Here is a 71,826-nt window from a genome sequence, read left to right on the forward strand (position 1 = left end):
TGGCTTGCAAGCCTCCCCCTTTTTCCTCCAAACATAACAATGATCATTATGGCCAAACAGTTCTATTTTTGTTTCATCAGACCAGAGGACATTCTCCAAAAAGTACGATCTTTGTCCCCATATGCAGTTGCAAACCGTAGTCTGACTTTTTATGGCGGTTTTGGAGCAGTGGCTTCTTCCTTGCTGAGCGGCCTTTCAGGTTATGTCGATATAGGACTCCTTTTACTGTGGATATAGATACTTTTGTACCCGTTTCCTTCAGCATCTTCACAAGGTCCTTTGCTGTTGTTCTGGGATTGATTTGCAGTTTCGCACCAAAGTACGTTCATCTTTAGGGAGACAGAACACCTTCCTGAGTGGTATGACGGCTGCGTGGTCCCATGGTGTTTATACTTGCGTACTATTGTTTGTACAGATGAACGTGGTACCTTCAGGCATTTGGAAATTGCTCCCAAGGATGAACCAGACTTGTGGAGGTCTACAATATTTTTTCTGAGGTCTTGGCTGATTTCTTTTGATTTTCCCATGATGTCAAGCAAAGAGGCACTGAGTTTGAAGGTAGGCCTTGAAATACATCCACAGGTATATCTCCAATTGACTCAAATGATGTCAATTAGCCTATCAGAAGCTTCTCAAGCCATGACATCATTTTCTGGAATCTTCCAAGCTGTTTAAAGGCACAGTCAACTTAGTGTATGTAAACTTCTGACCCACTGGAACTGTGATACAGTGAATTATAAGTGAAATAATCTGTCTGCAAACAATTGTTGGAAAAATTACTTGTGTCATGCACAAAGTAGATGTCCTTACCGACTTGCCAAAACCAGTTTGTTAACGAGAAATTTGTGAAGTGGTTGAAAAACTAGTTTTAATGACTCCAACCTAAGTGTATGTAAACTTCCAAATTAAATTGTATATAATATTCAATAATTATAGTACCTAACATCCAATTCGGACCAAATGTTTTGCTAACAATGAGTAAGACATGAGGAGTGCAAAGAAGTGGTCAAAAGCCATACACCCCTACACCAATCCGACCCCAACAATGAGTATATAGTATCATTACTCTATCTTTGACAAGTGGTATGGAGCTGCGGTTTGGAGTATTGTTTCTTCATCCTTATGTAATGTATTCTCAGCAACAACAAAAAAATATGTTTTATTCATGTTTAGAGAAATGAGTCATTGAAGTTGTTGGGTTTATGTCCCAAATTACATATTGGTTTTCTTACAGGGTAAGTCTTTGAACCAGGTATGACAGCAACCCATTCTTTGGTTTTGTTTACCTGGCCACTGCTTCAAATGCTAACTTTATATAATTTGTGGCACAAATCCAATGCAAGTTAATGGTACCTATGTTAGCATTTTTGTGCTTTATATCCAAATCATCTATAAGTTACACAATACATTTTTAGATACTTTAGGAAGATTTGGACATGAAGCATGAACAACAGAAATTATTTCAGAAGAATCTGAGATGGTGGGTGTCAAAATCATTTTTTTCGTGCCTTTTGAGGTTGAACAACATCCTTGCAAAAAGCAAGATACAAAAGCAATATAGGCAGTTTGGCACAAATGAATGCCCTCAGCTATCACCCATGAATGCCCTCAGCTATCACCCATGAATGCTCTTAGTTATGACATAAAAGAGACAAAACAAGCAGTAGAACTGCATTCAAGGGTTCCTTGATTTTTTTTAATCTGTTGCATATGCAGCAATGTTTCCATCCAAGGACCTTCCTCCTCAGGCTGCATAAGCATACATAAGTATTTGCTGCACCTGCGATAACACCTGCAAAATTGTGTACACGACCAATAAACTTTGACTTGATTTGCATGTAAACTTACTATGACCACAAATATCTACACAGCCGTGCAACACAAGGCAATAGCCAGGTTCAGCGTATACAGTAGTGGCCAAAAAGTTTTGAGAATGACAAATATTAATTTCCAAAATTTGCTGCTTCAGTGTGTTTAGATATTTTTGTCAGATGTTACTATGGAATACTGAAGTATAATTACAAGCATTTCATAAGTGTCAAAGGCTTTTATTGACAATTACATGAAGTTGATGCAAAGAGTCAATATTTACAGTGTTGACCCTTCTTTTTCAAGACCTCTGCAATCTGCCCTGGCATGCTGTCAATTAACTTCTGGTCCACATCCTGACTGATGGCAGCCCATTCTTACATAATCAATGCTTGGAGTTTGTCAGAATTTGTGGGTTTTTGTTTGTCCACCCACCTCTTGAGGATTGACCACAAGTTCTCAATGGGATTATGGTCTGGGGAGTTTCCTGGCCATTGACCCAAAATATCGATGTTTTGTTCCCCGAGCCACTTAGTTATCACTTTTGCCTTATGGCAAGGTGCTCCATCATGCTGGAAAAGGCATTGTTCCGTCACCAAACTGTTCCTGGATGGTTGGGAGAAGTTGCTCTCGTAGGATGTGTTGGTACCATTCTTTATTCATGGCTGTGTTCTTAGGCAAAATTGCGAGTGAGCCCACTCCCTTGGCTGAGAAGCAACCTCACACATGAATGGTCTCAGGATGCTTTACTGTTGGCATGACACAGGACTGATGGTAGCGCTCACCTTGTTTTCTCCGGACAAGCTTTTTTCCAGATGACCCAAACAATCGGAAAGGGGATTCATCAGAGAAAATGACTTTACCCCAGTCCTCAGCATTCCAATCCCTGTACATTTTGCAGAATATCAGTCTGTCCCTGATGTTTTTCCTGGAGAGAAGTGGCTTCTTTGCTGCCCTTCTTGACACCAGGCCATCCTCCAAAAGTCTTCACCTCATTGTGCATGCAGATGCACTCACATCTGCCAGCTGCCATTCCTGAGCAAGCTCTGTACTGGTGGTGCCCCGATCCTGCAGCTGAATCAACTTTAGGAGACGGTCCTGGCACTTGGACTTTTTTGGGCATCCTGAAGCCTTCTTCACAACAATTGAACCACTCTCCTAGAAGTTCTTGATGAGCCGATAAATGGTTATTTAGGTGCAATCTTACTGGGAGCAATATCCTTGCCTGTGAAGCCCTTTTTGTGCAAAGCAATGATGATGGCACGTGTTTCCTTGCAGGTAACCATGGACGACAGAGGAAGAACAATGATTCCAAGCACCACCCTCCTTTTGAAGCTTCCAGTCTGTTATTCAAACTCAATCAGCATGACAGATTGACCTCCAGCCTTGTCCTCGTCAACACTCACACCTGTGTTAACGAGAGAATCACTGACATGATGTCAGCTGGTCCTTTTGTGGCAGGGCTGAAATGCAGTGGAAAAGTTTTTGTGTGGATTCAGTTCATTTGCATGGCAAAGAGGGATTTTGCAATTAATTGCAATTCATCTGATCACTCTTCATAACATTCTGGAGTATATGCAAATTGCCATCATACAAACTGAGGCACCAGACTTTGAAAATTAATATTTGTGTCATTCTTGTGTCCCACCCACCCACCACCCGCCAACCCCTCTTTTACGCTACTGCTACTCTGTTCATCATATATGCATAGTCACTTTAACCATATCTACATGTACAAACTACCTCAATCAGCCTGACTAACCGGTGTCTGTATGTAGCCTCGCTACTTTTATATCCTCGCTACTGTATATAGCCTGTCTTTTTACTGTTGTTTTATTTCTTTACCTACCTATTGTTCACCTAATACCTTTTTTGCACTATTGGTTAGAGCCTGTAAGTAAGCATTTCACTGTAAGGTCTACATCTGTTGTATTCGGCGCACGTGACAAATAAACTTTGATTTGATTCTCAAAACTTTTGGCCACAACTGTACTCTGAGAAAGGGATAGAACAGCCAAACAGTATCTGTGTTGGCACCAAGTGTTCTACAAAATTCAAACAAATTCTTTCCTAGATTGGAACTTTTAAAATGTTTTGTGTCTGAAACCAAGTTTGCCAGATTCTGTAACTTTAGTGTTACGGCACACTCCACTCAGCCCCCATTCCTGTGAGAGGAAAGCCTGCCTATCTTCCATTCATAAGCCATGTTAACCAAGCTCTGCTGGACTGAGGGGGGGATTCAGTAGGATCATGGGGTCAGAAATTATCAGAGAAAAAGGACCATGACATGCATCTAATTAACTCTATACACCCTGGAACCTTCAGCCAGAGCATGTGTCCTTGATTAGAACAGACACACCGCTCGCTCGCGCGCGCACACACACACACACACACACACACACACACACACACACACACTGAAGTAAAGGCTCAAAGGGCAAATTGATAGTAGTAGTTCAACAGATGGAGACAGTTCCATAGTCAAAGTGAGTAGGATTTCGCTCTACACTTCGAGGTTACTACAGTTTAAAGACAACCCAGGCTTAGACATGGTAGACTCTTGTTTTAGGTTTAATTTCCAAACTATTTAATACTGTCTTGTATTCCTTAAGTCTCATATGCGTTCAATAATACTCATATTGCAGCACCCTGTCAAGAACAGCACATGATATGGGTTGCTATATTGTAATCAAAGTCCGACTCTCGAAGATACCTTCATGAATTGACGCTAAAGGTGGTTAGCGTCTATGAATTGGCTTCTTACTCCCTAGCAACTGATTGACATGTAGTTCATGACTAAATGAATAAGAAATGTCTGAATGGATTAGTAGACTCTCAAATAACTCACTACACTAACAAAACTCACCTCACCACTCCCATAGCAAGCACTATAGGCAGGCAATCGTGTTTAAATATATTGCTACAATATAACAGACTGCCACACGACACAAGTAAAAACAAACCCATGTAGAATACCCTGCATTGTCACAGTGACTTGCTGTGTTAGAATGTAGCAAGGCGCTGGAATGAACACTGTATGAAAATGTGATACAAAGTATCAGCAGCTTACACAAGGAAAGATGAATGACTTCATCCTTACCTGCTAGAATGGCTTTGCCCGGGTGGGTGAGTTTGGCTTTCCCTGCTGGCGCGGCTGCGGCCAAACAGCGGGGTCTGTGGAAGGGACTCACAAATGTGGGATTCCCGGACATATTGGCAACAATCGCCCCCCAAAAAACAACCTAGAACTTGTTCTATTCTACGACGACACTCGTTCTCTCTCGCGATCGTCAGCCTCCGTGCACTCTACTGCTCTGTGCACGAATTGCTGTGCGATCACTTACAAAGGCGGTGTTGATCATTGGACTTGGCACAGTACAAAAGCTAATGTTGAATCTGCACTTTTGACAGGCGAAGTTTCCTCACTCCTCCATTGCCAGCAGGCTAGTGTATCTGCCCATCGTGGTCAGTGTTTTTAGGGCGGGGCGCGGGGTTTTCACCCTCATAAAAGCGCCATATTTTTCACAAACGCAAATCCGATTTAAGGTGGAACGGGACTTGGTTTTATATTCACACATTCAACAGACATTCAACAGACATTCGCCGAAAGCAATTTAAAAATGTATACATTTATAACTAATTCACCGTTTGTCACAGAATCGTCAAACTAGATGTGATTTATTCTATAAATGTCTAGCATACTTTTACAACCTTTGTTTTGAGTAGAAATTCCAGTTTTTACTTGATAGAAATACATACAATCTATAAAATGGCATTTAAAGCAGTATAAATCAATAATTAATTCACCGTTTGTCACAGAATCGTCAAACTATGTATGATGTATTCTATAAATGTCTAGTATACTTTTACATCTTTGTTTTGACAAAAAAATCCCGTTTTGATTTGATAGAGGGCATGTAGTCCATCTAGAGGGCGTGTGGTCAAAGTTCTAACCAGTCTGTTATACCCTATTAGAAGGGGCCTCTGCATCTTCAGTCATATTAAAATAGATAACTGGAATAAACTACGGGATGAAGGGGTCAGGCCTGACTAACAAAGACAGGTGGATGGACCAAGAGGATCAACATGGACATTCCACAGTGGAGATAAGGAAAACTAAGATTGAACCATAACATACACTACCATTCAAAAGTTTGGGGCCAATTAGAAGTGTCTTTGTTTTTGAAAGAAAATACAAGTTTTTGTCCATTAAAATAACATTAAATTGATCCGAAATACATTGTAGACATTGTTAATATTGTAAATGACTATTGTAACTTGAAACGGCAGATGTATACAACATAGGCGTACAGAGGCCCATTATCAGCAACCATCACTCCTGTGTTCTAATGGCACGTTGTGTTAGCTAATCCAAGTTTATCATTTTAAAAGTCCAATTGATCATTAGAAAAATCATTTTCTTAAGAACTAGATGACATGAGTACTGTAGTCAACGAGTAATGTTTTGTTTTGTGCGGATGAAGGGATGAATTAGGTTAGCACAGCTGAAAATTGTTGTCAGTCTATTCTTGTTCTGAGGAATGAAGGCTATTCCATGTGTGAAATTGCCAAGAAACTGAAGATATAGTACAACACTGTGTACTATTGCCTTCACAGAACAGCGCAAACTGGCTCTAACCAGAATACAAAGAGGAGTGGGAGGCCCCGGTGCACAACTGAGCAAGAGAACAAGTACATTAGAGTGTCTAGTTTGAGAAACAGACACCTCACAAGTTCTCCCAACCAGACTGTAAAAATAGCTCCCAATGCTACCTCTCCAAACATCCTACTGTAAACTTTCTTAGGGTTGCCACTGGCCTAAAGTGCAGGTGTAAATGACAACAGCAATTGTGTTTTTCACCACTGTGGCCCTGACACAAATAATACTTTTGACCCTAACAATTGGGCCCGATGTAAGCATTACATTCCCCAGTGAGCACAATACTATTTTCAACGTTTTTTCAACAGAAAATACGTATTTTCGACGTTTTTTGCTCATAGGGGGGCTACAGTGATGATGACTTATCGTTCTCATCTTATTATTTGGCACAAAAAAATTCAATTTTCGTCCGAATATAATGATGTTACAAACTGTAGGCAGTATAAAGGCTGTAAATTGCTGACATTTGAGATGCACTTCGACTAATATAAATACATTCATTGAATCTACTACTGTATTAGAAAATGCTGGAATTAATTGAACAAATGTGTATTATGTACCGGTAGGTAAATTGCATATTTCTGCAGTCATTCATACAGTCGCCCCTGTGAATTGCGCATGCTCCCTGTGTCTCCTTCACTGTGCCCTATCTTTGCCAGGCCGGCAGATGCTAGTTTTGACAGGTTGAAAAAGGAACAGTGTTCAGACGCTTTGCAGATATCCATCGCTCCTTGCTTCACAACATAAAATCGGTAGCTATGAACATTCAACTGTTGATGTAGCTAATATAAAACATTAATGTTTTTTTTTTTTTAATGCCATTCATCGTATGGATGATTAATTGACAGTAAATGTCACTACACTAGTTATCGCGGTTGTCCAAGGTTAGCCACTGCACCAACTGGGCAACTAGCTAATGTTAGGTAGCTCGCTACAAGGGCCTATTCCAATGTCCATCTGTTTCAGCTAATGTGGTTAACATGCTAACTTGTTAGCTAGCAAATATTACATAATGTTGTTTGGCAAAGTGCTGTATAATCCCAGGTGGAGTTTTGTTGCAATTAACGATATTAAACTATTTATTTAGCGTTATTTTAACGTTTTAAAGGATTTTTTTTTTTTAAGATATAGGGGGCGTATACCATGTTTTTTCCACTATTAGCTACTGTTAGCTAACGAGGCTAACTAGCTGCAATATTTATCTAATTAAGTAATTAACTTTAATAGATGATACATTGTCGTTGTTGGCATATTTACTCTTACTGATTCCAGTCATCCCCAATGCATCTTGCAGATGTAACGTTATCTACGCTAGCCAACATTTCAGATGGCTAACGTTAGCCAGTTTGACTAGCCTGGCTAACCACCACAACTGACTCTTAAACGGTCCCATCTGCAGTCCTTTGTCAGAAATAGACCGTGTACAAAACATGTTCGTCCGCCACTCGTCTTGCTAACAATAGAACAATGAAAATGTAGCTGTGGAAATGTATAAACTAGCTAGCCATCTAGGTACTTTCATTTGTGCTGGTGGCGTTAACTTACAGTTAGGACCCTCACCTTGGCAACTGATAGTTATGACCCTCACCTTCAAGATGAACACACCTTTTTCTGGTTGAGTCTATCTAGCTAAACTAAGTTGCGTAGTTAACGTTAGCTGTCATTGCGTGCTGAAATTAGAAGATAATCAGCCAAGTGAATTAACCAGTGCCTTACTGTTAGCTGGTTGGAAGGATGACATAACATTACACGTTTTTAAATGTATTCATTATTAGATGCATCTAGCTAGCTATCTACAATTGGCTCATTCATCCCCCCCTCCTCTACCCTGTGTGTTCTGTCAACTTACCTGGTAAAATAAGGGTTAAATAAAAAACAATTATTACTAACCTGACATATTTGGGCTTTGTGACAGATCAAGGTAACTCAAAATCCACCTGAAAATAAAATTCAATGTAAAAATCAACTAGCTATTTGTTTTCTTAGTTTGGTATTGTGTTAACTGCAAATATTGTTACAATATGTGCCTGTGCCCATGTAACAGTTTAACTTCCGTCCCTCTCCTCGCCCCTACCTGGGCTCGAACCAGGGACCCTCTGCACACATCGACAACTGACACCCACGAAGCATCGTTACCCATCGCTCCACAAAAGCCGCGGCCCTTGCAGAGCAAGGGGAACAACTACTTCAAGGTCTCAGAGCGAGTGACTTCACCGATTGAAATGCTATTAGCGCGCACCACCGCTAACTAGCTAGCCATTTCACATCAGTTACACCCAGTCCTGTCAACCCACAAGGGCCTAGATTTGTAAATACTGCAGCCTGTTCTGCAAGCTCCTGTTGTCCCCAGTCAAGACAATATATGCCACCTCTGACTTCAGTTTATCCTTGAGATGATAGGTTTGGAAACTTGCCTAGAATGCCATGTAAAGCATCCCCTTACGGTTATGTAGGTCAATCAAAGCTATAGGCTAATCCAGTGCTGTGTGTGATGCTGGTATCGGCCTAGCTAGCTTCCTGCCAAGAAGAAACAATCTGTTCTCCAGTTGAGCTCACTCACTGGGAAACCAGTCACATGACCTAGGTACCCAGCCTCCCAGCACTCTGGTTGCCAAGGATATGTGACAGGGCGTCTATTCTACACTGATGATTCACTAGGAAAATAATGTCTGCTGCAGGAAAGTCATGCTGCAGAATAGTCACTGGCACACTTGCAGTCCTTCTGGTCCTGAGATTTCTAGTGACAACTTCCAAATCAGTCCTGAGGGAATCATGTCAGCTGTATGCAACGTTCTAGAACATCACACACTGAGTCAAGTATTGCAGTGGGACATAGTTACGGCCAAATATATTGGCAGCCTTGCACTTTTCTTAAATCATTTCCTATTTCTTCTAAAACAAGTTGTAATTTAAAAAGAAACTTTGGTCACCACACAATGTTATTGGATTTTCAACATTGCAGAACCTATTTTTGCAAATATAAGTTTACGATTTAAATGTTGAAAATGAAGACATGGCATGGGCAAAATTATTGCCACTCCAGAGCTAGTACTTGGTTGCACGGTCTTTGGCCAATAACTGCGGACAAACGCTTCTTGTAGCCGTAAATGAGCTTGCTGCACCTTTCTACTGGTAATTTGGACCACTTCTCAGCTACAAACTGCTCTAATTCTTTTCACCATAGGTTTTTGGATGTGATTCAGATCTTGACTCTTCCCTGGCCACTCCAGAGCATTCCAACATCTCTTCTTGAACCATTCCAGGGTGCTTTTTGATTTGTGTTTGGGGTTGCTGTCCAGCAGGAAGAAGACCAAGACTACAACATACAATGGAGACCCAGTTTTTGGACACTGGGTCCAACATTGGACTACAAAACACCTAATAATCTGCTGATTTCATGATGCCTTGTGCACGTTCAAGGCCCCCCGTACCAGAGGCAGCAAGGAAACCCCACAGCATTATCAAACCGCCCCGTCTTTGATTGTAGGAGGGTGTTCTTTTCATTGACTGCTTAATTTGGTTGTCAATAAACACAGTGCTGATCTGTATTGCCAAAGAGCTCTGATTTTGTTTCATTGGTCCACAGAACATTTCCCCAGGATTTAGGCTTGTTTAGGTTTTTGAGAAGTTCAATTAGGCTTTCTTGTGTCTCCTTCAGCAGGGGGGTCTCATGTTTACCAACAACCAAATGAAGCATTCAAAGAAAAGAACCCCCTCCCTAAAATCAAACGTGGGGAGTTTTGGTAATGCTGTTGGGTTGCTTTGCTGCCTCTGATACTGGGGCCATTGAATGTGTGCAAGACATAAAATCAGCCGATTATCATTGTGTTTTGGAGTGTGATGTTCAACCCAGTGTCCAAAATGGTGTCTCTGTTGATGGTTGTGGGTCTTCCAGCAAGTCAACAACCCCAAAAATACAGCAAAAGCACCCTGAAATGGTTCAAGAAGTATCACTGGACTGTTTTGGAGTGGCCAGCGACGATCCAGATCTGAATCATATCCATAACCTATGACGAGAGCTGAAAACAGCACTTGGTGGAGGGCTCCCCTCAAACATAGAAGAATTAGAGCAGTTTGCTGCTAAAAAGTGGGCCAAATTGCCAGTGAAAAGTGCAGCAAGCTCATTGATGGCTACAAGAAACATTTGTTGGCAGTTCTCTTGGCCAATGGCTGTGCAACCAAGTAAAAGCTATGGGTTGCCAATAAGGAGGCCATTTTGTCCATGCCATTTGTCTTTATTTTCAAAAATTGAATTGTTAACTTAAGTTTACAAAAATAAAAATGGTCCTGCAATGTTAAATCTAATAGCAAGGTCAGGAGGCCATTTTTAAAAATGTATTTCAACTTATTTTAGAAGAAATGGGGAATTATTTTTTTTAAAGTGCAAGGGAGCCAATATATTTGGCCACAACTGTATATGGCTTGCATGTGTTGCCTTTCCTGACTTGTCTCCTCCTCTCCAGGTGCAATGGCTGTTCCTCCTTCATACTCAGACCTGGGCAAGGCTGCCAAGGACATCTTCAGCAAGGGCTATGGTGAGTTACTAACTAAAATATCTTCAGCAAGGGCTATGATAGGTTACTAAATAGTAAAACCATTTGCACACCTGAACAGTTAGCTTACCTAGGAGAAGCCAAAATTCCACACATGACAGTCAGAGGAGTTAGCTAAAGCATGAAATAACAGATGAAGTTACTGGTCGTGCTAGAATTTGAAACCCCAAAGTCACCTGGGAATCAGCCAATGTGAAAATGTTAAGTTGCACTTGGCTGGCGAGGTTATGGACTGTTGGAAAGCAAAGCAAATAGGGATGTAAGGATTCAGCAATATGCCTTGGTCCCTTTTTTAAAATGTTTAAGATGCAACTGCATTGGTCCGTGGACCCCAAACTGATCAAAATGTAGTAGAGGTCGACCGATTTATGATTTTTCAATGCCAATACCGATTATTGGAGGACCAAAAAAAGCCGATCCTGATTTAATAGGCCGGTTAAAAAAATAACGTTTTTCTTTTATACACTGCTCAAAAAAGTAAAGGGAACACTTAAACAACACAATGTAACTCCAAGTCAATCACACTTCTGTGAAATCAAACTGTCCACTTAGGAAGCAACACTGATTGACAATAAATGTCACATGCTGTTGTGCAAATGGAATAGACAACAGGTGACCACTTCTCAGTTCCTATGCTTCCTGGCTGATGTTTTGGTCACTTTTGAATGCTGGCGGTGCTTTCACTCTAGTGGTAGCATGAGACGGAGTCTATAACCCACACAAGTGGCTCAGGTAGTGCAGCTCATCCAGGATGGCACATCAATGCGAGCTGTGGCAAGAAGGTTTGCTGTGTCTGTCAGCATAGTGTCCAGAGCATGGAGGCGCTACCAGGAGACAGGCCAGTACATCGGGAGACGTGGAGGAGGCCGTAGGAGGGCAACAACCCTGCAGCAGGACCGCTACCTCCCCCTTTGTGCAAGGAGGAGCAGGAGGAGCACTGCCAGAGCCCTGCAAAATGACCTCCAGCAGGCCACCAATGTGCATGTGTCTGCTCAAACGGTCAGAAACAGAATTCGCCACTGGCGCCCTGTGCTCTTCACAGATGAAAGCAGGTTCACACTGAGCACGTGATAGACGTGACAGAGTCTGGAGACGCCGTGGAGAACGTTCTGCTGCCTGCAACATCCTCCAGCATGACCGGTTTGGCGGTGGGTCAGTCATGGTGTGGGGTGGCATTTCTTTGGGGGGCCGCACAGCCCTCCATGTGCTCGCCAGAGGTAGCCTGACTGCCATTAGGTACCGAGATGAGATCCTCAGACCCCTTGTGAGACCATATGCTGGTGCGGTTGGCCCTGGGTTCCTCCTAATGCAAGACAATGCTAGACCTCATGTGGCTGGAGTGTGTCAGCAGTTCCTGCAAGAGGAAGGCATTGATGCTATGGACTGGCCCGCCCGTTCCCCAGACCTGAATCCAATTGAGCACATCTGGGACATCATGTCTCCCTCCATCCACCAACGCCACGTTGCACCACACTGTCGAGGAGTTGGCGGATGCTTTAGTCCAGGTCTGGGAGGAGATCCCTCAGGAGACCATCCGCCACCTCATCAGGAGCATGCCCAGGTGTTCGTAGGGAGGCCACACACACTACTGAGCCTCATTTTGACTTGTTTTAAGGACATTACATCAAAGTTGGATCAGCCTGTAGTGTGGTTTTCCACTTTAATTTTGAGTGTGACTCCAAATCCAGACCTCCATGGGTTGATAAATTGGATTTCCATTGATTATTTTTGTGTGATTTTGTCAGCACATTCAACTATGTAAAGAAAAAAGTATTTAATAAGATTATTTATTTCATTCAGATCTAGGATGTTATTTTAGTGTTCCCTTTATTTTTTTGAGCAGTATATTATTATAAATCAATATTTTTAAAAAAATGGAAAAAATAAAAAAAATATTATATATATTATATTTTTTTATTTTTTTATATTTTTTTATTTGTACTAATGACAATTACAACAATACTGAATGAACACTTATTTTAACTTAATATAATACATCAATCAAATCAATTTAGCCTCAAATAAATAAGAAAACATGTTCAATTTGGTTTAAATAATGCTAAAACAAAGTGTTGAAGAAAGTAAAAATGCAATATGTGCCATGTAAAAAAAGCTAACGTTTAAGTTCCTTGCTCAGAACATATGAAAGCTGGTGGTTCCATTTTAACATGAATCTTCAGTATTCCCAGGTCAGAAGTTTTAGGTTGAGGGAATTATAGGACTATTTCTCTCTATGCCATTTGTATTTCATATACCTTTGACTATTGGATGTTCTTATAGGCACTTTAGTATTGCCAGTGTAACAGTATAGCTTCCGTCCCTCTCCTCGCCCCTACCTGGGCTCGAACCAGGAACACATCGAAAACAGCCACCCTCAAAGCATCGTTACCCATCGCTCCACAAAAGCCGCGGCCCTTGCAGAGCAAGGGAAACAACTACTCCAAGTCTCAGAGCAAGTGACGTTTGAAACGCTATTAGCGCGCACCCCGCTAACTAGCTAGTCATTTCACATCGGTTACACCAGCCTAATCTTGGGAGTTGATAGGCTTGAAGTCATAAACAGCGCAATGCTTGAAGCATTGCGAAGAGCTGCTTGCAAATGCACGAAAGTGCTGTTTGAATGAACGCTTACGAGCCTGCTGCTGCCTTCCACTGCGCAGTCAGACTGCTCTGTCAAATATCAAATCATAGACTTAATTATAATAAACTGTTGCATATACCCTGACTCTGTGTGCAATGAACGCAAGAGAAGTGACACAATTTCCCTAGTTTAATATTGCCTGCTAACATGAATTTCTTTTAACTAAATATGCAGGTTTAAAAAAAATATACTGCTGTGTATTGATTTTAAGAAAGGCATTGATGTTCATGGTTAGGTACATTCGTGCAACGATTGTGCTTTTTTCGCAAATGCGCTTTTGTTAAATCATCCCCCGTTTGGCGAAGTAGGCTGTCTTTGTTAGGAAGAAATAGTCTTCACAGTTCGCAACAAGTCAGGCGGCCCAAACTGCTGCATATACCCTGACTCTATTGCACAGAACGCAAAAGAAGTGGCACAATTTCCCTAGTTAAAATAAATTCATGTTAGCAGGCAATATTAACTAAATATGCAGGTTTAAAAATATATACTTGTGTATTGATTTTAAGAAGGGGGCTTTTTTCGCGAATGCGCTTGTTAAATCACCCGTTTGTTGAAGTAGGCTATGATTCAATGATAAATTAACAGGCACTGCATCGATTATATGCAACGCAGGACAAGCTAGATAAAATAGTAATATCATCAACCATGTATAGTTAACTAGTGATTATGTTAAGATTGATTGTTTTTTTTATAAGAAAAGTTTAATGCTAGCTAGCACCTTACCTTGGCTCCTTGCTGCACTCGCATAACAGGTAGTCAGCCTGCCACGCAGTCTCCTCGTGGAGTGCAATGTAATCGGCCATGATCGGTGTCCAAAAGTGCCGATCCCCGATTGTTATGAGAACTTGAAATCGGCCCTAAATAATCGGCCATTCTGATTAATCGGTCGACCTCTAAAATGTAGCATGCATCGGTCAGAAAATATATTAAAACGTTATGAATCGCTAATTCACTCTTTTTTGCTTACTTTCTACCTTCTGAAAATACCACATTTTTTGTGACACCTGATGCGTCTTCTCCTTCAGTGTCGAACAAAGCATGTAACTGCGTTGACAGTCTTTGCTCTACAAGTCCTTTTACCTGCTGAACAATCCCAGGGACTATCAGTAGCCTAGTCAAACTACATATGGTGCCCAGCACCTTCAGCAATAAAATCCAAAAATGACTAGCGCAATATAAGGTTTTATTAGTTAACTGACAACCTATGTAATTTTCTAGGTTATTATTATCTATGCGCTGTTGAAAACTGTATTTTACCAGACTAAAAGTAAGCTGCCGGAGACAACTCATCTGGCTATAGGCTACCTGCTGAACGGGGCCTACAATAGATCTTATTTTGATTTCTCAGGTTCACCAACAGCAATAATTTTGGTAGTTTTGCAATTAGTGTAATAGTGTAATATGTTTTTTTTATATATATATATATATACAGAGCAGTGTCGATTTTAGCATGTAAATCTTGGTGGGGCAAACTCAAAACATTTTAGATGCATGCCAGCAAAGCCACAACACTAAACAATACATTAATTGCACTACAACAGTGACAAACGGTGGCCATAAACTGTTAGGTACTACAGTACATAAAACCGTGCCAACAGCAGAGCTTTCCTTTCAGCACCATGGAGTGAATCCTTAACACCGCTACACCTAGCTATCAGCAGAGCCTTGTCTGGCAGCGCAACAGTTCATCAAGCCTTATTTACTGCCTTTCTAAAATCTATATCTGATATGGCTGACTTGCTTAAACAAATGTGGTTACTACTGACTCCTTGTGGATATGTAAGTCTGTAAGAACCACATTCTCCTTCAATAATAACTAACGCCAAAATTAATTTTGACTTTTGAACCATACACAAACATTATTACATTTATGTTCAGTAAATTCACAATGCTTATTCTTATATCATTAACACTTAGCTCTAAGTATAAGCAAGTGCAAGCAAACGAGGGCCTATTCATTCAGCACTTTCAAAATGGACACCCACAGAAATTCAGATATTAGTTCAGATAAATTCAGCAAGATGTTGAGGCCTTAACTTTACTCTCACACAGAGAGGGAGAGCGAGAGAGACTCGGTTAGCCTACCATTTGAAGTATTTTATTAGGCCTATGTGGTCTAAAAAGGGAGGAAAATACAATCACGAGGATCCACTTTTATATACAATATACCGACGCACAGTCAAGCTTAGTGCGCAAACAAAACAACCCTTGCAATATCAACTGGAATTACATGGGTCAATTACTGAACTTTTTGTTGAAAACAAATATTTGAATGGTAGATTGTCAATGGCAAATATGGTTAGACCCAACAACATAGTATCTGCTCCTCGTCAAGAAAAGCACACGAGCTAATTATAATACACAAAGTAAGCGAAACAATTAAATCATTCCAACATTGACTAACATTTGAATAAGATGAAGATGGACCTACTTTCAGACCCCTTAACTTTTTCCACATTTTGTTACGTTACAGCCTTGTACTAAAATTGATTGATGAAGTAAATAACTAATTTAATGTACACACAATACTGTTCCTAGGCTGTCATTGTAAATAAGAATTTGTTCTTAACTGACTTGCCTAGTTAAATAAAGGTTAAATAAAAAAAACGTAATACCCCATAATGACAAAACAAAAACTGTTTTTTAGAAATGTTTGCAAGTTTATAATAAATAAAAACAGAGACCTTATTTAAATAAGTATTCAGACAGTTTGCTATGAGACTCGAAATTGAGCTCAGGTGCATCCTGTTTCCATTGATTATCCTTGATGTTTCTACAACTTGATTGGAGTCCACTTGTGGTAAATTCAATTGATTGGGCATGATTTGGAAAGGCACACACCTGTCTATATAAGGTCCCACAGTTGACAGTGCATGTCAGAGCAAAAACCAAGCAATGAGGTCGAAGGAATTGTCCGTAGCGCACCAAGACAGGATTGTGTCTCGGCACAGATCTGGGGAAGGGTACCAAAACATTTTTGCAATATTTAAGGTCCCCAAGAACACAGTGGCCTCCATCATTCTTAAATGGAAGAAGTTTGGAACCACCAAGACTTCCTAGAGCTGGCAGCCCAGCCAAACTGAGCAATCAGGGGAGAAGGGCCTTGATCAATAAGGTGACCAAGAACCCGATGGTCACTCTGACAGCTCTAGAGTTCCTTTGTGGAGATGGGAGAACCTTCCAGAAGGACTACCGTCTCTGCAGCACTCCACCAATCAGGCCTTTATGGTAGTGGCCAGATGGAAGCCACTCCTCAGTAAAAGGCACATGACGGTCCGCTTGGAGTTTGCCAAAAGGCACCTAAAGGACTCGTGAGAAACAAGATTCTCTTGTCTGATGAAACCAATATTGAACTATTTGGCCTGAAAGCCAAGCATCACATCTGGAGGAAACCTGGCACTATCCCTACAGTGAAGCATGGTGGTGGCAGCATCATGCTGTGGGGATGTCTTTCAGCGACATGGACTGGGAGACGAGTCAGGATCGAGGGAAAGCTGAATTGAGCAAAGAACAGAGAGATCCTTGATGAAAACCTGCTCCGGAGCACCTCAGACTGGAGCAAAGGTTTACCTTCCAACAGGACAAAGACCCTAAGCACACAGCCAAGACAACGCAGGAATGGCTTCGGGACAAGTCTCTGAATGTCATTGAGTGGCCCAGCCAGAGCCCAGACTTGAACCCGATCAAACATCTCTGGAGAGACCTGAAAATAGCTGTGCAGCGACGCTCCCCTTCCAACCTGACAGAGCTTGAGAGGATCTGCAGAGAAGAATGGGAGAAACTCCTCAAATACAGGTGTGCCAAGCGTGTAGCGTCATACCCAAGAAGACTCGAGGCTGTAATCACTGCCAGAGGTGCTTCAGAAAAGTGAAGGGTCTGAATACTTATGTAAATGTAATATTTCCGGGTTTAAAAGTAAATAAATGAGCAAAAATGTCTAAAAGGCACTGTACTTCATAGACCGACTTCATAGACCGACTTCATAGACATACCTTCATAGACAAGCAACATTTCCACACACCCACAGAAGTCAGCTCAGACAGATCGCGCTCAGGGGTCTGGGGTCCATCAGCAGCAGATTCTAATTTAGAATGGGTTTACACTTTATTTGACGGGTCCATAATGTACCATTTATAATGCATTTACAATCCGGTTGCTCTCAATTTATTTATCATTACTCACACATTTGTCAATGTTAGTAAGCTAGTTATTTACACGTGTGTGTGTGTGGTATGTGTATGTGTATATATATACATATATATACACACACACTTGAAGTTTACATACGCCTTAGCCAAATGCATTTAAACTTCAGTTTTTTATATTTATATATATAAAATAGCAAGAAAAGAAACGTCCTCTCACTGTCAACTGTGTTTATTTTCAGCAAACTTAACATGTGTCAATATTTGTATGAACATAAGATTCAACAACGGAGACAAAAACTGAACAAGTTTGTGCTTCTAGACCTGCATTGCTTGCTGTTTGGGGTTTTAGGCTGGGTTTCTGTACAGCACTTTGAGATATCAGCTGATGTAAGAAGGGCTATATAAATACATTTGATTTGATTCCACAGACAACAGAAATTGAATAATGTGTCCCTGAACAACGGGGGGGGGGGGGTCAAAATCAAAAGTAACTGTCAGTATCTGACGTGGCCACCAGCTTCATTAAGTACTGCAGTGCATCTCCTCCTCATGGACTGCACCAGATTTTCCAGTTCTTGCTGTGAGATATTACCCCACTCTTCCACCAAGGCACCTGCAAGTTCCTGGACATTTCTGGGGGGAATGGCCCTAGCCCTCACCCTCCAATCCAACAGGTCCCAGACGTACTCAATGGGATTGAGATCCGGGCTCTTCGCTGGCCATGGCAGAACACTGACATTCCTGTCTTGCAGGAAATCACGCACAGAACGAGCAGTATGGCTGGTGGCATTGTTATGCTGGAGGGTCATAAGGAAGGGTACCACATGAGGGAGGAGGATGTCTTCCCTGTAACGCACAGCGTTAAGATTGCCTGCAATAACAAGCTCAGTCCGATGATGCTGTGACACACTGCCCCAGAACATGACGGACCCTCCACCTCCAAATCAATCCCGCTCCAGAGTACAGGCCTCGGTGTAACACTCATTCCTTCGACGATAAACGCGAATCCAACCATCACTCCTGGTGAGACAAAACCGTGACTCGTCAGTGAAGAGCACTTTTTGCCAGTCCTGTCTGATTCAGTGACGGTGGGTTTGTGCCCATAGGCGATGTTGTTGCCGGTGATGGCTGGTGATGACCTGCCTTACAACAGGCCTACAAGCCCTCAGTACAGCCTCTCTCAGCCTATTGCAGACAGTCTGAGCACTGATGGAGGGATTGTGCGTTCCTGGTGTAACTCGGGCAGTTGTTGTTGCCATCCTGTATCTGTCCCGCAGGTGTGATGTTCGGATGTACCGATCCCGTGCAAGTGTTGTTACACGTGGTCTGCCACTGCGAGGACGATCAGCTGTCCGTCCTGTCTCCCTGTAGCGCTGTCTTAGGCATCTCATAGTACGGACATAGCAATTTATTGCCCTGGCCACATCTGCAGTCCTCATGCCTCCTTGCAGCATGCCTAAGGCACGTTCACGCAGATGAGCAGGGACCCTGGGCATCTTTCTTTTGGTGTTTTTCAGAGTCAGTAGAAAGGCCTCTTTAGTGTCCTAAGTTTTCATAACTGTGACCTTAATTGCCTACCGTCTGTACGCTGTTAGTGTCTTAGCGACCATTCCACAGGTACATGTTCATTAATTGTTTATGGTTCATTGAACAAGCATGGGAAACAGTGTTTAAACCCTTTACAATGAAGATCTTTGAAGTTATTTGGATTTTTACGAATTATCTTTGAAAGACAGGGTCCTGAAAAAGGGACGTTTCTTTTTTTGATGAGTTTACTTAAACATCCTGTGTTGTATGATTGTTATTTTACCAGGTACAGCAAGAATGTCTACCATTGGCATGCCCATCTTTTTGTGAGAAGTTCTACTGGTCACTCAACTTTCTAAAGTATAAATAGCACTCACTCTAGATTAGGGACTGCAAAAATGCTTTACTAATGATTAGTAAATGGTTTATTATTGTGTGAGTAGCGATTTAATACATGGGGAATACCCAATTTATAAATGCCTTATATAATTGGTTAATTATGGACCCTTAAAGTAGTGTTACCAATGTGGGTTTATTCCACAAATGTTAGTGCGTCGAAGAGCATGCAACTGAAATCGCACCGAATCGATTCAAACTAAAGCGTATCGTTCCTGTATGGTGTTGGAGCCCATGTATCTGGATACGTATGGAAACGTCTTGAAAGGGAAAGATGCACATCATAAATGCAAACCATGATGTAACTCAACGCATCATAAACAAATTGTCATTGTTCTACGAGTCTCCTCAAATGTACACTTAGCTTGTCAACCTCTTGTTTAACCCTCAAGGCTTCGGCATCGTGAAGCTGGACTTGAAGACCAAGTCTCAGAGCGGAGTGGTGAGTCTTCTGTTTCTGTCCTCCCCTTTTCTACTTCCCTCTCTCTCCCCACTCCACTGTACCACCTGCGCTGCCTCGGTTGCTCTTTCTCTCTCTGTTAATGTTAATCAATCATTAACATTCCTTCTTGCTTCGTAGAACATCTTAGTAGAACATATTTTTCTTTCTATGAGGAAAAAGTAGATTGTGATTCTGACTAATTTTATAAATAACCCTTCTCTCTCTCTATGGTACTGTTATAACGACCCTTCTAACTGTCTGTAATTCTGAGCTCTAAGGTTCACAGGTTGCTAGGTGACGTTGCTGGCTCTGCTTGGCTTTATGCTTCAGGATAAAGAGATATGACAGGCTGTGTGTGTGTGAGAGAGAGTCAGCTTGTGTTTAAGACTGTGTGGGGCCTGTTTGTCTCCATATCTGCTTATCCTAACCCCTGCTCTGTCCCCCTGCCTCCCCGCTGCCTCCTGGACTGCGCTCTATTGTAGATGGTAAGACTCTCTCCCACAGTGTGCTGATGTCTCTATGTATGTACAACATGATACGTGCTGGAAGATGCATCGACAGACTGTCTGAATTCACTGTTAAGTCTTGTTTTTGCATCCTTGTGTCCAGCAGATGGTACTGTTAGTCTGTTTGCATCTACATCACTGTCCAGTGAATATTATAATTATTTAACATTTTTGTCTCTGTCCAACTCATTTACATGTATTTCACATCCATTTCTTTGTCCATCTGGATTGACTGGTGTCAGTGATAAAGTTTTCAACAATGTTGCTCTCCAAAAAATGTTTTAATTCTTGTCTCAACTAATTTCATTTTGTCATCTATTTCTTTGTCCAGCTTCAACCACTCACTGCTTTGCTGCACCTACACTACATGAACAAAATTATGTGGACACCTGCTCGTCGAACATCTCATTCCAAAATCATGGGCATTAATATGGAGTTGGTCCCCCTTTGCTGCCTCCACTCTTCTGGGAAGGCTTTCCACTAGATGTTGGAACATTGCTGCGGGGACTTGCTTCCATTCAGCCACGAGCATTAGTGAGGTCGGGCACTGATGTTGAGTGATTAGGCCTGGCTCGCAGTCGGTGTTCCAATTCATCCCAAAGGTGTTCGATGGGGTTGAGGTCAGGGCTCTGCAGGCCAGTCAAGTTGTTTTTTTACACTGATCTCAAATGATTTCTTTATGGACCTCGCTTTGTGCACGGGGGCATTGTCATGCTGAAACAGGAAAGGGCCTTCCACAAACTGTTGTAAGCACAGAATCTTCTAGAATGTCATTGTATGCTGTAGCGTTAAGGTTTCCCTTCACTGGAACTAAGGGGCCTCGCCCGAACCATGAAAAAACAGCCCCAGACGATTATTTTAATTTTAATTTTATTTTAACTTTATTAAACTAGGCAAGTCAGTTAAGAACAAATTCTTATTTTCAATGACGGCCTAGGAACAGTGGGTTAACTGCCTTGTTCAGGGGCAGAACGACAGATTGTACCTTGTCAGCTCGGGGATTCGATCTTGCAACCTTTCGGTTACTAGTCCAATGCTCTAACCACTAGGCTACGCTGCCGCCCCCATGCTGCATTCCTCCTCCACCAAACTTTACAGTTGGGACTATGCATTGGGGCATTTAGCGTTCTCCTGGCATCCGCCAAACACAGATTCGTCCGTCGGACTGCCAGATGGTGAAGTGTGAGTCATCACTCCAGAGAATGCGTTTCCACTGTTCCAGAGTCCAATGGTGGCGAGCTTTTGGTTCACTCCAGACCTGACTGCCCTTGACCAGCACAAAAACATCCTGTGGCGGACTGCAATAGCATCGAACTGTCCCCGCGATATGCAACTGTTCAGGGAAGTCAGGAACCAATACACACAGTCAGTCAGGAAAGCAAAGGCTAGCTTTTTCAAACAGAAATTTGCATCCTGTAGCTCTAACTCCAAAATGTTTTGCGACACTGTAAAGTCCATGAACAAGAGCACCTCTTCCCAGCTGCCCACTGCACTTAGGCTAGGCAACACTGTCACCACCGATAAATCCATGATAAGCATTTCTCTACGGCTGGCCATGCTTTCCTCCTGACTTCCCCAGCCAACAGCTCCGCACCCCCCGCAGATACTTGCCCGAGCCTCTCCAGCTTCTCCTTCACCCAAATCCAGATCGTAGATGTTCTGAAAGAGCTGGACCTGTACAAATCAGCTGGGCTAGACAATCTGGACCCTCTCTTTCTAAAATTATCTGCCGTCATTGTTACAACCCCTATTACCAGTCTGTTCAACCTCTTTTTCGTATCGTCCGAGATCCCTAAAGATTGGAAAGCTGCCGCGGTCATCCCCCTCTTCAAAGGGGGTGACACTCTAGATCCAAACTGTTATAGACCTATATCCATCCGGCCCGCCTTTCTAAAGTATTTGAAAGCCAAGTTAATGAACAGATCACTGACCATTTCGAATCCCACCGTACCTTCTCCGCTGTGCAATCCGGTTTCCGAGCTGGTCATGGGTGCACCTCAGCCACGCTCAAGGTACTAAACGGTATCATAACCGCCATCGATGAAAGACAGTACTGTGCAGCCGTCTTCATCGACCTGGCCAAGGCTTTCGACTCTGTCAATCACCATATTCTTATCGGCAGACTCAATAGCCTTGGTTTCTCAAATGACTGCCTCGCCTGGTTCACCAACTACTTCGCAGACAGAGTTCAGTGTGTCAAATCGGAGGGCCTGTTGTCCGGACCTCTGGCAGTCTCTATGGGGGTACCACAGGGTTCAATTCTCGGGCCGACTCTTTTCTCTGTATATATCAACGATGTCGTTCTTGCTGCGGGTGATTCCCTGATCCACCTCTACGCAGACGACACCATTCTGTATACATCTGGCCCTTATTTGGACTGTGTTAACTAACCTCCAGACAAGCTTCAATGCCATACAACTCTCTTTCCGTGGCCTCCAACTGCTCTTAAACGCTAGCAAAACTGAATGCATGCTTTTTAACCGTTCGCTGCCCGCACCCGCCCGCCCGACTAGCATCACTACTCTGGACAGTTCTGACCTAGAATACGTGGACAACTACAAATACCTAGGTGTCTGGTTAGACTGTAAACTCTCCTTCCAGACTCACATTAAGCATCTCCATTCCAAAATCAAATCTAGAATCGGCTTTCTATTTCACAACAAAGCCTCCTTCACTCACGCCGCCAAACTTACCCTCGTAAAACTGACCATCCTACCAATCCTCGACTTCGGCGATGTCATCTACAAAATAGCTTCCAATACTCTACTCAGCAAATTGGATGTAGCCTATCACAGTGCCATCCGTTTTGTTACCAAAGCGCCTTATACCACCCACCACTGCGACCTATATGCTCTAGTTGGCTGGCCCTTGCTACATATTTGTCGCCAGACCCACTGGCTCCAGGTTATCTATAAGTCTGTGCTAGGTAAAGCTCCACCTTATCTCAGCTCACTGGTCACGATAACAACACCCACCTGTAGCACATGCTCCAGCAGGTATATCTCACTGGTCATCCCCAAAGCCAACACCTCATTTGGCCGCCTTTCCTTCCAGTTCTCTGCTGCCAGTGACTGGAACGAATTGCAAACATTTCTGAAGCTGGAGACTTATATTTCCCTCACTAAACGTTAAACATCAGCTACCTGAGCAGCTAACCGATCGCTGCAGCTGTACATAGTCCATCTGTAAATAGTCCATCTGTAAATAGCCCACCCAATCTACCTACCTCATCCCCATATTGTTTTTATTTACTTTGCTGCTCTTTTGAACACCAGTATCACTACCTACACACCATCATCTGCTCATCTATCACTCCAGTGTTAATCTGCTAAATTGTAATTACTTTGTTACTATGGCCTATTTATTGCCTTACCACCTCATGCCATTTGCACACACTGTATATAGACTTTCTTTTTTTTTCTATTGTGTTATTGACTGTACGCTTGTTTATTCCATATGTAACTCTGTGTTGTTGTTTGTGTCGTACTGCTTTGCTTTATCTTGGCCAGGTCGCAGTTGTAAATGAGAACTTGTTCTCAACTAGCATACCTGGTTAAATAAAGGTAAAATGTATATATATATATTTTTTTAACTCCGGCCGACGCTTGGCGTTGGGCATGGTGATCTTAGGCTTGTGTGCGGCTGCTCGGCCATGGAAACCCATTTCATGAGGCTCTCGACGAACAGTTCTTGTGCTGACGTTGCTTCCAGAGGCAGTTTGGAACTCGGTAGTGAGTGTTGCAACCGAGGACACGCTATTTTTGCGTTCTACGCTCTTCAGCACTCTGCGGTCCTGTTCTGTGAGCTTGTGTGGCCTACCACTTCGCGGCTAAGCTGTTGTTGCTCATAGATGTTTCCACTTCACAATAACAGCACTTATTTGACCGGGGCAGCTCTAATAGGGCAGTAATCTGACAAACTGACTTGTTGGAAAGGTGGCCTCCTATGATGATGCCATGTTGAAAGTAACTGGGCTCTTCAGTAAGGCCATTCTATTGCCAATTTTTATCTATGGAGATTGCATGTCTGTGTGCTCGATGTGGGGGATGCAACTGGTGTGTCTGAAATAGCCAAATCCACTCATTTGAAAGGGTATCCACATACTTATGTATATATAGTGTTACTGTCTATACATCCTCCCACCCACCTATCCACCCTCCTTACCTTGCATCCCTCACTTTCTTGACCTTTCTTTTCCTGGTGAACCTTTTCATGCTCTATTACTTGTAATCTGTTTTCTGTGTTTCTCCTCACATAGTTCATTAACCATACAGGGTGTCCTCTTCTGCTGTCAGCAAAAAACTTCCCTTTTCAAAAACCTGCTTTTCTAGATCTCACTCACTTCAAACTATTTGACCACAACTCTCTCTCCACCATCTCTTGCCTCATACATTTTCCCACTCTCTTTTTCTCTCTCCCTCTTTTTCTCACTCTCTCCCACCCTCTCTTCTCTCCCCTCAGGAGTTCAACACATCAGGTTCCAGTAACACAGACACAGGGAAGGCAGCTGGTAACCTGGAGACAAAGTACAAGATGAAGGAGCTGGGCCTGAGCTTCAACCAGAAGTGGAACACCGACAACACTCTGGCTACAGAGGTCACTGTGGAGGACCAGCTGGCTCAGGGACTCAAGCTGGCTCTGGACACATCCTTCGTACCAAACACTGGGTGAGAGAGGGACATCAAACTGTTAACGACATACCACGTTATTCCTTTTGACCAAAAAATATGAAATGATTTAGCATTTATTCTTGAATTATGTTATCACCTTTCTTTTTTTGTAGTGTGAAGGATCAGATATGAAAGGTTATTTGTTGGATGTCTAATTTTCCTGTCTCCTCTCCATCTGTCCTCAGCAAGAAGAGTGGCAAGCTGAAGACTGGCTACAAGCGTGACTTCCTTAATGTGGGCTGTGACGTCGACTTCGAGGGTCCCATCATCCACGCAGCCGCAGTGGTGGGCTATGAGGGCTGGCTGGCCGGGTACCAGATGGCCTTTGACACGGCCAAGTCCAAACTGGCCCAGAACAACTTTGCCCTGGGATACAAGGCTGGAGACTTCCAGCTCCACACCAATGTGTGAGTATCTCAGTGCAGTGGATCTTGCCTAGAAACACTGTTTTTGTTTTTGAGTGAGTCATCAGAAATGTGGAATGTGTTAGATGGTAAAGTTTGGGACCCGTGGCTGCAGTTGCCCCGTGTCTCTCAGTAGTAATGGTATGGAGGTTAGAGTAGGAAGGAGTTTCTGTGTTACCCCCCCTCATTAATGACAGAACAGAATTAAGAGGGTTCCACCCACCAGAAGGTGTCTAGGAGTATGAACTAGGGGTTGATTTGGGCATGTCTAACTGTTAACTGCTCTCTCTCCTCTCTCTCCTCTCTCTCTCCTCTCTCAGGAACGATGGGACAGAATTTGGGGGTTCTATCTACCAGAAGGTGGATGACCAGTTGGAGACGGCGGTCACTCTGGCCTGGACGGCCGGCAGCAACAACACACGCTTCGGCATCGCAGCCAAATACGCTCTGGACAAAGATGCTTCCCTGTCTGTGAGTAACACACACTTACGTTTACACACACGTTCCATTTACACGCTTTACCCTGGCGGGACTTCAGCCAGCTTTACACACTAACACACGTTCTCTGGCTGTCTCTAACTGTGTGTCCCCCTGCAGGCCAAAGTGAATAACGCCAGCCTGATTGGAGTCGGTTACACCCAGAGCCTCAGGCCAGGTGAGTAACAATCACAACAGACAAGGTTATGATCTAACCACAACCGTTATGTTAGGTGTAGCTGTGGTGTTTAACTCCTCCAGTAATATTATTCTCCTCTGTGCGTGTAGGTGTGAAGGTGACTCTGTCAGCCCTGATCGATGGGAAGAACTTCAACACCGGCGGTCACAAGGTTGGCCTGGGCTTTGAGCTGGAGGCATAAAGCAGGAGCAAGACCCACCAACCAAGAGAAGAGCTCAGAACCAATCACACCTCCATTCCCAACCACATGCAAACCCTACCACAGCCCTTATCCAAAACCATCGTCATGTAGCCTCCATTCCTGCACCTCTGTCTCACACACACACAGAAACACACACATTAAGTGTTTAGGCAGGAATAGTCAAACCCGTGGCAGCCATGTCCGTCATGACTGAAGTAGCTAAATAACCTGAATGAATACTGAGAGGAGCGAGAGAGACATTCTGTAATGTCATGGCCATTATATATTCTAGTCCTTTGGTTTAGATAGTTAGCTACCACTACCTTTCATCTTGTTTTAAGAAAGTGTTTCAGTCTTACAGGGGAAAGGCAGGCACATAACATGGATACCTCCCCTTTAACTGACGTACAGAAAGGCAGTGGCTAAGTTTTGTCATCTAACTGGTAACTGAAAAGACACTGTGTTATATCTCAGTAGGAGTTTGGGGGAGTAGTCCTTGGGAAACTTGTAGCTCATGTATGCTTATGTACGTATATATATTCCCCTTCGTCTTTCATCGTAAACATGTCTGAATGAATATCTGGAGTAGAACAGAAGGCTTGGTCAGAACGTCCAACAAGCATTTGAAGCCCAGTGTTCCCTTGGTAAAAAAAGAGTGCTCCGTCTCAATTTGTTTTGTATTGGTTTGAGTATCAAATGTTGTATTTTGGTTGTGCTGTTGTCAGTCGTGGACCATGGTGTCAGTTAAACTAGGTGTGATCATAGGATGTTTTAGTGATGTGGGAGATTATGTACGACTTCAATTGTATGTTTTCATATCACGGATGTAAACCGTTGTTGGTTTTGGTCAGGCTGGGTGGAAAGAGACCGGTTAAAGCCAGAAGAAACCGGGTTGGAGTAAGACCCATCTCATTTCAGCCAATTTCTATTTAAATTCTTAATTTGACTGAAGTGAGATTTTAATTGAGCCCAACCTTGAGAAGGAGTCAACCATTTGACCACCTCTACCACCTGCTGTTACTGTAACCACTGAACAATAGGGGAGTCTGCAGGAGAGTTTCAGGAAGATTTTAGCGAACGACCTGTCCAGGAGTATCGTCCTGCTGAATGCAGTTCTACATGTTATGTCCCGAAACACTCAAATATTTTCCTCTCCTTTGCTCTGTTGCCTCACTTCTGTATATGCCAGCTGGTAGGTGAAAATAATATGGTGGAATCTTCCAGTAGGTTAGAATAGGTGGCATTTCTAAAGTGTTGCTTTCATCTATCTAGTTAAGATCTGTGGTCATTTGAAGAGGGATGTGGACATGGTGCTATTTGAGAGTATTTTTAGCGACTCTGGAGTTTGAAATCCCTGAACAGAAATTATTTTAGTCTGTTGTAAAATGAGTATCTTGGCGCCATTCTAGAATGTTGTTGTTGCTCATGCTGCTTTGGACCGACACCCCTTCCTGGCTGTCATTGGTCCCATTGGGAGCCAATCAACACTCCCTGTCATTCCCACTCTCTGTACATAGTATACATATTCTCCTCTTAGTTTCAACACTCCTACGGTCAGAAAACACTTGAAGGGATCATGTCAGAGGCCGTTGTGTGGAACTCAACTGTCCCTCTTTCCTTTACCAAGTCATAAACCAGGTATCCATGTATCTTTGTTTTCTTTCCATTTGTTGACATAATTGTGAATCTCTTTGATTTTGTGTGTTTAGACACAGTACCAAATGTTTTCCAACTTCAAGTGATGGAATTCTAATAAATAAACACATTGACTTGATGATGTCATCTTTTGTTTCTCAGAACACATGATAATATTTTTATGGTCCGTTAACGCTGAAGTGAGAATAGTAGTGATAATTGCAGTATTTGGTTCAGTTGTAATAGTTTCCATATGTATTTTGAATTTCTAATTATGGGGGTTACAGAAAAAGCTGCTTCTGCAGTCTGTCCCAAACCCTTGGTGACTGTCTACCAGACAGACTAATCATTTAGAAAGGATGATAGTTTAATCAATACATTATTTTTTTAACAAAATACATCATACTGCATCACATTTTCCTGAGCTGCTGTTATCATTGCCACAGCCAGACTCATTTGGTCCAATCACTTCTCTCGTCTTCTATCGGGAGTGGGTCTGTCTATTACCGTCAGTATTTTGACTAACAGCATCGTGGGAGAAGGGCACAGCGGTGTTTCACCATAACAACAACTGATTGTGACTCTTCGGTCTGTACATGTGCAAGCTAGGATATTATCCAAACCTATCCTCTCTCTTTTCCCTCATACCAAAATGGTAATTATCTATTCATCCAGTAATCAAGGGTCTTGTTTAGGAGGTTAAGTTACAGAAAGTTACGTAGAAAAAACATGATTATCGGACATGATTAGCCGTCACCATGGAGATAATCCTCATTCTCAGACATACACCTTTTAATTTAAAAAACATTTCAAGGATGGGTTCTGCCTAGTAACGTTGGTTATGTTTTCTTGGTGGATCATAAGAAACAGCAAAAGGCTATGGACCAGAACTGTCTTTTCTCAGGAGACATCTCTCATTTAATCACATTCCACTGCGGTTCTAAGTCTCTCATAGCAGGTTGACCCTAGCAACCACCTGTTTACAACCTGTCCTGGCATACACGTGGCCCCCTACCACAGGGTAGTACTCTATCTCCCCCGCCAGCCTCTCAACGTTGGTACGGTCCGGGTAGAACCCCTCCCTTGTCATCTCATCCAGGAAGCACTCCATCACGTGACCTTTCTCCAGCAGGGTCATTGGTAAGAGTTCAGCTTCTGCCCACAGTGGGTGGAGCTTCACCAGAGTGTTGCGCAACAACGGATTCAGCTCCTTGACGAGTTTGCGGTGGTGTCCAGACGCGGTCATCATGGAGTCACTGGAGGAGTTGTACAGCAGGTGCATGGTGATGTGGGTGTGTCCTTGGTTGCTCAGGAACAGGTAGACTGCGTTCAGGTATTCGTTGGAGCGGTTGGAGCGGACCAAGTCACTCAATGCATCAAGAAGCTCTGGGTAAAGGTGCTCTGCTTCGTCAAAGATGAATAGAGGAATTTTCTCCTCCTCCTCTGCTCTCAGCACTGTCTCCGACACTAAGATCGACAGGGCTCGGGCGCAGCGCCAGGCGTCGTCCTCCAGGGGGCAGTGGTGCAACACAAAGTACTGTAGAACCAGGGGCTCGCCAACCACCGAGCGGAAGTGGCCAGCCAGGAGTCGCCCTACGTGGCTCTTCCCCACGCCACTGGGTCCGTGTAAGGAGAGGACCAGGGGTTTACTGTGGACGTAGGTAGAGAGGTAGTCTCTGAGCTGGGCTAACAGAGCATCCATCGCCCCCTGCTGACCAAACACCTCCCTACACAGAGTCTTCTCTAATCCCCCCAGGTCATACTTCAGGACATGGTCGTCAAGGTTCTCTATGGCATTATACACCTGGAGTGAAGGAGGGAGGGAGGATAGAAATTACAGAATGAGACAAACACAGACAAAGAGGATGACGAAGATGAACCACACACACACATTCACTCATTACCTGGAAGAACAGTATGGTGCAGAGGAGGAAGAGGCAGATCTTTGCTCGGCTGTGTTCCTGTACGACGGGGGCCTTGCGCCTCCCTCCACTGGGGAACATGACCCGCCGCGACTTCTTCTTCTTCATCTTTAGGAAGAGCGACGATAAGGCAGAGGGAGAGCTGGAGGGGGTCTCGAAGGTGAAGATTTTGGGGCTGCTGCGAACAGGGGCACCAGTGTGGAGACCAGCCCCTACCACTAGCCCTCCTCCCCCCAGCCCGGCCAACTCCAGCCGTCGTTTCTTCATGGCCTGGTACTTCTGTTTGATGCGAACCACAGTACGCAGAGAGGACGAGAACTGGCAGAAACTCTGAGCGCCTTTCCCCAACCCCCTCGTTTCACTTTCTCCTTCTCCATCTTTCTCCTCGTCCATCTCTCCATCTGTCTGGGACCCAAACATTCTGTCATAAACATCCTGGTCACCCATCTGAAGGAGGAAGAGAGAGAGAGAGAGCGAGAGAGGAGTAGAGGGGTTATTTATTGAATTACAGTCACAGGATCACAATCTGTTTTTTCCTCAGAGAAAGAAAAATATGTTCTACTAAGCAAGAATGAATGTTAATGATTGGTTATCTTCTCTTAGATGCATAGGTTTTTATATGATGTATTATTATTCATATATTATTATTAAACATGCTATATGTGAATGCTAATGTTTAGCCTAGGTTATGATTTACTGTGGTGGTAAAGTTTAAATGGAAACCCAGAGGGTTACAGCTTGTCTGCTGCAACTTCCTTCTTAAACTTGACTTGCTAAACTAACTGCCTGTCACTGAACAGATAGACTGGTGGAAAATATCCAATAATACACAATGTTAGTCAAATATGTCAGTATCACATAGTACCCGATAACGTGACCTGGGAGTGTAATTGTGTAAATATCTTTGACAAATATCCTTTACAGTTGAAGTTGTGACATTGTATTTAGTTGTGTAATCCTTTCATTGCTGCTCAAACAGTCATTATATGTTGTCAGACTTGGTGCATGTGTGGTTAATACTACCCTCAGCCATTTCCCCTAGTCAGATAAAGGGTCAGATACTGAGACATACCAGACTGTGAGAACTCAGTTCATGTAACGTTTGACTCAATACATTTCAATTGATCTACAAAGGTATCAGATAGTTTTCTCCCCTGATTGACAGATAATGATTACAGGAATACAAGTGAAGCTGTTGATCATGCCTTGCAGTTGCGACAAGAGTTCTGTGTGGTATGAAATTCGATTAACACAGTTATTTCAGCCCAACACAGTTTTTAAACACAAAATACTACAAAGATATATTGGCCTGTGTCACGGAAGACGATGCTTGGCCTCTGTCACGGAAGACGATGCTTGGCCTGTGTCACGGGAGATCATGCTTGGCCTGTGTCACGGGAGACCATGCTTGGCCTGTGTCACGGGAGACGATGCTTGGCCTGTGTCACGGGAGACCATGCTTGGCCTGTGTCACGGGAGACCATGCTTGGCCTGTGTCACGGGAGACGATGCTTGGCCTGTGTCACGGGAGACCATGCTTGGCCTGTGTCACGGGAGACGATGCTTGGCCTGTGTCACGGGAGACCATGCTTGGCCTGTGTCACGGGAGACCATGCTTGGCCTGTGTCACGGGAGACGATGCATGGTGGCCTATGGAGGTCCACTACTAGGTGTGCAGCACTATGGCTGATGAAGTCCATTCTTTGCCACAATGTGTAACGCTTGGACGTCGTGGGTGTGGAGTAAGGCGCAGGAGGTAGAAAAATGTTAGGTACAATATATACTGCTCAAAAAAATAAAGGGAACACTAAACAACACATCCTAGATCTGAATGAAAGACATAATCTTATTAAATACTTTTTTCTTTACATAGTTGAATGTGCTGACAACAAAATCACATAAAAATAATCAATGGAAATCCTATCAACCCATGGAGGTCTGGATTTGGAGTCACACTCAAAATTTAAGTGGAAAACCACACTACAGGCTGATCCAACTTTGATGTAATGTCCTTAAAACAAGTCAAAATGAGGCTCAGTAGTGTGTGTGGCCTCCACGTGCCTGTATGACCTCCCTACAACACCTGGGCATGCTCCTTATGAGGTGGTGAATGGTCTCCTAAGGGATCTCCTTCCAGACCTGGACTAAAGCATCCGCCAACTCCTGGAGAGTCTGTGGTGCAACGTGGCGTTGGTGGATGGAGCGAGACATGATGTCCCAGATGTGCTCAATTGGATTCAGGTCTGGGGAACGGGCTGGCCAGTCCATAGCATCAATGCCTTCCTCTTGCAGGAACTGTTGACACACTCCAGCCACATGAGGTCTAGCATTGTCTTGCATTAGGAGGAACCCAGGGCCAACCGCACCAGCATATGGTCTCACAAGGGGTCTGAGGATCTCATCTCGGTACCTAATGGCAGTCAGGCTACCTCTGGCGAGCACATGGAGGGCTGTGCGGCCCCCCAAAGAAATGCCACCCCACACCATGACTGACCCACCGCCAAACCAGTCATGCTGGAGGATGTTGCAGGAAGCAGAACGTTCTCCACGGCGTCTCCAGACTCTGTCACATCTGTCACGTGCTCAGTGTGAACCTGCTTTCATCTGTGAAGAGCACAGGGCGCCAGTGGCGAATTAGCCAATTTTGGTGTTCTCTGGCAAATGCCAAATGTCCTGCACGGTGTTGGGCTGTAAGCACAACCCCCACCTGTGGACGTCGGGCCCTCATACCACCCTCATGGAGTCTGTTTCTGACCGTTTGAGCAGACACATGCACATTTGTGGCCTGCCGGAGGTCATTTTGCAGGGCTCTGGCAGTGCTTCTCCTGCTCCTCCTTGCACAAAGGCGGAGGTAGCGGTCCTGCTGCTGGGTTGCTGCCCTCCTACGGCCTCCTCCACGTCTCCTGATGTACTGGCCTGTCTCCTGGTTGCGCCTCCATGCTCTGGACACTACGCTGACAGACACAGCAAACCTTCTTGCCACAGCTTGCATTGATGTGCCATCCTGGATGAGCTGCACTACCTGAGCCACTTGTGTGGGTTGTAGACTCCGTCTCATTCTACCACTAGAGTGAAAGCACCGCCAGCATTCAAAAGTGACCAAAACATCAGCCAGGAAGCATAGGAACTGAGAAGTGGTCTGTGGTCCCCACCTGTAGAACCACTCCTTTATTGGGGGTGTCTTGCTAATTGCCTATAATTTCCATTTGTTGTCTATTCCATTTGCACAACAGCATGTGAAATTTATTGTCAATCAGTGTTGCTTCCTAAGTGGACAGTTTGATTTCACAGAAGTGTGATTGACTTGGAGTTACATTGTGTTGTTTAAGTGTTCCCTTTATTTTTTTGAGCAGTGTATATTTAATAAGTACCGCAAAAGACAAATATGCCCAAAACAACAGGGCGTAACAAAAACCCAAAGTCCAACAACACAATACACTACACAAACACAGTGAAAACACGTAACAAGCCCGCACACAGAACAGGTGGAGAGGCGGGCTTAAATAACACCACTAATTACCTAAATGAACACAGGTGCAACTAATAAAGACATAACTAACAGAAAAACGAAAGAGGATCGATGGCAGCTAGTAGGCCGGTGACGACGACCGCCGAGCACCACCCGAACAGGGAGAGGAACCACCCTCGGCAGTAGTCGTGACAGTACCCCCCCCGACGCGCGGCTCCCGCAGCGCGCCAACACCGGCCTCAGGGTCGACCCGGAGGAAGAGGCGCAGGGCGATCCGGAGGGAGGCGATGGAAATCCTCTAACAGTGATGGATCCAGTATGTCCCCCACCGGCACCCAGCACCTCTCCTCCGGACCGTACCCCTCCCAGTCCACGAGGTACTGCAGGCCCCCCACCCGGCGTCTTGAGTCCAGAATGATGCGTACTGTATACGCCGGGGACCCCTCGATGTCTAGAGGGGGTGGAGGGACCTCCGGCACCTCACCTTCTTGAAGGGGACCAGCTACCACCGGCCTGAGGAGAGACACATGAAACGAGGGGTTAATACGAAAATAAGAAGGAAGTTTTAATCTATAACACACCTCGTTTATTCTCCTCAGGACTTTGAAGGGCCCTACACGCTGCGGACCCAGCTTCCGGCAGGGCAAGCGGAGGGGCAGGTTTCGGGTTGAGAGCCAGACCCTGTCTCCCGGTGCAAATATGGGGGCCTCACTGCGATGGCGGTCAGTGCTCCTCGTCTGCCGTCTTCCGGCTTGCTTCAGGGATTCCTCGACAGCCCTCCAGGTGTCCTTGGAGCGCTGCACCCAATCCTCCACCACAGGAGCCTCGGTCTGACTCTGATGCCATGGTGCCAGGACCGGCTGGTAGCCTAACACGCACTGGAAAGGCGATATGTTAGTGGATGAGTGGCAGAGTGAGTTTTGCACCAACTCAGCCCATGGTAAGTACCTCGACCACTCACCTGGCCGGTCCTGGCAGTACAACCGCAGAAACCTACCCACCTCCTGGTTCACTCTCTCCACCTGCCCATTGCTCTCAGGGTGATAACCGGAGGTCAAGCTGACCGAGACCCCCAGACGCTCCATAAACGCCCTCCATACATGGGATGTGAACTGGGGACCCCGATCAGAGACGATGTCCTCCGGCACCCCGTAATGCCGGAAGACATGGGTGAATAGAGCCTCCGCAGTCTGTAGGGCCGTAGGGAGACCGGGCAACGAGAGGAGACGGCAGGACTTAGAAAACCGATCCACAACTACCAGAACCGTGGTATACCCCTGAGACGGGGGAAGAAAGTCCACCGACAGGTGAGACCACGGCCTTTGTGGAACGGGGAGGGGTTGTAACTTCCCTCTAGGAAGGTGCCTAGGAGCCTTGCTCTGGGCGCATACCGAACAGGAAGAGACATAAAACCTCACGTCCTTAGCCAAGGTGGGCCACCAGTACCTCCCCCTAAGGCCTTGCACTGTCCTCGCCACCCCAGGATGACCAGACGAGGGTAGCGTATGAGCCCATCGAATCAATTTATCACGGACACCAAGCGGAACGTACTTACGACCTGTAGGACAATTAGAAGGCGCAGGCTCCATCTGTAACGCCCGCTCAATGTCCGCGTCCACCTCCCATACCACTGGTGCTACCAGCTTAGAAGCTGGAAGGATGGGAGTAGGATCGATGGGTCTATCCTCAGTGTCATAGAGGTGGGACAGCGCGTCAGCCTTGGTGTTCATGGAGCCTGGTCTATATGAAATCCTGAACTGAAATCGGGTGAAAAACATGGCCCACCGTGCCTGACGCAGATTCAGTCTCTGGGCTCCCCGGATACACTCCAGGTTCCGGTGGTCAGTCCAGATGTGTCTCCACACAGTCAGAGCCTTGACCACAGCTAACAACTCACGGTCCCCCACATCATAGTTCCGCTCCGCCGGACTGAGCTTCCTAGAGAAGAAAGCACAGGGGCGGAGTTTCGGTGGCGCACCCGAGCGCTGTGATAGAACGGCACCCACCCCAGCCTCGGATGCGTCCACCTCCACTATGAACGGCAAAGAGGGGTCCGGGTGCGCCAACACGGCGCATCAGTGAACAGCGCCTTCAACTGCTTGAAGGCTCTGTCCACCTCTGTTGACCACTGTAAACGCACCGGTCCCCCCTTCAATAGTGAGGTAATGGGAGCCGCCACCTGGCCAAAACCCCGGATAAACCTCCGGTAGTAATTGGCAAAACCCAAAAACCGCTGCACTTCCTTCACCGGGGTTGGAGTCGGCCAATTACGCACGGCATTAACGCGGTCACACTCCATCACCATCGTGGAAATGCGATAACCCAGGAAGGAGACGGCTTTTTTGAAGAACTCACACTTCTCAGCCTTGACGTATAGGTCATGCTCCAGCAGTCTACCAAGCACCTTGCGCACTAGAGACACATGCTCAGCGCGTGTGGAGGAGTAAATGAAGATATCGTCGATATACACAATCACTCCCTGCCTGTGCAGGTCCCTGAGAATCTCATCGACAAAAGATTGAAAGACGGCTGGAGCATTCTTCAACCCATATGGCATTATGAGGTACTCATAGTGGCCCGATGTGGTACTAAATGCGGTTTTCCACTCGTCTCCCTTCCGAATACGCACCAGATTATACGCGCTCTGAGATCCAGTTTCGTGAAAAACCGCGCTCCGTGAAATGATTCCACCGCCGTAGCAATGAGAGGTAGCGGGTAACTGAACCCCACTGTAATGGAATTGAGACCTCTATAATCAATGCACGGACACAAACCTCCCCCCTTTTTCTTCACGAAAAAGAAACTCGAGGAGACGGGTGAGATGGAGGGCCGAATGTACCCCTGCCCCAGAGATTCCGTGACATATGTCTCCATAGCCAACGTCTCCTCCTGGGACAATGGGTACACGTGACTCTTGGGAAGCGCAGCGTTACTCTGGAGGTCTATCGCACAATCCCCCTGTCGATGAGGTGGTAATTTAGTCGCCTTCTTCTTACAGAAGGCGAGAGCCAAATCTGCATACCCAGGGGGAATGCGCACAGTGGAAACCTGGTCTGGACTCTCCACCGACGTGGCACCGATGGAAACACCCAGACACCTACCTGAACACTCCTCTGACCATCCCTGGAGAATCCCCTGTTTCCACAAAATCTTGGGATTGTGACTGGCTAGCCAGGGCACCCCCAGCACCACTGGAAACGCAGGTGAATCGATAAGAAAGAAACAAATTAGTTCCTTATGATTCCCCTGCGTTACCATGTCCAGTGGCACCGTGGCCTCCCTGACCAGTCCTGACCCTAATGGTCGGCTATCTAAGGAGTGCACGGGGAAAGGGGAATCTAACGGTACCAGCGGAATTCCCAACTTAAGGGCGAGTCCGCTATCCATAAAGTTCCCAGCTGCGCCTGAATCGACTAGCGCCTTATGCTGGGAAAAGGGAGCAAAATCAAGAAAAAAAATGAAGACAAACGTGACCAACAGAGGATTCTGGGTGAGTGTGGTGCTGACTCACCTGGGATGAATGAGGAGTGTTCTGCCTGCCTTCTCAACTCCCAGAGGGACCCCCCCCCCAGCACCGGTCGGCCGTGTGTCCTCGTCGACTACAATTGGTTCCCCTTGACGCGGTTCCCCCTAGCTCCATAGGAATGGGTGCAGGCAGGCTAGGAGATGGAATTGACAGGACCCTTTCTGAATGCCCGCGGGCAGCCAGCAGATTGTCCAGTCGTATAGACATGTCGATTAGTTCATCTAGGGAGAGTGTAGTATCCCGACACGCTAGCTCCCTGCGGACGTCCTCCCGGAGACTACACCTGTAGTGGTCCATTAGGGCCCTGTCGTTCCACCCAGCCCCAGCAGCCAAGGTCCGGAACTCTAGGGCAAAGTCTTGTGCGCTCCTCATCTCCTGTCTAAGGTGAAACAGTTGTTCACCCGCCGCTTGTCCTTCTGGGGGGTGATCGAATACGGCCCTGAAACGGCAGGTAAACTCATGGTAGTTATTCCTCAATGAGTCTGGTCCATTCCAAACAGCGTTGGCCCACTCCAATGCTCGACCCGTCAGGCTGGAGATGAGGAGGCTCACACTTTCCTCCCCCGAGGGAGTCGGCCTCACGGTCGCTAGGTATACCACTAATTACCTAAATGAACACAGGTGCAACTAATAAAGACATAACTAACAGAAAAACGAAAAGGGGATCGATGGCAGCTAGTAGGCCGGTGACGACGACCTCCGAGCGCCACCCGAACAGGGAAAGGAACCACCCTCGGCAGTAGTCGTGACACAATGACACAAAATAGTACTAGCCTATACCGGTATGTTATCATTATAGTGCATCTATTTACAAAGTCTGATCATTACAACGTGTTGTAGTTTGACAGACACACTCACACAAGGTCTTACAGCTAATTACAGGAACTAACCCAATTACAACCCAAATAACACTGTATCAGTAATACAAATGCAATCTATGCGTATTGTTAGGTTCTAATTTTTCAGAGTAAATAACTCACGGACATTAGAGAAGCTTAACCAAGTTTATTTCTTCCCAAAGGGTCGTTACAGCTGTAATTCAGACACAGACATGGCTTCCCCCGTGGTGATATTCATACCCCACTTTGGGTGGAGTCTCCTCCTTATCTCTAAACATTGCATCCTTCCTGCTAAGCAGGAAACTAAGTGATGTGAGCCTTCAATGGTTTCTCCCCTTATCAGTACTGTCACATGCAATTGTTTTCCCTGCACTCAGCCCCTCATTATGGCACCCCTCATGTCTCTTTTGTAACTAATGTTCCTATACTCTGAGTATAACAATGTTCAAAGTTTACCACAGAATCCAACAGTATACACAACAAAAATATATAGTAAAAAGTAGATCGCAGTAGATATCTTACAATGAGTGATGTCAAGAATCCAGTATATGAATACACAGTGTGAGAAACAGTATAAAAGAAACAGGAAGTGTCCCGTGTTTAATGTCTCTATATACATGGAACAACAGCGTGTCTGTGTGTGTATGTGTTTCGTGTGAGTGAGTCTGTCTTACTACTGGAGATGGGGTGATGGCTGGAGGTAGAAGCTGTTTTTCAGTCTCTCGGTCCCCGCTTTGATGCACCTGTACCGTCTCTGTCTGCTGGATGGTAGGTGAGTGAATAAACCGTGGCTCAGGTGGCTGAGGTCCTTGATGATCTTCCTGGCCCTCTTTTGACACCGAGTGCTGTAAATGTCCTGGATGGCAGGCAGCGTTCCCCTGGTGATGCGTTGGGCTGACCGCACCACCCTCTGTAGAGCCATTCGGTTGAGGGTGGTGCAGTTGCTAGACAGGATGTTCTCAATGGTGCATCTGTAGAAGTTAGTGAGGGTCTTAGGGGCCATGCCGTATTTCTTCACCCGCCTGATGTTGTAAAGACGCTGTTGTGCCTTCTTCATCACGGTGTTGGTGTGGAGGGACCATTTCAGGTCCTCAGTGATGTGCACGCCAAGGAACTTGAAGCTTTTGACCCTCTCCGCTGCAGCCCCGTCGATGTGGATGGGGGCTTGCTCCTTCTTCTGTCTCATGTAGTCTACGATAAGCTCCTTAGTTTTTTTTAAGTTGAGGGAGAGATTATTTTTCTGGCACCACTCCGCCAGGGCCCTCACCTCCTCCCTCTAGGCTATGTCATCCTTGTTGGTAAACAGGCCTACTACTGTCGTGTCGTCAGCTAACTTGATGAATGAGTTCAAGTCATACATAGCCAAGCAGTCATAGGTGAACATGGAGTACAGGAGGGGGCTGAGCACACACCCCTTGGGGGCCCCCGTGTTAGAGCCCTGCACGGGAATTAATTTTAAACCCAAGCCCAACACATGCCCGCGAAGATCAGGCCCTACCCTACCCTACCCAGGCCCGATTGCTTCTGACAGATTTAAGGCCCGGCCCAGCACTGCCCGAAACCCCAAATAAGAAATAACTTCCTGCGTTAGTAAATCCATTAGCTGCTCCTCTCTGTCTGTCATTTACTCCCTGCGCACATCTCGCTCTGCATGCACTCTGCTCATGGCAGCTTTGAGTCTGTGAGTATCCATAGCAACTGCTCTGCTTGGGCTGCTCTGCTCAATGAAGAGAAATGAAAGAGCAGTTAGCTGTTAGCTACTTCGTCACTATAAACTCTGACAAAACTCAAGAAACATTATTAGTGCTTTCTGTGAAATAATGTCTCCTGTTTTATGAGGTTGAAGCACTTCTGACACCGTGTTATAATCTCAGTCAGATATGACACCGTGTTATAATCTCAGTCAGATATGACACCGTGTTATAATCTCAGTCATATATGACACCGTGTTATAATCTCAGTCAATATGACACTGTGTTATAATCTCATTCAGATATGACACCGTGTTATAATCTCAGTCAGATATGACACCGTGTTATAATCTCAGTCAGATATGACACCGTGTTATAATCTCAGTCAGATATGACACCGTGTTATAATCTCAGTCAGATATGACACCGTGTTATAATCTCATTCAGATATGACACCGTGTTATAATCTCAGTCAGATATGACACCGTGTTATAATCTCATTCAGATATGACACCGTGTTATAATCTCAGTCAGATATGACACCGTGTTATAATCTCATTCAGATATGACACCGTGTTATAATCTCAGTCAGATATGACACCGTGTTATAATCTCAGTCAGATATGACACCGTGTTATAATCTCATTCAGATATGACACCGTGTTATAATCTCAGTCAGATATGACACCGTGTTATAATCTCAGTCAGATATGACACCGTGTTATAATCTCATTCAGATATGACACCGTGTTATAATCTCAGTCAGATATGACACCGTGTTATAATCTCATTCAGATATGACACCGTGTTATAATCTCAGTCAGATATGACACCATGTTATAATCTCAGTCAGATATGACACCGTGTTATAATCTCATTCAGATATGACACCGTGTTATAATCTCAGTCAGATATGACACCGTGTTATAATCTCAGTCAGATATGACACCGTGTTATAATCTCATTCAGATATGACACCGTGTTATAATCTCATTCAGATATGACACCGTGTTATAATCTCAGTCAGATATGACACCGTGTTATAATCGCAGTCAGATATGACACCGTGTTATAATCTCATTCAGATATGACACCGTGTTATAATCTCAGTCAGATATGACACCGTGTTATAATCTCAGTCAGATATGACACCGTGTTATAATCTCATTCAGATATGACACCGTGTTATAATCTCAGTCAGATATGACACCGTGTTATAATCTCATTCAGATATGACACCGTGTTATAATCTCAGTCAGATATGACACCGTGTTATAATCGCAGTCAGATATGACACCGTGTTATAATCTCATTCAGATATGACACCGTGTTATAATCTCAGTCAGATATGACACCGTGTTATAATCTCAGTCAGATATGACCGTGCCGTGCAGCAGAGCAAATGGCTCAGCTTCAAAATGTTCCTGATCAATTTAGTGACTACCAAAACAAAGAAAGTCGCACACTCCGTGTATAAACCCCCAGCAACCTAATGGGTATTTACCAACGGCATCCTAATGGGTATTTACTAACGGCTCGTCGGGCTCGGGTCGGGTAGCAGAGCTCTACCCCCTGTTGAGGATCAGTGTGGCGGAGGTGTTGTAGCCTACCCTCACCACCTTGGGTCAGCCGATCAGGAAGTCTGGGACCCAGTTGTACAGGGACGGGTTCAGACCCAGAGCCCTAAGCTTAGTGATGAGCCTGGAGGGCACTATGGTGTTGAAAGCAGAGCTGTAGTCAATGAACAACACTCTCACATAGGTTTTCCTCTTGTTCAGGTTTTTCCACAGTGGATCACACAATGCACAATGAGGGAAGTGTGTCAGAGGAAGGCCCAAAAAATGGTCAAAGACTCCAGCCACCCAAGTCATAGACTATTCTCTCTGCTACCGCACAGCAAGCGTTACCGGAGCGCCAAGTCTAGGTTCAAAAGGCTCCTTAACAGCTTCTACCCCCAAGCCACTGCTGAACAATTAACCAATTATCTGGACTATTTGCATAGATTCTTTTTCACTGCTGCTACATGTACATACTACCGCAATTACCTTGACTAGCCTGTACCTCTGCACATTGACTCAGTACAGGTACCCCCTGTATATAGCCTTGTTATTGTTATTTTATTGTGTTACTTTATTTAGTAAATATTATTTTCTTAACTGCATTGTTGGTTAAGGGCTTGTAAGTAAGCATTTCACGGTAAGGTCTACACCTGTTGTATTCGGCGCATCTGACAAATACAATTTGATTTGATGATTTGTATGTCAACTTAGAGTTAGTCATAATTACTTTAAAGTGTGTTGTGATGTGTGCAAATCAGAGCTAGAGAGAGAGGGGAGAGAAAGGGGGAGAGAGTGGATGTACAGTATGGAGAGAGTTACAGTGTATAAGCTCTTATACAAAGTCTGGATCTAATGTGAAAGTTGATTGGTTAAAAGCATATTCCAGCCGGTGTCTATTCCGCAAGTTAACATTGGCTAAATCTATGACCTTAAAATGCCTATGTGCTCTGTTCCACCTGACTGCGCAATCCACTGTCTCATCAGCCCAGCCAGGCAATTTATAAACTCACATTTCTTTTAGACAGACAGGTAAAGCGTGTAGATATTTTGCTGTCTTTCCATATTCAGTTTGAAGTGATTGTGTTAGTTGTGTTGTTGGCTTGTTCCTCTGAACAACAGTGTCCAGACAAGAGAGCACATTTTCTATTCCAGGCAAAATTGTGCATCATTAGCTCATTGTTATGGATGTATCCAAATAAATGTCACTAGAAAACAGCTTAAACTAACGCAAATGCAGCTACGTTGCTGTTATTCTGACTTTTTGATGTGACTGTAAGTTAGCTGTAGTTGGCTAGCTAGCAAGCAAGGGATAAGAACGTTGCCAGCCAGTATGGCAAGGGAACATTTAGAATGGACGACTGGGTCGTGTCCATAGATACGGAACAAAAAGACTGAAGGACTGGGTCGCGTCTCTGGCAAGCGAACCGATAGAAGGAATGAACGACCGACCAGCCGGCTTGGGTAGCAACCCTAGATCTTGTGGAAGGATGAAATAGTATGAATAAATTCATCAAAATAACTTTTTACCTCCTTTTTCTCCCCAATTTTGCGATTACGATCTTCTCATCGCTGCAACTCCACAACGGGAACGGGAGAGGCGTCCTCCGAAACATGACCAGCCAAGCCGCGCTTCTTAACACCCGCCCACATAACCCAGAAGCGAGCTGCACCAATGTGTTCAACTTGACAACCGATGTCAGCCTGCAGGCGCCCGGCCTGCCCAAAAGGTGTCGCTAGAGCACGATGAGCTAAACCCTCCCCTAACCCGGGTGACGTTGGGCCAATTGTGTGCTGCCCTATGGGACTCCCGGTCATGGCCTGTTGTGACACAGCCTGGGTTCAATCCCAGGCTGTAGTGACGCCACAACACTGCGATACAGTGCCTTAGACCCAAAATAACGTTTTTAATGAAAATATGTCAATCATTATTTTAATATGTTGGTAACTCGTTGTATACAATAGATAATGCCCTCGATACCGGTGTTTGGAGAATATAATGGCAAGGTTTGCCGGCCCGAGAAGAAACAACACCCGTGCCAATATATCCTCCAAACACAGGCTTCTCGGGCATTATCACTTAATCATGATTCATGACACACCTGTTTGTTTCTGATTAGAGAGTGTATGATCAAACTCCTTTCCCAGGTGGGAGTGAGTGATGGTAGATTACAATTACATCATGGCCTTTCCCAGATATTAACAACCTCTTGTCACCATGTTAGTCACGCTCCACTCCAATATCAAACAGATACTGTAGATAGATAGTGTTAATGACAGGATATAGTCATGTTCTGAAAGTAGCGCTGACACCTCTGTGTTGCCATTCACACTGTATGTGATGTCACTCAGTTACTACTGATGAAACAGCTATACACATGGCACATTTACGGAAATATTGGTTGGTCCTTGTGAAATACATTTTATAAAGCATGTGTGCTGGCACCAACTTCTCCCTATTCCTTGCAGCACTCCAAACCCTCACACAAGACTGCTCATCATAAGGATTCACTGTGCAATAAATAAAGGAAACCTTTTCAATCTTTGCGGCCTTCGCGCAAAAACCATTGTGAGAACTACCAAAGTCAAAGACCTCCAATATGGTGAAGACTGTGCCATTGTTACACACTCCAAAGCAGACCTCCAAACTGCTCTCAAAAGCTTCTCTGAAACATACAAGAGCCTGAACATAAATAAAACCAACCATCAATCCAACAGTGACCTATGATGAATGTGAACCACTTGACAACGTGGAACACTTTGCCTACCTCAGCAGCCATCTCGCCTAATGAGTCACCATTAAGGAAGAAATACAGCACACAATAGGCTGCGCAAGCACAGCCTTTGGAAAACGAATGGGTATTCAAAAACCACAATCTCAGGATGAGTATAAGGCTGTCATAATCCCAACCATCTCCATGGCTGTAAAACGTGTACAAGGCTGTCATAATCCCAACCATCTCTATGGCTGTAAAACGTGTACAAGGCTGTCATAATCCCAACCATCTCTATGGCTGTAAAACGTGTACAAGGCTGTCATAATCCCAACCATCTCTATGGCTGTAAAACGTGTACAAGGCTGTCATAATCCCAACCATCTCTATGGCTGTAAAACGTGTACAAGGCTGTCATAATCCCATCTATCTCTATGGCTGTAAAACGTGTACAAGGCTGTCATAATCCCAACCATCTCTATGGCTGTAAAACGTGTACAAGGCTGTCATAATCCCAACTATCTCTATGGCTGTAAAACGTGTACAAGGCTGTCATAATCCCAACCATCTCTATGGCTGTAAAACGTGTACAAGGCTGTCATAATCCCAACTATCTCTATGGCTGTAAAACGTGTACAAGGCTGTCATAATCCCAACCATCTCTATACCTGTAAAACATGTACAAGGCTGTCATAATCCCAACTATCTCTATGGCTGTAAAACGTGTACAAGGCTGTCATAATCCCAACCATCTCTATGGCTGTAAAACATGTACAAGGCTGTCATAATCCCAACTATCTCTATGGCTGTAAAACGTGTACAAGGCTGTCATAATCCCAACCATCTCTATGGCTGTAAAACATGTACAAGGCTGTCATAATCCCAACCATCTCTATGGCTGTAAAACGTGTACAAGGCTGTCATAATCCCAACCATCTCTATGGCTGTAAAACGTGTACAAGGCTGTCATAATCCCAACCATCTCTATGGCTGTAAAACGTGTACAAGGCTGTCATAATCCCAACCATCTCTATGGCTGTAAAACGTGTACAAGGCTGTCATAATCCCAACCATCTCTATGGCTGTAAAACGTGTACAAGGCTGTCATAATCCCAACCATCTCTATGGTTGAGAGACGTGGGTGACATACAGAAGGCCCCTTTAAAACTGGTGTTACAGCAACAACACTTCCTGAGAAAGATACTTAACATTAGGTGTGAGGATCGACGGACCAATGTCAGTGTCCTGTCCCATGCCAACATCCCCAGTGTAGGATCCAACATCATTTGGCACCAACTCTGGGAAGCGTAAACCTTATCAGTAAACACCCACCGGGGCACAATAGTCAATAAGGTCATTTTTGTGTTTTCACCTCTAATGGTTCAGGTCAGGAATTGGGGAGGGTAAACTGATCATAGATCTGTGCCTACTGCCTAAGGAAAAGTACACACAGCCACATACAGTCCCAGCTAACTATTTCATCTGGTTTCTCCCACTAAAGAGTGTGAAGCAAACAAGAGAACCCATAAACATATAGCTAACCTACTGTAACACCACTGCATTTACCTTGACACCAGACTCACTCACCGGCCGTGTGCAGGCCTGGCACGCAGAGCTAAAAAAACGCACATCAAACATGCCACTGGAGATGAACCCAAGGCTGAATGTTGAGAGTAATTGCTTTCTAGCTAGTCTGGCGAGCTTGTTTACCTTGGCACCAACGTTAGCTCTGCTGCTGGGAAACCTTACTCACTTAGTGTCAGTCTCAGCCATTCTCTGACCAAGTGCAATAGAATTAGACTAACTACACCTCAGTGTGTCCTGCAGCCAGGTGAGTTGATATCATCTTAACCCCCTCCTTCACATATTGTGTCCTGAGAGGGGCTGGCGGCATTCCACACATTCTAGAGTCTTTCCAGGAGTCTTTCCCTGGCTGCATTCTCAAAGTTCTGTATCCCCCTCTCTCTCAGACCTCCACTGCTGACTACATTTCCTTCCTGGAAGGGTCCGAGCTGCTAGATACACATGTGAGCTTTTCTAACCCTGAGAGTGAGAGAAAGAGAGGGAGATTGTGAAGGACTAGAGACACAGCTGCAAATACGTCACCCAAAAAACTGTGTAAGCAAGAAGAGAGAGATAGGAGAGGGGAAAGAATCAAAACAGTATACAGAAAGAGAAATGCAGGGTAATCAGTTGGCTTACCTTAAATGTATAGATAATATCAAGCCTCCTATAGACTGATAGGTCTTCACTAGGCTCGCACCAAGATTTTTGTTGGGAGAGAACAATAGAGTAAGTCCTTCTCTTGAACTTCATCAGCATATAGTGAGCTGCTAGACTAAGACTGCTATAGAACTCCTCCTATCATTCTATCTCACCCTCCCCATTCTCGCTTATGTCCTCTGCAGTCTCCTCCTTCCTCTTTCTCTCTGTCTGTCCTTCCACCTACTATCTCCCCTTTCCTGCTCTACAAATCCTCCATCAGGGACGGATCGAGCCTTTTGGGGGACCTAAGAGAAATGCGCTTGAGGGGCCCTACACTCAATCATAGGACTCACTGAAGAGATGAGTCTTAAGTAAAGACTTTTACTCCCAGCCTGCAGGCATGGACTCTTAGAAAAAAAGGTTCCAAAAGGGTTCTTTGGCTGTCCACATAGGAAAACCCTTTTTGGTTCCAGGTAGAACTCTTTTGGGTTCCATGCAGAACCCTTTCCACGAAGACTTCTACCTGGAACCCAAAAGGGTTCTTCATGGAACCAAAAAGAGCTCTACCTAAAACCAAAAAGAGTACTCATATGGGGACAGCCATAGAACCCTTTTGGATTCCATGTTGAACACTTTCCACAGAGAGTTCTACATGGAACTAAAAAGGGCTCTACCTAGAACCAAAAAGGGTTCTTCAAAGGGTTCTCCTTCGGAGACAGCTGAAAAGCCCTTTTAGGTTGTAGATAGCAACCTTTTTTCTAAGATAGTGGATAACTTTGTTTAATTAATCAATTTGCTTAGTTAGAGGTCCTCTACTTGGCGGAAAACTGGGCGGTGTGATAAACGTTTGCGTCTTTAGTGTGTCATTTGCTTCACAGCATATATGAGAAGAGGAAACCCACAGCCAAGCAGAGGGGAAACTGATAGGGCTGGTTTAACATAATATCTATGTACAAGTGATGATTGGTAGCCAAGAGTTCAAGGAGAGAACTTGTCATATTATCCATCATAACAATAAAGGATTGTTGTTGTGAACAAAGACAACCTTTAATACAACATGGGCTCTCCAATTCAGTTTTGTCCTGCTATTGTAAGTCTTTTGTGTAAATAAACAATAATGAAACCATCACATGATTAAGTTCCCTCCAAATCCTTTTCATACACTAGGTTACATTCTACAAATGTTTGACCTTCTTTGTCCTGTGATTGTAATTACTTTGCACTAGCCCAAGGCAGAATGCCTCTGCGTCAATGTCGCAACATGACGCTGCTGAAGAGAACAATTCACAAAACTGAGTGTTATTAATGGCTGAGAGGGTGTGAGTGTTTTATTTGTGAGTGGTAGGAGAATGTATGCGTTGTGTGTGTGTGTGTGTGTGTGTGTGCGTGCGTGCGTGCGTGCGTGTGTGTGTGTGTGTGTGTGTGTTTGGTGTGGTTGATTTGAAAGGGTAAATATCTCACGGATGAGAGAGAGGAAGCTCATCTCCGTCATGGTTGGGGTCAATTCAGTTTTCAATTCAGACTTGAGATAGTTGTCTCAACATGGACCTAAGTAAAAAAAAGTTGGCTTAAAAGTACTGCAGTCTAGAGCCATGTTCATTATTGCATATTTAAGCATACCTCTTGAGCTTTCTGTATCCTACTGAGTGGTGGTTCTTTTTTTTTTAATAAACTGAATATGCTTCTCTGTTTCTCTGCTAAAATCTGGGTATAAGATTGAAAAGAATGTGAGTCTTATTCAATACATTTAGTTATTATTTGCTTTTCTAAAGTCTACCAACCTTGCCAGCAGGCATGCTAGCTACTCTAACTTAATTGTTACCCTGAAATGGCTTCTTGGTAACTAGTTTTTATTAATGTATTTTTATTCTGTTTTATTTATTCAGGGTAACCCAATTGAGACCAGGGTGTAATTCCCAATGGTGCCCTTTGTATAAAAATATTACCATTAAAATAAGATTATGAGGCTGGGAGATTGGGAACCTATCTGGGCTAGCTAAAGCCAATTTCATAAAATTGTTAGGTGGCTAGTAGTATTACAGGAAAATATATATATATATGGAAAGTATTCAGACCCCTTGACTTTTTCCTAAAAAATGTACATTACAGCCTTATTCTAAAATATATTAAATCGTTTTTTCCATCAATCTACACACAATACCCCATAATGACAAAGCAAAAAAGTATTTTAGAATTTTTTGCACATTTATAAAAAAAATATAACTGAAAGTTATAATTTACATAAGTATTCAGACCCTTTACTCAGTAATTTGTTGAAGCACCTTCGGCAACAATTACAGCCTTGAGTCTTCTTGGGTATGATGCTACAAGCTTGGCACACCTGTATTTGGGGAGTCTCTCCCATTCTTATTCTTATCCTTTCAAGATCTGTCAGGATGGATGGGGAGCGTCGCTGCACAGCTATTTTCACCTCTCTCCAGACATGTTTGATTGGGTTCAAGTCCGGGCTCTGGTTGGGCCATTCAAGGACATTTAGAGACTTGTCCCGAAGCCACTCCTGTGTTGTCTTGGCTGTGTGCTTAGGGGTGTTGTCCTGTTGGAATGTGAACCGTCACCCCAGTCTGAGGTCGTGAGTGCTCTGGAGAAGGTTTTCATCAAGGATCTCTCTGTACTTTTCTCCGTTTATCTTTCCCTCAATTCTGACTACTCTTCTAGTCCCTGCCACTGAAAAACATCCCCACAGCATGATGCTGCCAACACCATGCTTCTCCGCAGGGATGGTGCCAGGTTTCCTCCAGACCTGGCACTTGGCATTCAGGCCAAAGAGTTCAATCTTGGTTTCATCAGACAGGAGAATCTTGTTTCTCATGGTCTGAGAGTCCTTTAGCTGCCTTTTGGCAAACTCCAAGCGGGCTTTCATATGCCTTTTACTGAGGAGTGGCTTCCGTCTGGCCACTCTACCATAAAGGCCTGATTGGTGGAGTGCTGCAGAGATGGTTGACTTTCTGGAAGGTTCTCCCGTCACCACAGAGGAACACTGTCAGAGTGACTTCTCCCTCGATTGCTCAGTTTGGCCGGGCGGCCAGCTCTAGGAAGAGTCTTGGTGGTTCTAAACTTCTTCCATTTAAGAATGATGGAGGCCACTGTGTTCTTGGGGACCTTCAATGCTGCAGAAATGTTTTGGTACAGATCTGTGCCTCAACACAATCCTGTCTCGAAGTGCTACGGACAATTCCTTTGACCTCATGGCTTGATTTTTGCTCTGACATGCACTGTACTTTCCAAATCATGTCCAATCTATTGAATTTGCCACAGGTGGACTCCAGTCGAGTTGTAGAAACTCGAGTCTCATAGCAAAGGGTCTGAATACTTATGTAAATAAGCTATTTCTATTAGTTTTTTTGTTATATAAATTTGCTAACATTTCTAAAAACCTGTTTTCACTTTGCCATTATGTGGTATTGTGTGTAGATTGATGAAGATTTCTTTTAAATGTAATACATTTTAGAATACGCCTGTAACATAACAAAATGTGGAAAAGGTCAAGGGGTCTGAATACTTTCCGAATACACTGTATATATATATATATATATTTATACAGGACTAATCTGAGGGGGCATGTGCCCCTGTGCCCCCTATGGGCATGACGCCTATGCTTAAGTACATATTTTATTGACTTAAATTAATGTTAAGTCTACCTTTCTGAAATCTGAATCGGCCGACATGAATTATGATATTGAAATATCTTCCTATAAAGTTTACCACACCTTGTTTATATGTGTCCATCAACAATGAAAGAACCACAGCTTCTGTATTATAGTTCGCTCACCCTCAGCAACCATACTTTTTTCAGAGACTGCATTCACGGTAAACGCTGCATTTCCGGCTCAATCAAAAATGACCTTTAAATTTCCACCGGCCTACAACGCTGATCTTTGGAGCTACGGATTGAATCCAGCCCATAGACAGGGGATTTAGGGGTGCTGCTAAAAAATATCAAAATGTTTATAAAAATTACATTCAATTAGTGCTCTAGGCCTTTATGACTGCTGAATGAGAGAAATACTCGTCAGCAGGGCGCAACGAAAAATCCCCCCCTCGGAGCGGGGAGAAAAATACCCCAGCCCTAACTCTCTCTATGACTCACAGCTTATAGTTTACTCTCTTTAAAGTGACTTATAGCATAGTTTACCATCTTTAACTTCCCTTTACACAGACATCACACAGAAATGACTGGGTAACCGGTGTGGGTGGTAAATAAATTATTATTTAAAAATAGGCCTTTTCTAGGAAGTCTTCATTTTGACTATCATGAACCTTCATTCAGGAACTTTTAAAACCATCACCCCGAGTACAAATGGTAACATCATTTATTGAGCACTTTAACATGTATACAAAAAACACAGTGAACTGCTGGAAGTTGACATTCAGGAAGGTAAAATGAAATAAGACATGTTCACATTAGGCTAAAGGTGGGATTCTGCTGCTGTTGTGTACTATTCCAACATCTGTGTTGACCTAGATACAATACCATGCTATGACAATATTGATGCTATATTATAGTGGAAAGCTGTACTGAGCACACTGAGCACAACACAAACACACGCATGTACACAGCTTACCAGGATCTGGTCAGTAGTGCAGTGTATAGGCAATACAGATACACACAGGTAAGTGCAGGGAAACAGGAGTCAAACTGTTGTATGATATTGTATTTGTAGAGTATTGTATTACAGGGATTGACATTAAAGTCTGAAAGGCACTTGCCCAATCACTTGCCTGAAAATGTAAATTAGCTATTTACACACAGAAGTGCCATATATTGTCTTTCACCTACACATAGGGGAGGAACCAGAAAGATCACTACTGGAATTGTTTGTATTTTGGTTTTTATTAGTAGAACAGGCTCAACTTGCCCGACTGCTATACGTCTTTCATTTAAATAATGGGGAGGAACCAGAAAGATCAGCTTAAGCTACTGGAATTCTTTGCAGTTTTATTTTTTTTTAACTTTTTGTTAAAAATCACCTGCCCAACGTGGAACTTTAGGCTTAACTTGCATGACTGCTCAGATGACTTGGCCCAGGCAATAGAGCAACCCTCGATGTCAGGTGCACATCTCAGATCAGTGTAGGAATGCCAAAGCATCAGCCACATATACCTGTGGCCGTCTGTTAAGTCTACAGCTCTGACAGGTCATTTCTAAATTGAGAAATTAAACATTTCAGCACTTGACTTAATCTCTCAGATAAAGTGATGTTCAGTTTGTTTTGTCACATATTAAATTATCTAAATGAAAAAAAATACATTCTCACGCTAGTCATGCCGTTTCCTGAGAACAGATTGTAATCAGATGTTATATAAAATATAGATGACAAACGCTGCCAAACAGCTGGTAGTGAAGCTCAGAAGCAGACTTTCTAAACCCATTTATAACAACACACATACCTACAAAAAGTGACTGGACATTTAGAAAAGCATTCAAACATGAGGTATTCATCCACTTCTCACTTCCTTATTCACATGAATCTCTCCTCCTTTCAGGAAGAAAACAAGGTGAAAAATAAAACACTGCATTTTTTATAGAAGGATGGAGGGAGAAGAGCAAAGTCAGCATCTTGAAGCAGAGATATACACCCAACTTCTGATCCCATCCTCTTAGAGTACTGTCTAAGGAGCCAAAGTCCTTTTGCAAACACGCACGCTCACACACTTTAATAATGTAATTTTGGTGGGTCATTTCAGGCATCTGACATCTTTGGTTTTACCACAGCCTCAAAGTCAAAATAGGTTATATCATAGAAAATTTATGAAAACAAAAAATGTGCTTTTTGGTCTTCATTTAAGGTTAGGAATAAGGTTAGCAGTGTGGTTAAGGCTAGGTTTAAAAATCACATTTTAAGAAGAGAAATTGTAGAAATAGGCAGGGTTTATGACTTTGTGGCTGTGGTAATTAGTGAAGACCAACATCTCTCCCTCTCTCCACTTCCTGGTTGTGTCTTCTCTACTTCCCCCTTTCGGACCGCCCCCTGCGGCCTCGGCCTATGGCAGTGGAGGGTCCTGGGGCAGGAGTGGCTGCTGCGCCTATGTTGAGGTGTCCTTCCTGTATCTCAGTCCTGGTCTCTGGAGGCAGACCTATCTGCTGCTGAGTCTCCAGGTAAAACATGACATCTCTCAGCTGCTCCTGGAGCTCTGCTATCACCCCGTCCTTACGCTCGCCTGGAGGAGGGAAAGAGAGGTTAAAGGCATCAAAGAGATGAGATGAAATGTTGTCATCCATTTAACTCCCAGATAGAGACTACGTCCACAATGGAGGGTTCTAGTCTCTCCCTCCCCCAGAATTAGGTTCTAGTCTCTCCCTCCCCCAGAATTAGGTTCTAGTCTCTCCCTCCCCCAGAATTAGGTTCTAGTCTCTCCCTCCCCCAGAATTAGGTTCTAGTCTCTCCCTACCCCAGAATTAGGTTCTAGTCTCTCCCTCCCCCAGAATTAGGTTCTAGTCTCTCCCTCCCCCAGAATTAGGTTCTAGTCTCCCTCCCCCAGACTCACCAGTCTCTCTAGCCTTGTGCTCATCTTCAGCCAGCTGGGCCTGTAGCTGAACCTGATTGGCTCTCAGACAGCGGTTCATTTCCTGTTCCTCTTTCAGCTCCTGACCAAGCTTCATCACACGGGTCGACAACTGACCACACCTGGAGGAGGGGGAGACAAAGATGGTGCTACCAAGACACACCGATTTTCAATAGCAGATAACGTCTCTCCCCACTAGTTTAGAGAGAGAGAGAAAATGAACACCTACAGTACAACATGACTATGGCCACAGTCAGATTGTAATATTTTACTGTGTCAGGATGATTGACAGCTGCCTGCAGTGTGAGAGGATCGACCTACTTCCTGTCCATGCTCTGTTTGTCCTTGGCCAGCTCTTCCAGCCGACGTTCCAGGTTATCACATCGATCTATGGTCTCCTTAAACTTGGCCTTCATGCTGTTGATCTGAAACACACACACACACACACACAAACACTGAATCGGGTATTTAGCTGAATGGATAGATAGAGACATGATTTCAGACATGCAGTAATGATTCTTATCCGACCTCCTCTGCTGTGTCCTTCTCCAGGTGAACAATCTTATTCTCCCAGTAAATACGCTGGGACTCCAGCTGTCTCGCAGGTGAGAATACTGCAGGAAGAGGTTACATCATTCTGGCTGAGATATCTGCTGTAACAGCTGTTTGCCATGTTAACTAATAGGTATCACACTTTTAGAATGAAAAACAGGGAGTCAAACACACACACACACCTAATTGCAGAGTGTCTATCTTCTCCTCTTGACAGGTTTCTCCTTCACACCCGTACTGAACCATCTTCCCATCAGTCTTACTGGCCACCAGCCTGTGAACATAGTTATCTGCACGCACGCACACACACACACACACACACACACACACACACACACACACACCACACACACACACACACACACACACACACACACACACACATCAGTGAAGCACTGTTGCAGTGCTACACACAGGGTTTTATATTAGTGGTGAGAACGTTTAAACGACATTGGGATCGTTAACATTTAGATAAAATATTTTATTTTCTTTTTCACAAAATGAAAATCACAGTGCAGTTATCACAAAACTACCACTAACAGGTGTCGATCACCCCCATCATAAAGGGAACTCTATTTAACAGATACCTAATGCAACAATACTGTAACGTTAGGAGGAGATATGCATCTTTCAAATGATTTACCACGGAAATAAATCGCTCCGCACGTCGGCATCGTCGTTAACAGTTCCAAAAAATGTAAGAGAGTAAGACAGGGAAGGGACAGCAGCGAAGTCCTGTATGGCAATACTGAGAAAGTCCCATGAGAAGGTGGTTGTAGTAACCTGGTATATTTATGTTTACCATTAGATGGCAGTATTGACTCAAGACGGGGGTTTGCTTTCCACTATCTGTAGCCATTTCCTATGTCTGCCTATATAACTGTGATTTAAGAAAGCTTCAGGTAGCTTAAGCCAGGTGCATTAGAGGATGTTATTCTAAGTTACAATTAAATACAAACTTTGCAAGGTGGAATTGAGTCACTGTGACAGTACAGGTTCAATGCTTAACCATCTGAAAGGGAGTCACTGTGACAGTACAGGTTCAATGCTTAACCATCTGAAAGGGAGTCACTGTGACAGTACAGGTTCAATGCTTAACCATCTGAAAGGGAGTCACTGTGACAGTACAGGTTCAATGCTTAACCATCTGAAAGGGAGTCACTGTGACAGTACAGGTTCAATGCTTAACCATCTGAAAGGGAGTCACTGTGACAGTACAGGTTCAATGCTTAACCATCTGAAAGGGAGTCACTGTGACAGTACAGGTTCAATGCTTAACCATCTGAAAGGGAGTCACTGTGACAGTACAGGTTCAATGCTTAACCATCTGAAAGGGAGTCACTGTGACAGTACAGGTTCAATGCTTAACCATCTGAAAGGGAGTCACTGTGACAGTACAGGTTCAATGCTTAACCATCTGAAAGGGAGTCACTGTGACAGTACAGGTTCAATGCTTAACCATCTGAAAGGGAGTCACTGTGACAGTACAGGTTCAATGCTTAACCATCTGAAAGGGAGTCACTGTGACAGTACAGGTTCAATGCTTAACCATCTGAAAGGGAGTCACTGTGACAGTACAGGTTCAATGCTTAACCATCTGAAAGGGAGTCACTGTGACAGTACAGGTTCAATGCTTAACCATCTGAAAGGGAGTCACTGTGACAGTACAGGTTCAATGCTTAACCATCTGAAAGGGAGTCACTGTGACAGTACAGGTTCAATGCTTAACCATCTGAAAGGGAGTCACTGTGACAGTACAGGTTCAATGCTTAACCATCTGAAAGGGAGTCACTGTGACAGTACAGGTTCAATGCTTAACCATCTGAAAGGGAGTCACTGTGACAGTACAGGTTCAATGCTTAACCATCTGAAAGGGAGTCACTGTGACAGTACAGGTTCAATGCTTAACCATCTGAAAGGGAGTCACTGTGACCCAACCAGTTGCTGGCAGCAGATAAGGGACGGAGTGAGAAAATCACAGCGCTGATTACAGAAATGATTGCAGTTGATATGCAGCCATTGGCAAATGGTAGAGGATGTTGGCTTCACTGCCCTGATGGCATATCTAGAACCAGACTACAAGATGCCATGTCGAAAAAGGGGTAGGGGACAGCAGGAAGTTGAGCGCTGTCTGGTAGCCAGGTAGATTGAACTGCATTGGCCCCCATAGCGGTCATAAACAGGATCATATCTGAATTGTGAATTCACGTCATTTTATTACTTTTTCTTGTCATTAAAATGTTTTTTTTTTTTTAAATGGCACTTTAAATGTTAAGAACAATTGCACATTGGGCGGCAGGTGTCCTGGCGGTTAAGAGCGTTGGGCCAGTAACGGAAAAGTCGCTGAATCCAAGAGCCGACGAGGGGAAATATATGTTGATGTGTCCTTGAGCAAGGAACTTAACCCTAATTGCTCCTGTATGACACATTGGATAAGAGCATCTGCTAAATGACTAAAATGTAATTGTATATTTCTCACATCCCCGTTTTATATACATTGTAGTTGAGATATATATAATATATACTGCTCAAAAAAATAAAGGGAACACTTAAACAACACAATGTAACTCCAAGTCAATCACACTTCTGTGAAATCAAACTGTCCACTTAGGAAGCAACACTGATTGACAATAAATGTCACATGCTGTTGTGCAAATGGAATAGACAACAGGTGGAAATTATAGGCAATTAGCAAGACACCCCCAATAAAGGAGTGGTTCTGCAGGTGGGTACCACAGACCACTTCTCAGTTCCTATGCTTCCTGGCTGATGTTTTGGTCACTTTTGAATGCTGGCGGTGCTTTCACTCTAGTGGTAGCATGGGACGGAGTCTACAACCCACACAAGTGGCTCAGGTAGTGCAGCTCATCCAGGATGGCACATCAATGCGAGCTGTGGCAAGAAGGTTTGCTGTGTCTGTCAGCGTAGTGTCCAGAGCATGGAGGCGCTACCAGGAGACATGCCAGTACATCAGGAGACGTGGAGGAGGCCGTAGGAGGGCAACAACCCAGCAGCAGGACCGCTACCTCCGCCTTTGTGCAAGGAGGAGCAGGAGGAGCACTGCCAGAGCCCTGCAAAATGACATGTCTGCTCAAACGGTCAGAAACAGACTCCATGAGGGTGGTATGAGGGCCCGACGTCCACAGGTGGGGGTTGTGCTTACAGCCCAACACCGTGCAGGACGTTTGGCATTTGCCAGAGAACACCAAGATTGGCAAATTCGCCACTGGCGCCCTGTGCTCTTCACAGATTAAAGCAGGTTCACACTGAGCATGTGATAGACGTGACAGAGTCTGGAGACGCCGTGGAGAACGTTCTGCTGCCTGCAACATCCTCCAGCATGACCGGTTTGGCGGTGGGTCAGTCATGGTGTGGGGTGGCATTTCTTTGGGGGGCCGCACAGCCCTCCATGTGCTCGCCAGAGGTAGCCTGACTGCCATTAGGTACCGAGATGAGATCATCAGACCCCTTGTGAGACCATATGCTGGTGCGGTTGGCCCTGGGTTCCTCCTAATGCAAGACAATGCTAGACCTCATGTGGCTGGAGTGTGTCAGCAGTTCCTGCAAGAGGAAGGCATTGATGCTATGGACTGGCCTGCCCGTTCCCCAGACCTGAATCCAAATGAGCACATCTGGGACATCATGTCTCGCTCCATCCACCAACGCCACGTTGCACCACAGACTGTCCAGGAGTTGGCGGATGCTTTAGTCCAGGTCTGGGAGGAGATCCCTCAGGAGACCATCCGTCACCTCATCAGGAGCATGCCCAGGCGTTGTAGGGAGGTCATACAGGCACGTGGAGGCCACACACACACACTACTGAGCCTCATTTTGACTTGTTTTAAGGACATTTACATTTACATTACATTTTAGTCATTTAGCAGATGCTCTTATCCAGAGCGACTTACAGTAGTGAATGCATACATTTCATACAATTTTTTTCTTCTTCGTACTTGGCCCCCCGTGGGAATCGAACCAACAACCCTGGCGTTGCAAACACCATGCTCTACCAACTGAGCTACGGGGAAGGCTACGGGGAAGACATTACATCTAAGTTGGATCAGCCTGTAGTGTGGTTTTCCACTTTAATTTTGAGTGTGACTCCAAATCCAGACCTCCATGGGTTGATCAATTGGATTTCCATTGATTATTTTTGTGTGATTTTGTTGTCAGCACATTCAACTATGTAAAGAAAAAAGTATTTAATGGTTATTTTATTCATTCAGATCTAGGATGTGTTATTTTAGTGTTCCCTTTATTTTTTTGAGCAGTGTATATATATATGCATACACACACACAGTGGGGGGAAAAAGTATTTGATCCCCTGCTGATTTTGTACATTTGCCCACTGACAAAGAAAGGATCAGTCTATAATTTTAATGGTAGGTATATTTCAACAGTGAGAGAAAACGGACTCTGACTTTTCCGACGGAAAATCTGACTTTTCGGCTCGACTTGGTTCCGAATTTTCGGAAAATCAGACTTTTAGGAAACGGACTCGGACGGACTTTTCGGACGGACCGGAAATCGGACTTTTCGGAAATTCGGACTTTTCGGAAATTCGGACTTTTCGGAAATTCGGACTTTTCGGAAATCCCCAAAAAATCCAGAAAAACGCATGTCAAAAATGTTATAAATTGATTTGCATTTTAATGAGGGAAATAAGTATTTGACCCCCTCTCAATCAGAAAGATTTCTGGCTCCCAGGTGTCTTTTATACAGGTAACGAGCTAAGATTAGGAGCACACTCTTAAAGGGAGTGCTCCTAATCTCAGTTTGTTATCTGTATAAAAGACTCCCGTCCACAGAAGCAATCAGATTCCAAACTCTCCACCATGGACAAGACCAAAGAGCTCTCCAAGCATGTCAGGGACAAGATTGTAGACCTACACAAGGCTGGAATGGGCTACAAGACGATCGCCAAGCAGCTTGGTGAGAAGGTGACAACAGTTGGTGTGATTATTTGCAAATGGAAGAAACACAAAATAACTGTCAATCTCCCTCGGCCTGGGGCTCCATGCAAGATCTCACCTCGTGGAGTTACAATGATCATGAGAACGGTGAGGAATCAGCCCAGAACTACACGGGAGGATCTTGTCAATGATCTCAAGGCAGCTGGGACCATAGTCACCAAGAAAACAATTGGTAACACACTACGCCATGAAGGACTGAAATCCTGCAGCGCCCGCAAGGTCCCCCTGCTCAAGAAAGCACATATACATGCCCGTCTGAAGTTTGCCAATGAACATCTGAATGATACAGAGGACAACTGGGTGAAAGTGTTGTGGTCAGATGAGACCAAAATGGAGCTCTTTGGCATCAACTCAACTCGCCGTGTTTGGAGGAGGAGGAATGCTGCCTATGACCCCAAGAACACCATCCCCACCGTCAAACATGGAGGTGGAAGCGTTATGCTTTGGGGGTGTTTTTCTGCTAATGGGACAGGACAACTTCACCGCATCAAAGGGACGATGGATGAGGCCATGTACCGTCAAATCTTGGGTGAGAACCTCCTTCCCCCAGCCAGGGCATTGAAAATGGGTCGTGGATGGGTATTCCAGCATGACAATGACCCAAAACACACGGCCAAGGCAACAAAGGAGTGGCTCAAGAAGAAGCACATCAAGGTCCTGCAGTGGCCTAGCAAGTCTCCAGACCTTAATCCCATAGATAATCTGTGGAGGGAGCTGAAGGTTCGAGTTGACAAACGTCAGCCTCGAAACCTTAATGACTTGGAGAAGATCTGCAAAGAGGAGTGGGAAAAAATCCCTCCTGAGATGTGTGCAAACCTGGTGGCCAACTACAAGATACGTCTGACCTCTGTGATTGCCAACAAGGGTTTTGCCACCAAGTACTAAGTCATGTTTTGCAGAGGGGTCAAATACTTATTTCCCTCATTAAAATGCAAATCAATTTATAACATTTTTGACATGCGTTTTTCTGGATTTTTTTGGTGTTATTCTGTCTCTCACTGTTCAAATAAACCTACCATTAAAATTATAGTTTGATCATTTCTTTGTCGGTGGGCAAACATACAAAATCAGCAGGGGATCAAATACTTTTTTCCCTCACTGTATAGAGACAGAAGTCGGTAATCTTGCCCCTAGCCCTCCACAGTATCCTGTACCTCCAGCATAGTCCCAGACACGGTGGTTAGTGAGCTGCATGGCATACGTGTGTTGCGTCTCCTCAAAGTGTTTGTCGGCATGACGACTGACATAGCGACCGCAGCCGATATGACCACAGATCAGACAGATCCAAAGGTTCTGGAGGGGGAGGGGCATAGGAGGGAAAACATTACCCAGGGGGAGGGGCGTAGGAGGGAAAACATTAGCAACTGTAAACAACAAGAGTACCTGTAGACGTATGCAAATGTATGTAGTGTTGATTATAGTGTGTAAATAATGTTTACCTCCTGAACTCCACATTCAAAGCACTTGTTCTCCACTACAGGCTCTGGGGTCTGACAATACCGACACACAGGACACCTGGAACACAACAGTCAATACAACCCAGTCAACACCTTTACACACATAAAAACACCAAATGCACAGTAGCTACCACTTCTATTGTCCCCATGCTAAAACACAATGCCATATTGCTCACAAAAGGACTAAAACTGCAGCACATGATAGACAGAGAAATTAACTCAGGGTCATGCTGTGAGTCGTGTGTGTGCTGGTATATTCTCACGAGGCATCCTCCCAGCGTTGCAGACACAGGCTGTGGAAGCTGTGGTTACAGAGTGTGGTGAGAACCCCATTCACTGACTCATCCATCCTCTCCAGACACACGGTACACTTAGGGAGCTCTGTCAGCTCCATCACTGGAAGACCGGTGCCCTGGGGGGTGGGAGGGTGAGAGAGAGAGACAGAGAGAGAGAGAAATTATTAAAATCTATGTCCTCAAGTGCACTGCTCAGACAGTCATTAGAGGTACTGGTGTACATACTGTACCTGCTCAGACTTGATGACCTCAGCTCTCTCCACATAGACCAGCTGACAGACTGCATACTCTATGGAGTTTAACGTAGGGCCATTACACGCTGTGCAGAAACTATCTGCATCAGCCTGGAGAGTGAAAGGGGGAGACAGAGAGAGACGGAGTAATAATGTGAATAATTCTAAAAACAGTTTCTAAGCAGACTTTCAGATACAACAACAGCAGTGTTCTGTGATCTTACTCATCTCACCTGGCTACTAAACTTGATCAGCACCATGTACTGGTTAGAGGTGGAGTCTCGTATGATCTTACTCATCTCACCTGGCTACTAAACTTGATCAGCACCATGTACTGGTTAGAGGTGGAGTCTCGTATGATCTTACTCATCTCACCTGGCTACTAAACTTGATCAGCACCATGTACTGGTTAGAGGTGGAGTCTCGTATGATCTTACTCATCTCACCTGGCTACTAAACTTGATCAGCACCATGTACTGGTTAGAGGTGGAGTCTCGTATGATCTTACTCATCTCACCTGGCTACTAAACTTGATCAGCACCATGTACTGGTTAGAGGTGGAGTCTCGTATGATCTTACTCATCTCACCTGGCTACTAAACTTGATCAGCACCATGTACTGGTTAGAGGTGGAGTCTCGTATGATCTTACTCATCTCACCTGGCTACTAAACTTGATCAGCACCATGTACTGGTTAGAGGTGGAGTCTCGTATGATCGTACTCATCTCACCTGGCTACTAAACTTGATCAGCACCATGTACTGGTTAGAGGTGGAGTCTCGTATGATCTTACTCATCTCACCTGGCTACTAAACTTGATCAGCACCATGTACTGGTTAGAGGTGGAGTCTCGTATGATCTTACTCATCTCACCTGGCTACTAAACTTGATCAGCACCATGTACTGGTTAGAGGTGGAGTCTCGTATGATCTTCATGTGCTCCATGACATCATAAAATGGTGCCACAAACTTCTTGAGGTCGTGGCTTGTCATGGTGGAGGGGACGGTCAGGATACACAGCATGGCACTGCGACGCACGTCCTCATATTGCCAGTGAGAAATCTTTTCAATAAACAATATCTTTGGTATATTGTAGTCGCTCAGGATATAGTACAGAATGTCTACTGCATGGTAGGCTTGGGTGATATAATGTATACCGGGGGATATTTGGAAATAGCCAGATGGTTTTTCAACCATAGTTACAGTATGGAATTCACAACTAAACTAAATATTGTAACTATTAAGTTAACTGTTTAAAATGTGCTAAATGCTCTGCAATTGTACATTTGGTTTGCCAATTTAGTAGTTATCTAGCTGGTTAGCTTCTTGCCAAATTAAGCTTCTCTTGATAACAGCAGAGAATCCCCTCCTGGATCAAGAGCCTTGCCGTTTAATATTTATTTTGAGTGTGCAGCAAACTGACTAGCATTTTTTACTTACTTGTATAACTTTATGGGATTTTACATGTACTTGTTAGCATTGCTAACCTTCGAATTAGAGGCTCCGTGGGGTTTGAAAGTAGCGCCCCTCGTGTTCAGTGCCGATATTACCGAATATCCCAATCTGGATACCGCCCAAGCCTACTGAATGGAAATATAAAGCCAATGGGTTCAGACTCAATGAGCACTGTTAGTTTCTGAACAGAGTAAAAACTCAAAACGGACGACTAGAATGTTGTCTTCGCGGTAGAGCGCTCTGGTAGCAGTTCTTCTCTACCAGGTCTCCATGATGTTTACAAGTGACCTTTTGTTCACCTTAACTCAGCACACCTTGGCCAGACACTCTGTTCCCCTTTTCTCTCACAGTAACATGCTGACCACACCACTTGCGTTGTGTACACATACATGTTATTCAATCATTTCATCCAAACTGCTAGCGCGCGTCAACGAGTGTCTGCGTAGCCAGGCGCTAAAATAGAACTTAGTTCTACTTGACGCATGACGTGCTGCAAGTCCCGCCTCTCCCATCTCCTCAGTCTTTTAGGAGCATATGCGCATATTGGTGATTGAAAAATGAACTGATGTTCACACTCCAGTCCACTTGGTGGTGGTAATACACCTTAAAGTTAGTTGCCAACTGCCATATAAAATCCACAGAAGACAGAAGGAGGAGAGATTACTGGAAACTAACTAGATTTCCCCTTTTATCTGTGGATTAATTGTTTGAGTAGAGAACACACCATTTTGTGTGACTCAAAATAGGTCAAAATTCTACAAAGATCCAGAAAAAAGGACCTTGAGCATTCCAGGTAAAATAACAACCCAATGTTTATATCCCAGGACAAATTAGCTAGCAACAGCAAGCTAGCTAGCTAAATGGCCATTAATGTTTTCTTGTGTTTCGACCTGTCCCCAAATTAATATTGTTGGTTCAGAGTTCGTTTTGATATTTCAACCTGTGTTTACATCCTAATAATAAGAAAGATTGCTCAGAAAACCAGTGTTTTAAACGGCGTATGCTTTCTTAGATTTTGACTTTATGCCGATTAAGAAAAGCAGAGTAAAGTGTTTACATGTCTAAAGCCATACTCGGCCTTATGCCATAATTAGTTTAATATCGAATTATTAGTCTGCATGTAAACATACTCAGTGTTGTGTATAGCAACAGAGACTCACTTGGTCTTGTAGAGGTGCATGAAGCCGTGGATTATCTCCACTGAGGGGTTTCCACTGAAGAAGGAGATCTGGTCTGGAAGCTGCTTGGAGGGCGAGTCTGGAGCCACCTCTGTGCCCTCGGCACTGACCTCTGTAGGGCCCTCAGTAGGACCCCTCCGTCTGGTTGATCCTCTAGGGGTTTGGCTCCTCCACCCTCTTCTCCCTCTGCCCCAGTCTGCTCACCCTCTTCTTTATCTACAGGGGAGAAATGTAGGTTTCTAGTAGTTTCTATTCCTATAAAGTCTGACAGACTGATAACCACAGCTGTATTTTCTTTAGTCAGACATTCTGAAATCTCAGAATATGTTTTAACACATCCCATCTCCCTATACACACACACCACATGTATTAGTATTATTACACACCAACAAATAATAATGCATTGGTTTGTGTACAGCATCATATTCATTAAATATGTCATCCATATAGCTTTATACTCTGATTCTTACCAGGGTTGGGTGTGAAGGTCTCGATGACCATGTCTCCCATGGTTCTGCTGCCGATGTGCTGATGTAAGACGGCTGCTCTCTCTAACTCTGTCTTCCCACTCAGAGAGAGCCTGGCTGAGCTCAGTGCTTTCTCCTGCAAATCCTCCTCTGACATATCCTCAACTACAGGGTCAGAGAGCAAAAGGGGGAGAGGGAGAGAAAAAGGGAGAATAGGCAAACACAAAGCATCAACTTCTGGATCAATACCTATTGCCATCATTGCTGAATTACTCAGACAAATGTGTTCCAGAAACAGTAACCTGAGCAGGTCTCTGATGGTAAGAGGAGGGAGTGACTTGCTCTGATGCTGTTGCCTGACTCCTCAAACTTAATTATTCCCGCTGTTCTATGTTCTACCGCTGTGAGTCTGGCAAGAATAACTATGTACGTCAGGGTCACAGATTTTTTTTTGAATCCTTCAGAATAAGAGTCAAATCCTGTATACTTTTGAAAATGTGCACAATCAATATAGTTTATACTAGTTATCATACAAAGAGTAATTACATGTAATTCTATAAGATATTACGTATTTGTCTATTTCCTTTACGCAACTTACAGAAAATTGTGTATGTCCAGTATGAAAAAACAATTGGATTTAAGCTGATCGGTCCTTAAAAAGAGTGGCCACAAAATGAGCAGCAACGCTCCTCTGGGTGTAAATTCTGTGGATTTGGAAACTACAAGTGCTCCTGAGTAGAATGGCCCCTTTTACTGGACACAATGTACAGAAAATTGTGTACGGTCCAATAAATGATAGGAGTACACATACAAAAAACATTGTTGACCATTCAGACCTAAAAAAATAAACATATCAATCGCATATCTTATTGAAATAATTGTAACTAATCTTTGTATGCTACTATAAACGATAACAATAATTGTGCACATTTTACGTCACTTTCACCATCATTAATAATTTACAACGTATACAGGACGGAATTCTTATTCTGAAGGATTTCAAAAATCCGTGACTCGGAAGTACTTAGCTATTCTTGCCTGGTCATAGGATATTACATGTACATTTTTACATTTTACATTTTAGTCATTTAGCAGACGCTCTTATCCAGAGCGACTTACAAATTGGTGCATTCACCTATAATATCCAGTGGAACAACCACTTTACAATAGTGCATCTAAATCTTTTAAGGGGGGGGTTAGAAGGATTACCTTATCCTAACCCAGGTATTCCTTGAAGAGGTGGGGTTTCAGGTGTCTCCGGAAGGTGGTGATTGACTCCGCTGTCCTGGCGTCGTGAGGGAGCTTGTTCCACCATTGGGGTGCCAGAGCAGCGAACAGTTTTGACTGGGCTGAGCGGGAACTGTGCTTCCTCAGAGGTAGGGAGGCGAGCAGGCCAGAGGTGGATGAACGGAGTGCCCTTGTTTGGGTGTAGGGCCTGATCAGAGCCTGAAGGTACGGAGGTGCCGTTCCCCTAACAGCTCCGTAGGCAAGCACCATGGTCTTGTAGCGGATGCGAGCTTCGACTGGAAGCCAGTGGAGAGAGCGGAGGAGCGGGGTGACGTGAGAGAACTTGGGAAGGTTGAACACCAGACGGGCTGCGGCGTTCTGGATGAGTTGTAGGGGTTTAATGGCACAGGCAGGGAGCCCAGCCAACAGCGAGTTGCAGTAATCCAGACGGGAGATGACAAGTGCCTGGATTAGGACCTGCGCCGCTTCCTGTGTGAGGCAGGGTCGTACTCTGCGAATGTTGTAGAGCATGAACCTACAGGATCGGGTCACCGCCTTGATGTTGGTGGAGAACGACAGGGTGTTGTCCAGGATCACGCCAAGGCTCTTAGCACTCTGGGAGGAGGACACAATGGAGTTGTCAACCGTGATGGCGAGATCATGGAACGGGCAGTCCTTCCCCGGGAGGAAGAGCAGCTCCGTCTTGCCGAGGTTCAGCTTGAGGTGGTGATCCGTCATCCACACTGATATGTCTGCCAGACATGCAGAGATGCGATTCGCCACCTGGTTGTCAGAAGGGGGAAAGGAGAAGATTAATTGTGTGTCATCTGCATAGCAATGATATGAGAGACCATGTGAGGATATGACAGAGCCAAGTGACTTGGTGTATAGCGAGAATAGGAGTGGGCCAAGAACAGAGCCCTGGGGGACACCAGTGGTGAGAGCACGTGGTGCGGAGACAGATTCTCGCCACGCCACCTGGTAGGAGCGACCTGTCAGGTAGGACGCAATCCAAGCGTGCGCGGTGCCAGAGATGCCCAGCTCGGAGAGGGTGGAGAGGAGGATCTGATGGTTCACGGTATCAAAGGCAGCAGATAGGTCTAGAAGGATGAGAGCAGAGGAGAGAGAGTTAGCTTTAGCAGTGCGGAGAGCCTCCGTGACACAGAGAAGAGCAGTCTCAGTTGAATGCCCAGTCTTGAAACCTGACTGATTAGGATCAAGAAGGTCATTCTGAGAGAGATAGCAAGAGAGCTGGCCAAGCACGGCGCGTTCAAGAGTTTTGGAGAGAAAGGAAAGAAGGGATACTGGCCTGTAGTTGTTGACATCGGAGGGGTCGAGTGTAGGTTTTTTCAGAAGGGGTGCAACTCTCGCTCTCTTGAAGACGGAAGGGACGTAGCCAGCGGTCAAGGATGCGTTGATGAGCGAGGTGAGGTAGGGGAGAAGGTCTCCGGAAATGGTCTGGAGAAGAGAGGAGGGGATAGGGTCAAGTGGGCAGGTTGTTGGGCGGCCGGCCGTCACAAGACGCGAGATTTCATCTGGAGAGAGAGGTGAGAAAGAGGTCAAAGCACAGGGTAGGGCAGTGTGAGCAGGACCAGCAGTGTCGTTTGACTTAGCAAACGAGGATCGGATGTCGTCAACCTTCTTTTCAAAATGGTTGACGAAGTCATCCGCAGAGAGGGAGGGGGAGGAGGATTCAGGAGGGAGGAGAAGGTAGCAAAGAGCTTCCTAGGGTTAGAGGCAGATGCTTGGAGTTTAGAGTGGTAGAAAGTGGCTTTAGCAGCGGAGACAGAAGAGGAAAATGTAGAGAGGAGGGAGTGAAAGGATGCCAGGTCCGCAGGGAGGCGAGTTTTCCTCCATTTCCGCTCGGCTGCCCGGAGCCCTGTTCTGTATTAGGCTAGCTAGTTAGCTGTCTATAAAAAATCATAAATCGATCGATCGATATATAGATATGTGTTATATCATGTGTTATATCTATATAGATATATCTATATAGATATATCTAGCAAGATGGTGACGTCAGTATTAAAACTGAAATAATTAAACTCACCAGCGGTGTATTGGAAATCCTGTGGAGAAAGAGACTGGTCTGCGAGCGCCAGACGGATAACTACCATTGACACACTCATGTGTTATGAAAGAATGACAATTCTTCTCGACGAGAAAAACAAAACAAAGACTGAATGACAGCAAAGCTAGCAAGCAAGTTAACCAAGCCAAAAGCCTGGCTAAAGAGGGACAAATGACGACGTTTAAACGCTAGCTAAGGACTTTCTAACGAGCCCACATACCACCGTTTTACCTCAAAATACGATATTGCCACATTATCATCAATAATTTATTTTCCAGTTCACCAATTTACTTACGAAATTCGATCTGACCCCGTGGCATACCTCTTCCAGGTTACTAAATTAACATCATGATGAAAAATACATATTTGCCCAGGTCAGCATGTCAGCCCTTACCTGGGGGTAAGATACCACATAGAGCCAAGCCCGGGAAGTGACTGTAAAAATAAATAAAAAAATACTACAATACAATGGATATTTCCTACAACTTTTGAATCATGCAATGTAAAATGTATCAATGTATTTTGCAGAAATTATGCCCTTTATTTGCATGAGGGCTTTTCATGGGCATTTCATGTGATGGTAGCGGTGCTTGACTTGGACTGAAACAGATGCCAGTACTCATTTCGGGTGCCAGTACTGTTTATATTTACAGTTGAGGTCGGAAGTTTATATACACCTTAGCCAAATACATTTAAACTCAGTTTTTCACAATTCCTGACATTTAATCCTAGTAAAAATTCCCTGTTTTAGGTCAGTTAGGATAACCACTTTATTTTAAGAATGTGAATAATAGTAGAGAGAATGATTTATTTCAGCTTTTATTTATTTCATCACAGTCCCAGTGGGTCAGAAGTTTAAATACACTCAATTAGTATTTGGTAGCATTGCCTTTAAAATTGTTGAACTTGGGTCAAACGTTTCAGGTAGCCTTCCACAAGCTTCCCACAATAAGTTGGGTGAAGTTTGGCCCATTCCTCCTGACAGATCTGAAGTAACTGAGTCAGGTTTGTAGGCCTCCTTGCTCGCACATGCTTTTTCAGTTCTGCCCACAAATTTTTTATAGGATTGAGGTCAGGGCTTTGTGATGGCCACTCCAATACCTTGACTTTGTTGTCCTTAAGCCATTTTTCCACACCTTTGGAAGTATGCTTGGGGTCACTGTCCATTTGGAAGACCCATTTGTGACCAAGCTTTAACTTCCTGACTGATGTCTTGAGATGTTGCTTCAAAATATCCACATAATTTTCCTTCTTCATGATGCCATCTATTATGTGAAGTGCACGAGTCTTTCCTGCAGCAAAGCACCCCCACAACATAATGCTGCCACCCCCGTGCTTCACGGTCGGGTTGGTGTTCTTCAGCTTGCAAGCCTCCACCTTTTTCCTCCAAACATAATGATGGTCATTATGGCCAAGCAGATCTATTTTTGTATCATTTTTGTATCATCAGACCAGAGTACGATCTTTGTCCCCATGTGCAGTTGCAAACCGTAGTCTGGCTTTTTTATGGCGGTTTTGGAGCAGTGACTTCTTCCTTGCTGCGTGGCCTTTTAGGTTATGTAGATATAGGACTCGTTTTACTGTGGATATAGATACTTTTGTACCCGTTTCCTCCAGCATCTTCACAAGGTCCTTTGCTGTTGTTCTGGGATTGATTTGCACTTTTCACAACAAAGTAGGTTCATCTCAAGGAGACAGAACGCGTCTCCTTCCTGAGCGGTATGATGGCTGCGTGGTCCCAGTGTGTTTATACTTGCGTACTATTGTTTGTACAGATGAAAGTGGTACCTTCAGCCGTTTGGAAATTGCTCCCAAGGATGAACCAGATTTGTGATTTGGATTTTTCTGTGGTCTTGGCTGATTTCTTTTGATTTTCCCATGATGTCAAGCAAAGAGGCACTGAGTTTGAAGGTAGGCCTTGAAATACATCCACAGGTACACCTCAAATTGACTCAAAAGATGTCAATTAGCCTATCAGTAGCTTCTAAAGCCATGACATCATTTTCTGTAATTTTCCAAGCTGTTTAAAGGCACAGTCAACTTAGTGTATGTAAACTTCTGACCGTCTGGAATTGTGACACAGTGAATTATAAGTGAAATAAACTGTTTGTAAACAACTGTTGGAAAAATTACCTGTGTCATGCACAAAGTAGATGTCCTAATCAACATGCCAAAACTATAGTTTGTTAACAAGAAATTTGTGGAGTGGTTGAAAAACGAGTTTTAATAACTCCAACCTAAGTGTATGTAAACTTCCGACTTCAACTGTAGGTGCAGGAGCTTCACAATAGTTTTGAGATAATATTCAATAAAAGGTGCAGGAGCTTCACAATAGTTTTGAGATAATATTCAATAAAAGGTGCAGGAGCTTCACAATAGTTTTGAGATAATATTCAATAAAAGGTGCAGGAGCTTCACAATAGTTTTGAGATAATATTCAATAAAAGGTGCAGGAGCTTCACAATAGTTTTGAGATAATATTCAATAAAAGGTGCAGGAGCTTCACAATAGTTTTGAGATAATATTCTATAAAAGGTGCAGGAGCTTCACAATAGTTTTGAGATAATATTCTATAAAAGGTGCAGGAGCTTAAGCAGTAGAAAATTTGAGGTGCCGGTACTCAGCTCTGGTTATCTTCTGCCCAAGTCAAGCACTGGATAATAGTGCTGCATTTCCTTTCTCTTCTGAGAAATGGTTCAGTGTCTTCCTGTTTTCCAACATCTCTGGGTTCCAACCATCAATAAATGACAAAGGAAAGGAAAGCCTTGTGTCTTTCTTCATTTACTCTCTTGTCCATTCACTTTGTGATTCTCACCTAGAGTTGGTTTGATGTCTCAGTCAACGCTCACCTCTCCAGAGGTAGACAGAAGAAGATTTATAGAAGGTCTAGTTTCAGTAGACCATATATTTTTAGGGCCATGTAGAGGTGAAGAAAGTACAGTACATTATCTGGGGAAGGACTGGAGTGGGGACCATTTCAAGGGATCTGCAGTTGTTTAGTTAAGACATCATCCTGATACGCAGATCGGTATATCACTCCTATACATAGTGAATTATTATATTATGATCAATTCAATTTTAATGGAGACATTTTAAATTAAAATGAGAAAATTAGAGCTGAACAATATTTTTTAAAGGTCAGAGTTTGACCAGAGTTTGACAGACCAAGAGGGACCACTAGTGGTACAGCTAAGCACAACAGTCATGTGTCATTGTGAACTGCATGTAAGAAACTACAGTCTTTTCAAATAATGAAATATCAGTATGGGTAAATGGCAGTTGGAAACAGGGGATACAGTTGTACAACTGAAATGTGTCTTCCACATTTAACCCAACCCCTCAAATCAGAGAGGTGCGGGGGGCCACCTTATCATCGTAAACCACGTCATCGGCGCTCGGGGAGCAGTTGTTGGGGGTTAACTGCCTTGCTCCGGGGCTGAACAGCAGATTTTTACTTTGTCGGCTTTTACTTGGGTATTTGGTTTTAAATATACTTAAGTATCAAAAGTAAAGGTATAAATCATTTCAAATTCCATATATTAATCAAAATAGACTGTACAATTTTCACGTTTATTTAAAAAAAAATTACGGACAGCCAGGGACACACTCCAACATCTTTTACAAATTAAGTATTTGTGTTTAGTGAGTTTGCCAGAACAGAGGCAGTAGCGATGACCAGGGATGTTCTCTTGATAACTGTGTGAATTGGACAATTTCCCTGTTCTACTAAGCATTCAAAATGTAATGAGTAGTTTTGGGTGTCAGGGAAAATGTATGGAGTAGAAAGTACATTATTTTCTTTAGGAATGTACTGAAGTAAAAGTTGTCAAAAATATAAATAGTAAAGTAAAGTACAGATACCACAAAAAACTACTTAAGTAGTATTTGAAAGTATTTTTACTTAAGTAATTTATACCACTGCAGTTGACATACTGAGACTGTATTTTAATATTTATTTGGCATTTGCTGTATTGAGTAGATGAAATTCAGATAAATCCTACTGAAATGGCCCTCGCTTCATATTCATCACCAAACCCACTGGCCCCAGGTCATCTATAAGTCGTTGCTAGGTAAAGCCCTGTCTTATCTCAGCTCACTGGTCACCATAGCAGCACCCACCCATAGCACACCCTCCAGCAGGTATATTTCACTGGTCACCCCCAAAGCCAATTCCTATTTGGCCGCCTTTCCTTCCAGTTCTCTGCTGCCAATGACTGGAACAAACTGCAAAATCATTGAAGCTGGAGACTCACATCTCCCTCACTAACTTTAAGCACCAGCTGTCAGAGCAGCTCACAGATCACTGCACCTGTACATAGCCCATCTGTAAATAGCCCATCCAACTACCTCATCCCCATACTGTTATTTATTTTGCTCCTTTGCACCCCAGTATCTCTACTAGCTCACTCATCTTCTGCACATCTATCATCCCCGGGGGTTTAATTGATATATTGTAATTATTTTGCCACTATGGCCTATTTATTGCCTTACCTCCCTTATCCTACCTCATTTGCACACACTGTATATAGACTTCTTCTATTGTATTATTGACTGTATGTTTGTTTATTCCATGTGTAACTCTGTGTTGTTGTTTGTGTCGCACTGATTTGCTTTATCTTGGCCAGGTTGCAGTTGTAAATGAGAGCCTGACAGCCTACCTGTTTAAATAAAGGTGAACAAAAAAATGCTACTGCCCCTTTTAATTCCTGCCGGTTTGATGCTACCGCGCATGCTCAGACATATACTGGTAACCTCCAACATGGCGGCGAGAGGCCATGTGCAAGACCCTAACGACCGGAGACTTAGACCCATTTACGGTAACAATTCGCAAGGAACCAGCACATTTGTGTCTGGTTAAATGTGTTGTCATTGTTTATCGACGTACCGGAGCAGTCATCTGATCAGTAGCTTGTGTCTGGGACTCGCTGGGCAGCACCAGGGGCCCCCGAAGTCCTATCCCCGTACTCAATTCACCTGCAGCGCCGAATGACCGTACACCTTGGCTTGAGTGGATGTCAGCACAATTCTGACAGCGCACAACTGCAGAGATTTTGCCCACGGTTATTCAATGCAAGATGAAACAGCTTTGCTTTGAACAACACCCTAAAAGAGTTTCAGCGATTAGTCTCTCCCACTTGCTGAATTCAGGTCTCTTTGATTTGACAGCTTGCTAACTAAGGCTTAGCTATGTTAGCAATCAGAAACAGTGATGGATCTGAGCCGTAA

The 71,826-nt window shown here is 44.2% G+C and overlaps 5 protein-coding genes across 8 annotated transcripts in view; 2 read left to right on the forward strand and 3 right to left on the reverse strand.

Annotated features, from left to right (window-relative positions):
- The window catches only part of LOC106568272 (tricarboxylate transport protein B, mitochondrial), an 18,690-nt gene extending 13,420 nt beyond the window's left edge, over nt 1-5,270 (reverse strand). The window contains exon 1 of the mRNA XM_014138445.3: nt 4,910-5,270. Within this exon, the coding sequence (XP_013993920.1) occupies nt 4,910-5,021 (112 nt within the window). The 5' untranslated portion in view covers nt 5,022-5,270. The remainder of the gene's footprint in view (nt 1-4,909) is intronic.
- Nucleotides 5,271-7,089: 1,819 nt separating this feature from the next.
- On the forward strand, nt 7,090-28,387 carry zgc:56235 (porin). 2 transcript variants are annotated; one of them, XM_014138449.3, is made up of 9 exons: nt 7,102-7,221; nt 8,559-8,661; nt 10,933-11,004; nt 20,127-20,176; nt 25,144-25,349; nt 25,538-25,759; nt 26,077-26,227; nt 26,354-26,411; nt 26,522-28,387. In XM_014138449.3, the coding sequence occupies exons 3-9, from the start codon at nt 10,938-10,940 to the stop codon at nt 26,611-26,613; spliced, it is 846 nt and encodes a 281-aa protein (XP_013993924.1). In that variant the 5' UTR covers nt 7,102-7,221; nt 8,559-8,661; nt 10,933-10,937; the 3' UTR covers nt 26,614-28,387. The 2 variants fall into 2 exon arrangements, with proteins under 2 accessions (XP_013993923.1, XP_013993924.1); XM_014138448.3 differs by lacking the exon at nt 8,559-8,661 and having other exon boundaries at nt 7,090-7,221.
- A 210-nt stretch (nt 28,388-28,597) lies between these two features.
- Nucleotides 28,598-46,325, reverse strand: ci167 (Torsin family protein C9orf167 homolog). Of its 2 annotated transcripts, NM_001139797.1 has the most exon segments (3): nt 28,598-30,052; nt 30,153-30,617; nt 46,168-46,274. In NM_001139797.1, coding segments are annotated over 2 exon segments (1,320 nt in total). In that variant the 5' UTR covers nt 46,168-46,274; the 3' UTR covers nt 28,598-29,197.
- Nucleotides 46,326-50,483: 4,158 nt separating this feature from the next.
- Nucleotides 50,484-63,654, reverse strand: LOC106568275 (BRCA1-associated protein). The gene is made up of 9 exons (XM_082960480.1): nt 63,309-63,654; nt 62,821-63,054; nt 60,204-60,317; nt 59,660-60,089; nt 59,375-59,513; nt 53,430-53,537; nt 53,017-53,309; nt 52,678-52,817; nt 50,484-52,350 (listed from the first exon to the last, which is right to left on the reverse strand). The coding sequence occupies exons 7-9, from the start codon at nt 53,199-53,201 to the stop codon at nt 52,136-52,138; spliced, it is 540 nt and encodes a 179-aa protein (XP_082816606.1). The 5' UTR covers nt 53,202-53,309; nt 53,430-53,537; nt 59,375-59,513; nt 59,660-60,089; nt 60,204-60,317; nt 62,821-63,054; nt 63,309-63,654; the 3' UTR covers nt 50,484-52,135.
- Nucleotides 63,655-71,334: 7,680 nt separating this feature from the next.
- The window catches only part of LOC106568276 (N-alpha-acetyltransferase 25, NatB auxiliary subunit), a 31,005-nt gene continuing 30,513 nt past the window's right edge, over nt 71,335-71,826 (forward strand). For both annotated transcript variants that reach the window (XM_014138458.3, XM_045692458.2), the window contains exon 1: nt 71,335-71,417. In XM_014138458.3, coding sequence (XP_013993933.3) covers nt 71,360-71,417 — 58 coding nt within the window. In that variant the 5' untranslated portion in view covers nt 71,335-71,359. The remainder of the gene's footprint in view (nt 71,418-71,826) is intronic.

This window comes from Salmo salar, chromosome 13 (genome assembly GCF_965601325.2).
Source record: "Salmo salar chromosome 13, fSalSal1, whole genome shotgun sequence".
Classification (NCBI taxonomy): domain Eukaryota; kingdom Metazoa; phylum Chordata; class Actinopteri; order Salmoniformes; family Salmonidae; genus Salmo; species Salmo salar.

Coding starts and splice junctions, on each gene's coding strand:
- zgc:56235 (XM_014138448.3), top strand. CDS start 10,938: ATGGCTGTTCCTCCTTCATACTCAGACCTGGGCAAGGCTGCCAAGGAC. Junction 25,350..25,537: donor TCCTTCGTACCAAACACTGG/GTGAGAGAGGGA, acceptor ATCTGTCCTCAG/CAAGAAGAGTGGCAAGCTGA. Junction 26,228..26,353: donor ACAAAGATGCTTCCCTGTCT/GTGAGTAACACA, acceptor GTCCCCCTGCAG/GCCAAAGTGAATAACGCCAG.
- ci167 (XM_082959623.1), bottom strand. CDS start 35,417: ATGTTTTTCACCCGATTTCAGTTCAGGATTTCATATAGACCAGGCTCC.
- LOC106568275 (XM_082960480.1), bottom strand. CDS start 53,201: ATGTCTGAAATCATGTCTCTATCTATCCATTCAGCTAAATACCCGATT. Junction 52,818..53,016: donor AAACAGAGCATGGACAGGAA/GTAGGTCGATCC, acceptor CCCCTCCTCCAG/GTGTGGTCAGTTGTCGACCC. Junction 52,351..52,677: donor GCACAAGGCTAGAGAGACTG/GTGAGTCTGGGG, acceptor TCCCTCCTCCAG/GCGAGCGTAAGGACGGGGTG.